We start from the raw sequence: 72,089 nt of genomic DNA, 5'->3' as shown, positions 1-72,089 counted from the left end.
ATACACCAAGAGACTGACTCCAGAAGTGAATTACTATTGATTAGAAGAAACACTCCAATTTCTATAAACTTAGTACCTTATTTCTCTATTTGCTAAGTAAACTTACCAAAGCTGAGGAGTATGACAGATCCTCTAATAAGTCAAAACTGAGCTTTTGGTTCGTAAATGCTCATTCTTAGCATTGCTTTTCCTCTACTAACTAGATCAGGGGTAGGCAACCTATGGCACGCATGCCCATAGGTGGCGGGTTATATACGTTTGCGGTGCCCGGGCTCCAGGAATATTCAGGGCCGGGTGCCCTGCTCTAGCAATATTTGGAGCTGGATCGCTCCCCCGCCCCTGCCTGGATCGGCTCCGGCCCCCGCGGGTCTCCCCACCCCACTGCGTCCCTGCCTGGAGCAGGTCCCAGCCCCTGCCTGCCACCCCCCCCCCCACGTGTCCCCCACCCTCCGCCGCGTCCCTGCCCAATAGAGAGCAGCGCGGGTCTCTCCCCTGCCTGCTTGGACTCCCAGCAGAACTGCTGTCTGCTGCCCCAGGGTCCTAGTGCCTGCCAGCCACTATTGGCAAGGCAGGCTGCCTTTACCCTGTGTTTCCGCCCTCGCCCTGAGCCTTCCCAATGCCTCAAACACCTCAGCCTCAGCCAGAGCCCTCATCCCCCCGCACCCTGATCCTCTGCCCCAGCCCTGAGCCCCCTCTTGCATCATGAACCCCTCATCCTCAGCCCCAACCAGAGCTGTCATCCCGCCGCACCCTAATCCTCTGCTCCAGCCCTGAGCCCCCCCACATCATGAACCCCTCATCCCCAGCCAGAGCCCTCATCCCCCCGCACCCTAATCCTCTGCTTCAGCCCTGAACCTCCCCACATCATGAGTCCCACAGCCCTCACCCCACATCCCAAACCTCTGCCATAGCCATGAGCCCCCTCCTGCATCATGAACCCCTCATCCCCCAGTTCCAGCCAGAGCCCTCATCCCCACGCACCCTAATCCTCTGCCTCCAGCTCTGAGCCCCCCTGCTGCATGAACCCCTCATCCTCAGCCCCAGCCCTCATCCCCCTGCACCTTGATTCTCTGCCCCAGCCCTGAGCCCCCCCGCATCATGAACCCCTCATCCTCAGCCCCACAACCCTCACCCCACATCCCAGCCCTCTGCCCTAGCCCTGAGCCCCCCGCATCATGAACCCCTCATCCTCAGCCCCACAGCCCTCACCCCACACCCCAACCCTCTGCCTTAGCCCTGAGCCGCCTCCTGGAGTGAGTAGAGCTCCACCTAAAACCGGAGTGTGCTGCAGTACCCTGGCAAAACTAGTTTTTTTAGCATGCAGCTGGGCCACAGCTCTGTGTTAATTGGGCCAGAGCCACTGGTCTACAGTGATGTAATAAAGCCGCTCTGTTTTACTAATTATGCAAAATAAGCTATGTACAAGATTTATATGTTTCATTTCAAGCCAAAAAAACATTTCTATAGCCTGAAAAATAACAAAAGGTGTGGTGGGATGGGTAACATATATGTTTAATGGTTAACATAAGGACCCTAGAGTAATTGTGGGAATGCAAACCCTTGTATCTGGAAGTGAATTTAGATGTTAACATTTGTTATATTGTTGCATTTCTGTGATTGTGTGTTGGCTGATAAGATCTATTTATTAAGAATTTAATTGAAGAGTTTGAAACCAGGAGTAGAGTACAAGATTTTATTTTTTTTTTGTATTGCAACTATAGTGACTGATTTCCTAAAATTAGCAATTTCCTAGCAACAGGATTAAGCAAAGTTTACTTAATCCTGTTTCTGGAGGATTTTTCTGCATGAGATTGCAACACAGATTGTATTTGTGATTTATGAAGGAACGTTACATAAAATCTATGGTCATTTGCTGGCACAAGTATCAGTCATCTAAGTTCAAAATGAATTCTATGTTTCTATCAGAATTCAAAATGTGACTTATGGCTCGCTTTTGATCATTAAACATTTCCAAGGGAACTAGTTTATTCAATATTAAGTGGATATTTATTTCTATTTCATTGTTCTAATTCTGTACACAGTCCTTACAATTTCATTTCAAATGTCAGCCCTTAATAATGTTAATTGAATTAAATAGCTACTCGGAAAAGTGACTTCTATAGGATCCTGACGGCTAAGCTCTACAACAAAACAAAAATTAAAAATACTAATAGTACTTTTCAGTGCACTGTAGTGGAAGTGTGTTTGTACTGCCAGGACTGTTGCTTTCCCCACTATTTGAAGGAAAGGAAATTTTGTCAATCAATGGTCTCTAAAAGTTTGTTTTTAAATGGACAATTACATACATTTAATGTAATTGTGAGAGGATTGTGACTTCCTTTTCACTAGAAGACGGTAATTCCATTTTGTGGCAGCTTCCGAGGTTTTTAGATTTGTAGTTTTTCCACACTGGAGTGAAAACAAGACTCTTAGAACATTTTCACAAAAACAGAATTATGTCAAAATGTCTGTTTCTGTTTTTGAATCAGGGAGAGATGGAGGGTTGTGTTTGTGTGTGTGTGTGCACACATGTCAATCTGTCCGTTCTTCCCCCCCAATACTTAAGGTCTTCACCTGGAGTGGAGGAGATCCAGGTTTAAATCCTTGCTCTCAGAGTTTTTCATCCCAGGTTACTCTGAATCAGGCACAATTTTTCATCTGAACTGATATGTTTCCATGAAAAAAATTCAGCTTCATTAAATATATTCCAGCCAGCTCTACGGCTTACCTATTTATAGTCTACAGTTTATTGTTTACATTCCATATAAGTCCTTAAGATGGGAAAGGTCTTAGTACTTTCACAGCATGTATCTTTATACAAGAACAGCTCATGTAATTAGAGCCCAAAGTATCAAACTTTGGTACCTAAAAATAAAATCAAGTACATAAATCCGTGCTTAGCCACCTACAGTAGGTAGATGGCCTGACTTGAGATATACTGAGTACCCACAGCTTGGATGGGTAATCACCACTTCTGAAAGCCACCTCACTTATTTGCCTCAATATGAATCTGGATGCCTTCCTACCTTCAAGCACTGCAGTAACTTCTCTGTGAGTTAGTTTCCTTATCTATAAAATGAGGAAACACATTTCTTTCCTACTTCAGAAAGTTGCAATGCTTTTTAACTAATGAATTACTGTAGTGCTTAGTTATATGATGTCTTAAATTCGAGGCGTCCAATTTAAGACCTCATATACATAAGCATTATTTTATTAAATGTTTATCATAATTGTAAATTGTATCTCTTTAGGAGATGTGACCTGTTTTGTGGATTATTTATGGCTGTCTAATACAATAAGATCCAACTACTTAATTTTAGAAGAAGTGATTCCATATTAAAAGCATAGTATAGTTGCAGCTCATTTATCCAAGATGTGCCTGTTCTCTTCATCCATTATAGTGTCCGTACTCTGAGAAAAGAAATTGGCATTAGCATGAGCCTGGCTCACCCAAAGAAGCACCTGGAATTGGTATGGCCGGAGGGCCAATACATGATCCTTACGGTCATGTCCTTCATCGTATGTAGCCATCTGAGAGATGCCCGGTCAGTAATGAGCGAAAAGCGGTTCCCTACCAGGTAATAGTACAAGGCGTCTATGGTTCATTTCACAGCTATGGCTTTTTTTTTCCTGTTAGGGATTAGGCTCTTGCATGCAGGAACAACTGTCAACTTAAGTACTGTATGAGGTGGTCCGCTCCCTTAAAGGTCTGGGAGAGCCCCGCCCCACCTCCCATGTCTGATGCATCTGTCTGAAGTACAAACTCCTTTGAGAATTCTAGGCTGAAGAGCACCGGGTTATGGCACTTTCAGCATTTTAAAGACCGCATCACACTCATCTGACCACTGAACTTTCCAAGGTTTCTCATCTCTTGTCAAGTTCTTAAGGGGGACTGCAAGGATGATCAAGTTAGGCATGAAGCATCTGTAGTATCCAGCCAACCCCCAAAATTTTCTCACTTTTTTTTGGCCAGGGGTAGTTGGTCAGGGCCTATAGTTTGTCCACAAGTGGGTGTATACGCCCACCTCCCACCGTATATTCACAGGTACATGGTTTCAGTATTTCCAGATCTAAACTTGGCTGGGTTGGCAGTCAGGCTGGCTTCAGCAATTGACTGTAGCATCATGGTGACGTGGCTGCCCCGGCCCCCAGTCTGGGCTATATATGACTATATCATACAAATAAGCGGTGGCATAGTGTGCATGTGGAAGGCGTACCCAGTCCATTGAATGATTGCTGTCCCCCCCATGCAGCCCAGATGGCATTGTTAGAAAATGGTACTGTCTAAAAGGTTTGGCAAATGTAGTCTCTTCCTTGGTTTCTGGACTTGAGGGGATCTGCCAATACCCTTTTGTAAGGTCAATTGTAGACGGGTACTGGCTGCACCAAGCTGTTCCAGTAGCTTGTCCGCCTGTGGTGTGGGGTATGCGTCAAACTTGGAGATCTCATTGACCTTGAGGAAGTCAGTGCAAAACCTCATTGTGCTTTGGGATGAGGCTTTGCTATTCACCGTGGGACTCCACCATCACATCCAGGTCTATCATGGCTTAGTTTGGTCCTGACAGTGTTCAACATCTTGAGTAGGGCCAAGGGCTCTCTTTCACCATCTGCCCAGGGTCGGTCTCAGTGTGGAGTATGTTAGGTATATATGCCCAAGAAGGATGGGAGAATATTTGAGGGAACATTTGTATCAGCTGCTCCATCTGGACCTTTTGTTCAACCCCAAGCATCTCCCTCAACTTGGAAGTGTCATACCTCTGTGCTGTTGAAATCTGAGGTCCTAGTTCAGAGTTGGTGGCAAGGAGAGTGATCAGGAAGGCTTCCCTGTCACACCAGGCCTTAAGCTGTCATGGTAAAATTGGGTGCCCTTTCTCTTCTCGGGATGTCAGACCTTATAATTGATGAGGCCTACCCTTCACCGCACCTTTGAAAGGCCCTTGCCATTGGGTCAATAACTTGGATGCCATGCTTGGTAACAATAGTAGAATTTGATCCCCTAACTCGGTGTTTCTCAAACTGGGGTCTGTGGATTCCTGGGGATCCCCAAGAGTACTCCAGGGGGTCTACGGGCCCCACTGATCAATTCCTCACCCATCCCTCAACTCTTCCCCTTCCCTCCCAGTGCCTCCTTCATGCTGGGGAACAGCTGTTCCCCAGCATGAAGGAGGCACTGGGAGGGAGGGGGAGGAGCGGGGATCCTGGGTCTATGCAGCTCCCAGAAGCTGCCAGCACATCCCTCTGCACCCCCATCCAGACTCCCTCCCAGAGCCTGCACCCCAGCCCCCTGTCCCAGCTCAGTGAAAGTTAGTGAGGATGGGGGGAGAGCAAGCAACGGAGGGAGGGGAGATGGAGAGAATGGGGGTGTGGCCTCAGGGAAGGGGGCGGGGCAAGAGCTGAGCAGGGGAGCTTGGGAGTCCCCAAAAATTTGAAAAACAAAATGGAGTTCCTCGGGTTGCTAAAGTTTGAGAACTGTTGCCCTACCTCGAACACTTGTAACCATGCTCCTCAGTTGTAGGCTGTTGTCTGGCATTTTTGGATGCCTGTAGGGTCTCACAGGTGAAGGCCCCCAACTTTTAAGTCGCTCATGTAACTGGAGGACATATTGAACTAGGTTTTCTGCTTGTGGCACTTGACTTTCCCAAGACTCCCACAACAAATTGAGGATACCTCTAGGCTGTTAGCCTCTTGAAAGGGGAGAAACTTGTGGATGCTTGGGGAACCTTCCAGGTGGCAAAACAGTATTGGGGGCAATAGTTGATCGGAGCATTTGGGATCTGCGGTGATGAATGCCCTTAGTATCCTATTGAGGTTTTTGTTAAAATATTCCAGCAAGTCATTAGTCTGCAGATGGTAGACCAATGTTTTTAACTTGTCTATCTTCAAGAGGCCACATAAGTCGTGCATTAGGTTGGATATAAGGCTGGGCCACTGGTCCATTAAGATTTCCCATGGAAGTCCTCTCTCTGGCAAAGATTTTCATTAACTTGTTTTCTATTGTGCTCGTGTTGGTCAATTGCAGGGGATGGCTTCTGGGTAACGTGTTGCGTAATTTACCATCACTAAAAATATTGATGACCTGCTGAACTCTTTTTCATGGGGCTGACTAGAATAATCTTGTCCTCTCAAAAGGGGGTTCTACTAGGAATAGTGGAATGAGAAGTGCCTATTTAATTCCTGAGACCTGGCAATCTGACCAAGAAACGCAGTAATCTGTGACATCTTGGAATACTCCAGGCCAGTAAAAGTGGGCTGCAAGGAAATCAAAGGTTTTCTCCCTTCCTAGATGCCCTGCACAGGGAACCTCATGGGCCAAGTGGAGTATCTCCTGCATATACATTTTGGGAACTAGCAGCTGGGCCCCAGTTTCCCCAGTCTGTTTTACTCGTTCTATGTGATAAAGTTGTTCTCCCTCTAATTCAAAGTGGGGCTATTGTTTCTCTCTCGGGGGGTTTACAACTTCCCTGTCTACTACAGCTAATTGTTCATATTTGTGGGAGAGTGTGGGCTCTTCCTGTTGTTCCCTCACAAAATTGGTGTCTCGGGCGAGGATATCTGCATGGACATTATAGGGCTCTGCTTTGAGTTGAGAGTTTGGTAGGGTCTATAGGGATGTGGGTTGAGCCTTTTGGCTAGATGGTCCCTCACCAGGATCATCAACTTTGCTCACCCCAACCCATTCCATGGAGGAGGGACTTCGGTCCCAAGGTTGAGATTTAACTTGCCCTGTCAGGACCTCACTGAGTCATTTCCAGTCCCTGCCCAGTATAACCAGGTAGGCCAGCCCAGCTGCTGAATCCACCCACATACTTGCTGAATGCTCCCCCACCCTCAGCCGCACTTGCATCTGTCCCCAGGGGTAAATTTGTGAGTTTTATGTCTCCAGGGACACACTGGAGGAATATTGTTCCCTCTGTGTCCTTACTCAGATCTTTGAGCTGCCGGTGGATCAGGGTCTGATTACATCTCGAGTCCACCAGCCCTATTATTTTCTTTCCCTTCACCCACACTGGGACTATTAGTTTGGCACTGGCTTTTCTTATGGGCCCTAGATTATGCAAAGTCATATTCCATATAGGGATAGTCCCTGCAGAAGTGGCCCGCCTGTCCACAGGAGAAGCATTTCCTGCTGGATGGTACAGATGTCGGGGTGTGGCATGGCAAGCTGTTGCTCTGTTAGTCTGACTTCTCTGAGGCTTCACCATAGGTTCTATCATGTGGGATTGCAGGCCCTTTAAAAGCAGCAGAGAGTTCTGCCAAGCTGCTGTCCTTCCTCACTGCCCTGGAGTAGGGACCTGGCTTCTTCTTTGCCATCAGGGGTCCTTGTGGGACCAAGTCAGGCCTTGTATCCCATGACACTGCTCTTGGCCTGTCTCCCTGTCTCTCAGTAACTGCCCCCCGCCAGGCATCTCGGGGTGTTGCAGGAGGCTAGGTAAGGCTCCATAAGACTCATGACATTCTTCAGGGTCTCAGGATGATGCCTTGACACCAGGCCTGTCCTCCCACTAGTAGAATCTGGGTGACTTGTTCTGTAAGTTTGAGCTCTGCCACCTGTACATCCATCTGGGACTCTGGCTTCAACCACAGCCAGCAGTGATCTTTTAACTTCTGGGCTACCATCCATGGGCATGCACCTGAAGGGCACACCTCCTGGAACTGCCACGGGTGGGGCTCCTCAGTGATATCTAAATAGTTGAGGATTGACTCTTTTACCTACACATAGCCAAGTTTCTAGTAGGCAGTTTGAGGTGGTCCCAACAAATGGAGTGCCACTTGCACAGCCCAGTTTTCCAGGGCTCATCCTGTGGCAGATGCTGCCCACTCAAAAGTAGTGAGGGACACCTCAGGGTCATCGTCTGGGCCCATCTTGGCCAGTTTCACTGGGATGGGCATTGTGCTGGCGGGGTGGGGTTAGTGTTTGCCACCACCCTGGTTGTTCCTTGAAGGTGGAGCACAGCCAGCATCTGCTGTACCAGGTTCTGTTGCTACTCCTGTTGGTGCTTGACTAAGTCCCTTCAGCTGCTGCTGCTGTTGTTGCTACAGGGTAGCTTGCTGATGATGATTTTCAGTGACCTTTTTTAACAGCCATTCTAGATCCATCTCTCTTGAGGTTCCTTATGTTTGTTTTAAATCTGCTGCCTATTAATTTCACTTATCTTAAAAAGTATAACTCAGAGGAAAGTTACTTTCTTCTGCAAAGTATGTGGTGAATACCTGATGGTGGAGAAAGGTTTTATCAGCACTCATTTGGGATGATCTGTATAACTCCCATGTGTGGTTGTCAGTTGTGAATAGTGTGGCTGTACCTCATAGAGTCTGTTTTGTAAATATTTTCCCTAATGCTATTTCCATGTGTAATGCACACAATGTCAAAATAAGTTTTTATTTTTTTTAGAGGTTACCATTGGTGCATCACAGTATTGGTTAAATGAAAATTGTATGTGTTCTAGCATACCAGCAGCAGAGGGTGCAATGTGATAGGTTACTTGGAATAGGCGAGAAGCCAAAAGGCAGCTGAGTGGGTAGCAGCTGTCTTTTGTAGTTTCCCTCCTACTTTTAAGTGTCTACAAGTTATGTGAGCTATTTCAACCAGAAGTAAAGGGGAAAGGGGCGTTCTTTTTTCTTTTTCTGTCATCTGCATGAAATGTTTGGGTTCACCAAGCCTGCCATGAAGAAGGGCTTTAAATTCTCTTTTGAGGAGGAGGGGAGGAAGTTGAGGTCTCCACCTAATCAACATAAAAGTACTGGGTTATACAAGCCAGAAAAGACAGATGAAGAAAACTAAACATATCTTCCCTTTCCAGCTTTATCCTATAGAACACTGAGCTCCATGGGAGGAGAAGAGGCTCTAACCATTAGCTCTCTCAGCCTCTGGTGGTATCTTCAGCTCCTTATCTTAAACAGGGCTAAGCACTGCCTTCTTACTCCTGGATGCCCCCATTGTCCTGCCTCTCCCCTACCCTGGATTGCACCACCACCTGAGATTCCCTCCCATGATCTCTCATCATCTCTTACCGACCTCGTGGCACCAACTCATGCAAACCTTCCCCAATCTGCTCAGGGCCTGAGACTTTCCTTTACCCTCCCTCTTTCCAGCCTACACCTAATCACAACACTTCCTCAACCCGGTATAACCCAGACTCCCTACCAACCCTCTTCAGCCCACCCTCATCTTGATTCTTGCCTCAACCCTGTCCAACCTGCCCACTATAGGACTACTCCCTCACTCATGGCCCCAATGTGGAGTCTAAACTATATAGGGGTCTTCTTCCCTTAGTTTTCTAATTTTTTTGTCTGAGGCAGAATCCCCTGCCAATGTCACATTTCACGTCTGCAAAAGTCTGTGATAGGGAGAAGTGCAAAGGTGCTAAAGGGTTGCATTATGGGTGCATTCAAGGTTTTAGTTTACAAGACTATAGGAACATGGATGTGGGTGAGGAGCTCTCACCCAAACTACAGGCACATAACTGTCTGAGTAGCTAAGAAAAAACTAGATTAGGTTTTAGAAACTCCACTTTAGGGAGTCTGCAAGGAACCCTGGTGGGGTTAGGCACTAATGTGATCCAGCTCCTTAATATCTGGGGAGTAGCAAGAAACTAATCCCGTCCTGAACCAACTCAACAATTATATGCCTAGAATATAATTTCACAGATAATATGAATTGGGTGCCCAACTCTCTTATGCCACTTTCAAAACCCAAAAACCCAAGCCTTAATTGCTGTGTTTTAAGCACATAAATGATTGCTGAACTAGTGTTGGTCTCTTCCCCAAAACACTAATTAGATGAATAGGGTCAGTGCCTAATTCTACCAGCCACCTTTGCAGACATCCTAAGGTCTGCAGATATGCTGAAGGTACTTAGGTGCACCTAGGGACACTCAGACATGGGAAAAATTGTATACCCTATTGAGATCCTTTCACGTCTATCTTTCTAGAAACTAATTGGCCTCTCTCTGATCCAGGTGAGCACCAAAATATTTGCAGTTTTAAACACTGTATTTCATACATCAGTGGGGAAATATTTTTTAAAATAGGAAAATATGATTGTAGAGCTAAAATAAGAAAATGGTTGGTGGGTTGTGGGGCAGGATTAGTACGTGAAACTACTTCTCACCTATTTTTAAAACTGAGTAGAGTTTAAACTGGCAGTGACCCTTTAGTCAGTTTACTCAAATCCTTAGACTCAAAGGGCCATAATTTCAGCAGCCTGAACTTGGGCTCCATTTGTTGACATGTAAAAATGTGGACACATAAAGAACGCATTTTGAAATTGGGCCTTTAGTCTTATTCAGCTGTCCAGAAACAAGGCTGGAAAGGGGTTCCTTTTTTTGGTATCAGACTGTGGGGTTACACCCTTCCCCCTCATCACCCCTTTCTAGTTTGATCTCTCTCTCTTTGGATTCCAGATTGTTTAGAGAGGCGTGTCACCTCTCCAATGGTACTTCCACTCTGGTTACAGAGTGCTTTGTTCTGTAAACTTTCTGCAAATCTACCTTCACACAATATCTGTTAGCAAAGCCCATCTCACCACTTGCTTTATCTCCTCTGATTGTCCTTATGTGTTCTATGCTGCTGTCTGTCTCTGAAATGCCATCCTAATCTCAGACACCCAGAAATCCTAATCCAGTCAGAATTTCAGTCCAGCTATGTAAAGACAAAGACAGTAAATTCCTTGGGGTAGGGATTAGGGTGACCAGATGTCCTGATTTTATAGGGACAGTCCAGCTGTTTGGATCTTTTTCTTATATAGGCTCCTATTACCCCCTACCCTGTCCTGATTTTTCACATTTGCTGTTTGGTCACCCTAGTAGGGACTGTAGTAGCATCTCTTGTGTATTGTATAGTGCTGAAGGTACTGTTAGTGCTTACCAAAACATCCTCCTTACCAAAACATCCTCTAATAATATAGAGAACATTTTTTTAAATAGTTCCCTGGTTTCACTTCTGCATATGTATTCAAGAAAGTCAAAGCTCCTACCAATAGCAGATTCAACAGATTGTCACCAGCCAGGAAACAATGGCCCTTTGGAACCAGGGAAACTGGGTCCTCTGTCTTTTTCCTTCATCAGTGCTAAGCAAGAATCCAATCTTGCTGGTGCTGTCAGATACAGAGAGTGGGCGAGATGCAGATCCCCGTGCTCCCTCTGTACTTTTTGCACCCACTCCACCCCAGGTGGCATGTGGCCATGAATCTCTTGAATATTTTAAGAAAGGCAACAATCCATTATTGCTTATTATCAATAGTGTCACACCAGGATGCCTACTGCTGCCAAATTGTCTGTAGACTTTACAAAACAGAGATGTTGAACTGAAGAGTTGAGTAGACAAACATATCAATAAGCTATTTCCATATGGTCTTGAAATACAGCAAATAAATATCTCATTGCAACAAACAGGCAAAGACAGACAAATGAAACTATGTAAATGTATTGCATGCTTAGTTCAGAAGAACGACTTTCTCACTGCGTAGACTAAATGCCAGAAAGAGCAGAAAAGACTGTGTGTGTGTGTGTGTGTGTGTGTGTGTGTGTGTGTGTGTGTGTGTGTGTGTGTGTGTGTGTGTGTGTGTGTGTGTGTGTGTGTGTGTGTGTGTGTGTGTGTGTGTGTGTGTGCACGCAGAGATAAAATAAGATAATTTAAAATGCCATTTCATTTCACAGTTGGGCGGGGTGTGCATGATCAAACAATTACGTATTTTGCTATCTGGAGTAAAGAAAATATTATTTTTTCCTAGATCTAATGTTGGATCTGATTGCATATTCCCACTCTTGTCTAACTAATTTAATCAAAGAATTAGCAAAGAAGGACAGACCCTGGGTTATATCACATTTATAGTTTATAGAAAAAAGGTGAGCATTAATTGGCGCTTAATACATTACATTGTGTTATTGCTACACTATTAACTGTACTCAAGAAGGCTTTCAATGAATGTTTTAGTGTATTTAGCAAACAAATAATTCAGAACAATCAAATATGGGCCTGGATGTAGCCAGATATTTTAGCAGAAGTGTTGTATCTTGCTTTTTTTTTTAATTTTTATTTTTTTGCTTTAAGAAGCCAGGTAATTAACAATGCAGATACTGGGTACAAATATCTATTGATGCACTTAAGCAAGGAACTTTACTCATTCAATGTTTTCTTTTGGAACACTGGACATGCTTTATTTCAATTTTTTCACAATTTATTTAAACATCTCACATATACAAAATAGGTACAATTTTTTTTTGAGAAATGATGCTTTCTTTTTACCCATCGTAGAGGATGAATATGAGATTTAAAAGCATGAGCACCTGAATTTGGAGGAGAGGATGAAGATGGGGCGAGGGGAGAGAAATGATCCACATGCTTAATCTGGGGGAAAGATGGGACATTCTGACTAAAATTTTGAGACAAATTTCAAAGAAACAATACAACTTAATACAGAAAAGTGTTATTTCAAATGCTGCTAGCACCATCAAAGTTCAAGTATTGGAAAGATCCTCTGTCATACTGAAATTAGCACCTTTGTATTACGAATGGGACTAAAAGCACCTCAGATCATATGGAGAAGTACCTACTGTGAATGTGGATCACACTTGGCTTTAAGTGTATGAGGTAGTTTAAACCTTTGGAAGTTGTGGTTTTAAACTTCCTCTGTGGAAGATATTCAAAGGCCACAAGTGGTGCAAACTTTCATTATTTTTTATTTTGTTTTTTTACAAAGGCTGACATTTCCCAAAACAAGGTGTTAAAATCTTGAAAGACTTCTGAGTCCTTTTGGGGCTGTATTAAATTGCATTGCACAATGCTCCAATCAATCCTTCTCCTTCTCTTTTGCCCAGAGTTTAAGCAAGTAGATGAACAGAAGAAATGGAAGGAGTCAGCTTTCAGTATAAAAAAAGAAATGGCAAAGAGAGATTTTTTTTTTTTTGGTTTTAAGTTAGTTTGAGTTCATTCATTTGAAACAGACTGGGCCAATGTCCAAACCGAATTCTTGGTCAGCGCCACCAATGTCCAAAGGTGCAATGTCAAGGATGGGCAAGCGAGATGGCTTATTCGTTCTGTATTCAATGATTGTTTTGCCCCATTCATTGGTCTTTCTCTGTAAGATAATAATAGTGATAGTTAGAAGAATTATTGTGCTGTTTATGATACCAACATTTCTTCCAGTGAATTTAATATCTTCTGAAATCTGTTACAACCAATTTTGCTAGCACAGGTCATCAGTTAGATGCCGAACTACAGATCTTTCATAAAAAGAAACAAACATTTATTTTAATCTTTTAACTTAATGTATCAGCTATCTGATCACGCAGAGTAGCAGATTCTGTGTTCTGTCTTTAATATTGTAATATATGCACTAGAGATCAAATCCTCAGAGAGAGGACACTGCCACAGTCATTGGTCATTAAGCTCCACGAACTGAAAGAAGGGTTGAAGAACAGGATTCTCAGCTTCTTCCTGAAGCAGATAGTATGGAGATGCTTTCCAGTGGCTAGGCAGGATAAGGAGGAGTAGCAAGTGTAGGATTTTGGACTACTGGATATGCTGCATGTGTGGACTTTTGCCACTTCTCCCATTTGCACATCATTCCCTCTGTGCTCTGGGTTAGACAGCTGCATGCAGCTTTCTCTTTGGTATGTAGAGGGGTGAAATGCCTATAATGTGCTCTCCATCTTCCGGTTCCCCTGTACAGTGAAAGTGGGATATATTGGTGTTTTGGCCTGTGCACACCTATTGAGAGGGTGGTAGGATTCAGCAGTAGAGACTAACTATCTTTGACACAATATGAACTTTAATGACTAATGTCCTGTAGAGGAGATTGGTAATCTAGCTCTTTATCAATATCCAACTCTACCACTACAGTAAACAGGAAACCACGCTTCCAGTAGTACTTACAGAGCAGCCATCCGTAAGAACATTGAAAGTGAACCTGCTGTTGCCTTCAGCTCGTAGTTCAACATCATTGGATCCCTGCAGTATAACAGCCTTCTTAAGGTTGCCGGTTTCCTCATCCATGTATGCAATGCTGTTCTTGCAGTGGTAGGTGATGTTCTGGGAGGCATGGTTGGCCAGCAGACGCATGAAGGCAAGTTGGGTGGCCATGTCCTTGGAGGTCACACCTTCCTCGTTGTATTCAAACTAAAAACAGGAGGGAAGAACTCTAAATGAAATATTTGTTGAACTGTAATGGGATATAATATGCTCACAGGATGTGTGCACGTGTGTCTGAAGTGAACAGCGATGCTACAGGAATGTGAAAACCATGGAATTCAGGGGGTTGTGATCTTGAGCACTTTGAGATTTCACCACAAGGCTAAAAAACTACTCAGTTAAAAAATAACCTAATTAGATCTATGTAACTGAACAAATGGAATTATTTACAGTTGGGGGTTGTGTGTCTGTTTTTTTCATTATATTACTGGAAATTACAAATGAAAACATCCACACGCTGGTGGCATCTCTCTTTAATTATGGCAGTGCGAAGAGTTACGATGTCATAACTTTAGGAAGAATCCACTGACGTGTTTATATTGTAAACGTCTTCCCAAGCATGTCCAATATAAGTCAGAGCAACATGTTAAAGATAAATTGAATGCAAATTATAAAGTTTGCAAAAATGTAAGAAAAGTCCTACATGGATTTTTGATACATATTCCTATTCTGCGCCTGTATCCCCATACTGACTTGGAACATGCCTGATATACCAATTCCAGGCTTCCATTGAGCAGTAACTAGTAAAAATGTTAAGTTGTGATAAACTGTGTTGTGAGTATATAATGTTCTCAAAGGGAAACTAGGATGATTCCAACAAACCCATTTTGCAATTGTGACCAAAACCAAACTTTGAATTCTGCTCTCCAAAGATGAAAGTCTAGTGCATTCCCTCCTGTCCCTCCACTAGGAAAGTGTTTTCATTAGTCTGTGCTTTTGCAAAGGGTTACTGTGCAGGCAACTCTTTAGACAGCACTGTAGGAAACAAATTCACTCGAGTTTGCACTGTTTGGCCACTCACCTGTGTACCACCATTGATAGTTTCGCCAAACCACACATGCTTCTTGTCCCTGGGGTTCTTGTTGACATACCAGTTCTTAGTAGGGATGGTTTCTGGATTAGCATTGATGCAAGTCTCACCAGTGGAGAAGTCACAGTACACTCTGATGGCATCCATGATGCACCCCTGGTTGGGATCAATCCAGTAGAAACCTGTCATAAAAAAAAACCCAAGCAACCCGGTCACTAATAATGCATTCAGCCTCATGCAGGCACTCAGCTACTATGGTAATGGACATGGCATAAATACCCAGAGGGATAACATAGATACTACAGTTGTGTACAATATTACAGTGGCAACCTGCAAATCGCAAGAAATCTGTATTTGAATATTGCTAATGTGTGACACTGCATTACTTTCGAATGCTGAGCATAGATTATCATCATATTGATTTTGTGGTGGGGATTGCACCACAGTGAAAATGAAGGGAAACTCTTCAGGGTGAGCTTGTGTAATTGTGCTGTCAGTACAGGTAGGAGTTATTGTTTCATTGATGATTTATTAGTTTAATAATATCCACTGCCTGTCCAGAGTATTAAGAGTTAAATTTACCCTCTGGTCAATGGCCAGCCCAAGTACTATACACCACTTCAATACCACTAATTGGGCTTAAGAAGACTTAAAGTGTATATGCCTTGTGCTGGTTCTCAGCACAGGGGTACATTTCACCCATAAAGAATAAAACTGCTGACATCAGGCCATAGTCAATCAGGAAACCACACTGAAAGAATGTTACTAAGCTGAACACAACCAGCGAACCAGAAGAGGCATCCATCTAACATTAACGTACCACTGGTCCATTCTGGGTGACTGAGTCTTAAGTCACGACAGGTGCGGGCTGGGTTCTTCCTGGAGCCTTCTGGGGTCAGGAGGGTCTCAATTTGGTTGTTCAATGATTTCAGAGTGGCATCAACTTCATAGTCCTTAGGTCTGAGAGATGGCTGATCAGCTCGGTAGTATTCAGCATCATAGCCGATTTCATATCCACCACCATTGGGGCCAGGTGGGCCAGGGTGACCAGGTGGACCAGGTGGACCCTAAAGAGGTTCAATGTCAGAAGACAAAGAGTATCTCATTATATAAGTCTGGGCACTGCACTGATATGCACGCTACATCCAATACTGACTTGCGTGAATAGCCCAACTCTAAGGCACAGGATCCTCAGCTCTAGTCTCAAATAGCTGGTAGGGAACTGCTTTGTGATGGGTATTGCTGGGTAAAAGGGTAACAGATGCAAGATTTAGGGCCACTGCATCATCTTTGTGTATGTACTCACTGGCTACAAGCAGTAAGCAGTCATCAACTTGGATAAGGACTCTGCAATTAAGTCTAAGGTTGGTATTCTCATATAAAGAGTGAGAACTTAAATGAACAGCTGGTTCAGTCTTCTCATTTTAGGCCCATATTTAATTTACGTGACTATTTACTTTAAATGTTTGAGTGGAACACCAGAAATGTGAGGTCCAGAATCAGACACAGTCAGACTATGGAATAGGAATAATAATAATCATCGTGATATCACTTTTCATGTATACAGTGCTCTTAATCTGAGGGTTTCAAAGGGCTTTCCAAATTAAGACCAATATAGTTATCCCTATTTTACAGCTGGGGAAACCAAGGCACAAAAAGATTAAGTGACTTGCCCAAGGTCACAAAACATGTCAATGGCAGAACCAAGACTAGGACTCAGCTCTTCAGAATCCTAGTTCTGTGCTTTCATCTGTAGGCCCCCATAAGTAGTTGTACTATAGCTGTCTTTAATGCTATCCTGTAACAAATCTTAATTTTGTAGGGAAACATGTTAGAATGTGAAATAAAAAGTCTGCTCCTGTTTGAGAAAAAAGTAACATAGAAATCTCTTCCATTTTCTCGTCTTAACTCCTACTCCCCTGCCCCCGCCAACCACTGAGGCTATTAAGTGATGGTTTCAGCTTGTGCCCTTAATTTATCACAAAAAAAAAAAAAGAAATCAAACTTACACTAGGACCTTGGCTACCCTGAGAACCACGCACTCCAGCAGGTCCAATAGGACCAGGATGTCCATTGCGACCATCTTTACCATGAGGACCAGTAGGACCAGCAGGACCCTACAACAGAACAACAACTTCTTAATGAACGTAAACAATACAAGAGAAATAGGAATATATTTTTAAAACATCAGAGGCATTGGAGAGGGTTACTTGCCCTTTCCATATTTCAAATGAATAGAGAGTATTCACTTAAATTCCCATACCCTTGGACCAGCAGGGCCAGTGGAACCAGGAGCACCTTGATCTCCATGGTGGCCCTATTGGAAAAAAGAAAAATCACACCAGGATTAAAAACACTGATACACAGTTATATTAATATGATACTGGTCAGCCATGCCCCAAGGCTTGGAGCTCTGAGAATGGGAAGCTGGTATTGATCCTGCCTCCTTAGTGAAGTACAGTAAGAGTTAAAAGTAGCTGTTCTTGGGGGCATGGGGAGGGAAAGGCACCATACAATCAACTGGAATCTAAGGAAGATATTTTAAGACAGTAACATTCCTCTATATAAATAAAAGAGAGTTTTTTATTTAAAAGGTCAAAATTCTTAAAAGGAATGTCACATTTTTAAAGAGAATACAATCTATACGAGGATCTTGCATTTTTCTGTGCTAAAGTATTACAACATTGTAACAGAAACGGGTTAAATATTGTATTATAATAAATAATATGGTTTTAAATATAATGTTGGTCACATTTCAAAACCAATCTCTAAAATTGTGTCTCTGTGTTTTAAGAGTGCCGTACGACATTCATAGGAATAGTTTTAGAGGCCTTTTAAAAATTGATATTTTATGTGGACAGCAACAAACACTAAACTACCTAGGCATATTTCACAGCCTTTGAAAGATTTGCGGGGTGGTGTCAGCCTACTGAGTTGCACATATGAATCTTTATACATTGTGGTAATTTTATTTATTTCCATTGTGCTCCCCATTCTAAATTATTACAAATGTTTACTCACAGCAAGTCCGGGCAGACCCTGCAATCCATTGTGTCCCTTAAGACCAGGCATGCCCCTAGGTCCTTTATCACCTGGTACACCTTTCTCACCACGTGGGCCTTGTGGGCCCTGGAGAAGAAACACACAACAAAAGAAAAAAAGAAACATAAAATGGAATGTTTTGAAACATTTTCTAGACATAGTTAGCTGACATGAAAATGAATTATAAGTAGTCTACAGTATGTCATATTCTTGTCGTGAAACTTGCATATAGATTCTATTAACACATGTGGAATCTGCTCAAGGGAGTGTGGATCAGTCCCAGGGGAGGGAGATACAGACCTAGATTTGAACAATTCTAGGTATATAAATATTTTCAAATCCATAATGCTCCTCTCAGGACTCTATCGCCAAAGATTGGGTCCTTAATGAGCAATGAAGCATACATTTTCATTTCCTACTTAAATTTTTTTGCTGAGAGATTAAAAAAAAATTACATACAGCAAGACCTCTTGCACCAGCAGGACCAACAGGACCAGTAACACCAACAGGACCCTGAAACACGCACAAAAAATACATGTAAGCTATAACATCATATAAATGGAAAAGCTCAGTGCCCCGTGTATCTACGTGTTGCCAGGACAAGTGAGCAGTAAGCATTCCATGGTTGAGATCTGTTTTATGGACTAGCAAGTGTTTTAAGTAATATGAGAAATTAAAGTCTTATCTTACAGGTTCACCACGATTTCCAGGCTTTCCAGAAGGACCAGCTGAACCATGAGGACCTGGAGCACCAGCGGCACCAGCGGGACCATTGCTGCCAGGATAACCACGCTCACCCTAAAGACAAGGGAAGGTGAGAGGAAGCAGACAGTGTATCAATACTGGCTTTTTATAAGGATCGACACATATCTCCCACAAGTATGAAACAAAGCAGAAAGCTTACCTTGAAACCAGGAGCACCATCACGGCCTGGAGGACCATCATTACCGGGATTACCCTGTTAAAATAGCATTAAGAAACCAGTCACCCTACTATCAACAGAGAGCTGTGCATCCTATTGCAGTTCCTTGTGAATATGAAACTTATCAGACATAAAAAAAAAAAGACAGCACAAATCTTGACAAACAAAAACAACCAATCAACCAACCAAAGCCAAACTTCACGTATTATATTTGCTACCTACTTTCTGGATGGATACTGACAGGTTGTACAATTTTATGTGCCGTATAAAAGCCATCCTCAGACATTTCAAAACTGTTCAAGTCGTATAAAAGACCGGATGGAATTCAAATATTTTAGAAGGCAGGGGCCAGATTCAGTAGAAGAAGAAAATTGTTTTTCATCTCCAGCCTTTCAAATGATCTTCATATCAATACAGCAGTAGCCTTCACTTAACAGGCACCCTAGCAAAGGGCACTCTGCTTACTTGAAAAACGTGCCAGTGGTAAGGGCTGACAAGGGAGTGGTGAAATCAATGTAGTGCATTACACAGACTTCAAACAGTAGATTCATGGCCCAATTACTCTATTTGTGGTATTTCATTAGGGCCAACTTGTGTTAGCAAGCATACATTTCTTCCTCTGTGACCTTTTGGCTGATTTCAGCTGCTTCCCTGATGTTATGGATGTTTAACTAGTGTTCTTTTGATGTGAACATCACAGAGTTATTTATGTTTTAAGAAATTCATGAGATAAAGTGAATGTTCTCTGATCACACTGTGATCCTGTGAGCATCTAATAACCTGAGGCATCACTTAAACTTATCAATTAAGTTTAACCAATGTGTACCAATCGAGGGGATTATTCTACAATTATAGGAGGCAGAATAACTTATTTATACTTTTTTTTTTACGCCCCAGAGGATTAGATTATGCATGGCTGCTGTATGGCTGGGCAAGATGCCTTCCTCACAGCATGGTTGGGCAAAGGGTTTCCTCTCTCAAGGATTTGTCGTCCCCCCCCCCAGGGAAGGGGAAGAGGGCAGAGAGGAGGTGGAACAATAGCCCTCCCATCCAGCTTGCAGAGCAAGGCCAGTACATCAGTGGGAGCAGATGGCTCCCCCCACACTCTCTCTAGTGCACAAGAAGCAGCTTCAGCACTGATTGTGCCTCTCTCTGGTGCTCCTCCTGGACAGATGGCTTCATGTTGTCCACTGCATAGAAGTGTGGCTTAAAAGCCATAGTCTGCTCCTTAACGTTTTTAGACGGCATATGTGATTTTGAAACCCTTATCTTTTCTGGGCTCTTTCCCGTCAATTCAAGCACACAGGGAGATATTATGCAGTTAACTCCCACTGTTTCTCTGATAGTGCTTAAAACATGCTAGGTGTTGTGCAATCATTAACAGCTTACATTCTGAAGGCTTGAGGTATAAGCTTAATTTCTGTCCCTTAACATTGGCTTTGAATTCAAAGGTAAGACTTTGTTTTTTGGCATTATGTGTATTGCATTCCTCATTCAATGTTATTTTTACATTTCACTAACTCACTGCAAGAGATACAAATGCTGCAGGGGTGAATTATGTCTAAATGATGTTTGGTTTTGAGTACTTTAAAAATTATGGGATAACCAGCCTCCCAGATAAATTTTTCCTTCTAGCCCTGTTCTCTATCCCCAGGATAGATTATCTTTCTCAGCTCCTCTGATGGACTATTATCTTCCTCCGACTCCTGAGTCCTTGATTTGGCTCATATTGCCATAGTGCCCAGGAGCCGCAGTCATGTTCGAGGCCTTATTCTGACATGATCCCTGCCCGGAAGAGCTTGCAGCATAGGAGGTGAGGGAAGCTGACTGCCTTCCCACTATGATTTGGACTCACTGCTCCATCTAGGACCCCGCTGATGTGGGGCCTGGATTTCCAAGGATCCTGCTTTAATCTGCACCTAAAACTGTGTAGGATGTAATTTTGCTAGCAGAACTTTTTCCAGCAATGTCCTGTTTTTGCACATATGTTCCCCATCATTCTGAACTACCCCCCCTTCCCTAAAACGATATATAATGTAGCTTACATCACGGCCAGCTTCACCAGCAGGACCGTTCAGACCAGGAGAACCCGAGGGGCCAGAGGGGCCACGTGAACCGGGAGGACCGGAGATACCAGCAGGTCCTGGCTCACCCTAGGAAGGGAAAAAGTAGGACACTGTATTGCATTTCACATACTGGCTTTATCGAGCAACACTTTTCTGAATATTTATTTCTGCCCATGAACTACACCCATAGAAGAAATATCTCTTTGAGGAGTTCCAGAAGTAAAGCAGAATTTGGAGAAACAAACATATGCATCTGATTACAAAAAAGCAATCTTCTTTACTGCGTGCTTTGTACCTTCTCCCTCCCCCAGCCAATGCAGGAAAGAAAAGCTTTATAGTGAAAGATTAATATTATACATCCTGGAACAGGTTTTCAAAAGGGGAAGTGCCGAGGGTTAGCTATAAATGCATGCCTAATCAATGTCCTCATTTCCAGACACAAATAAGGTGGTTACAGTTGAAAATGACTGTTGAAATGCACAATATCCATGTGTATGTGTGTGTGAGTGATTGTGGTAATTTGACATGCGAGTTAGACACAAAGTTGCAACTGGATTTTTGCATGCGGTCCTAGACTCCTGCCATTTGGAAAATCTTGGCATGTGCTTGAAAACCTCTCTCTCCCTCAAACAGAAGCTGGTCTAATAAACGATATTACCTCATCCACCTTGTCTCTCTAAGATCTTGATGAAGGTGGATTTGTGACATGAGCATCTGTGTGTCATCTAAAGAACATTTTAATTCATAAGTGTATAACTGACTTGATTTAGCCCATGGGATAGAAAGTAAAAGAGAACCTCATTAATTGACATTAATGATGGAGAGATCCATTACCAATTACTGTGCACTGCAATTAGTGGGAAAGTAAACACACAAAATTAAAAAGAACAGGGGATAAGGCATACCAAAATGTAAGAAGGGATTTTTTGGGAGTGCAAATTAAGGGATGGAATGTATGGATTAGTATATTAGTCAGAATTAGTGAGGTTCTACTATACTTTAAATCCCAAATCTCAAAATCAGTCTTACTGTGTCTTTGAAGCAAGCATTAAATATAGTGAGCCACTCTTTGATCTCACACCAATTTTACATTGTTCTGGCTCCATTGATCAGAATCTGGTTCTATATGTCCTAGATTAAATGTTAAAGAAAATGTAAATTTTATCTCTGGAGCGGTTTGATAAAAGCAATATAATGGATGTCCTGGACTCACGTTTCCTCCAGAAATGCCAGGAAGACCACGTTCTCCCCGAGAGCCAGGCAGACCAAGGATACCAGGAGCACCAAGAATACCCTGAGGTCCTGAGGTACCAGGAGGACCCTGAGGAAGGAAGAAGAGAACATCAAATGTTATGGTCCTTGTCTATAAAAAAGGGAGCTTTCCAGTGGCATTGCAAATCTGAATGGATTTTTTACCAACACTAAATTTTTGCAATTTGATTTGATCCCATAATTGAACCAAGTGCTTTCAGAGGAATCTCACTAGGTGGTTCTCAGCAATAATTCCCATACAAGAGACGTTAGACATTCTGTATTTTCCATTACATTTCAAAGTTAAAGTCTCTAATATATATAGTTGCTCAAAACTCTTCCAACAAAAATATTTTCCGATGAAAAGTTTTGTTGGTGAAAAATTTATTTTTCTCCATGTTCTGCTGAGCCCTTGTAATATCCCATGCCTTTGGCATGCCATAGAGGGATGGCTGTGCATAAAGATTGTGGTATTTTTCAGAACAGTGATAGCATAAATCTATTTAATGAGATGCAATATTACAAAAACTGATCCTCTAGTCTTTGGAAGGATTTAAAGATACCAGTGTGAAAGTACACTCTGCTGTTGAGGGTCCTTTGCTGTACTCGTCTATTTTGCTGAAATTGTGAAGGGGTGAGCTAGGTTTTTCCAAGAATAGCCAGCTAGGGTCCATATTAATTTATGCCTATGCAATGTGAGTGTAAAATGTTATTAAGTCAGGTGCAAATGACTATGCTAGGTATAAAGTAGTGGGGAATCAGGCCTATAGCTCCATTATCCAATATTTCCAATACAGAATTAGATTTTCTTGTTCAGAAATTTTCTACAAAGATTTACACTGGATATAAGGGAATTTTTTTAAGTGTGATGCATAAAGATTTAACTACACAGCTTTCATTAGCATTATTATCAGTTGCATGCACAAATCATATGTGTGGCACAACTGTTTGCTGTAAATAAAATAGATCATGGAAAGAATAACTGATAGAGAAGTAGACAGTGATAATCCAAGGTAGCCTATACTCTAGGACCTCAAAATATCATTTTGACCTTAGCAGGGCTAGTAATTCTGTGAGTGCAAGTTGAAGAGCGCTGATCAATTTTGTTGTTGTTGTACAATTTTAAACCTACAGTTTAGATCACTTAGACCTCCATCCACTTATTAGGGATTCTGATGCATAAGTGACCTGAAGTTGTCTAAAACATACAATTACAAATGCCTTCCTTAGCATCATATTTGGTCTTTTATTGTGTGGAAAAGCAGCATGCTTGCCTCATAGTTTAATGGCAGAAGCCAAATTCTGTCACCCTTACTCAGACCGAATAGTATGTTCCTCTGCAAATAGCCCCCCTGGTCTCAGAAAGGTGTTCTCAGACTAATATACTCCTTAGCAGGAGTAAAGGCAGCAGAAGCTGACTCAGAGAACTTACAACACACTTTGCCTTTCACAGCCCCGATTCAACTGAGTACTTAAGCATGTACTTCACTTCAAGCATGTGCTTAAGTCTCATTGACTTCAGCGGGATTTAGGGACATACTCAGAGGGAAGCATGAGTTTACACACTTTGCCAGATAGGGGCTAAAAGAGAAAACTGCCAAAGCACAAGACCTGTACTGGGATTTGTAATATTTACATTAAAAGCAACATTTAGGAATGAGAAGAGATGTTGTGTGACTTACAACTGCACCAGGCTCTCCAGATGGACCTTTCTCACCAGCGAAACCAGCTGGACCAACGACACCTTGTTCACCAGGACGACCAACTGGACCAGTATCACCACGTGGGCCTCTAGGACCGTCTTTGCCAGATTGGCCAGGAGGACCAGGAGGACCAGTGATACCCTAAGATTAAATATAAGCATTAGTTCACTATCCTGAAGAGACAGAGATTATTCATCATCTCTCAATGAAACAAAAAAGGCACTCAGCAATAGTTTATTAGGGATTTAGGCCCAGATCCTCAAAGGTATTTAGGGGGGTCTAACTTTCATTAGAAAGTTAGAAGTTCCAACCTCTCCCTCCTTTACTCACCATGTATGTCTGAAATCAATGGAAGTACCCAGTATGAATAAGAGTGGTACAATTTGCCTCAGAATAAACTATAGTCTTGGTTCAGTGCCTACTGGCTGTGATTGTTCACATTATTGTAATCAATTTTATAACGGTATTTTCTTCTTCCGGTCTGGCTGGACCCTTTATAGCAGCTTTTAGCTCTGTCAGACATGTGGTGATATCCAACATAATTAAATACCGGAATGTCAGACAAGGGAAAAAAAGAGGTCTTTTTCAAATGAATGGATGCACCTTCATGATGCATGTGCCAGCCTTTGCATGTGTTATTAGATTACATACTGGATCTTAAAGAAAAATTTTTCCCACCCAAAGCTTAAGGGTCCAAATTTTCAAAAGGAACTAGTGATTTTGGGTCCCTTCATTTTTGGGTGCTCAACTTAGGGCAATTTAATGAGGGCAGAATTTCAGTTTTGAAAATGTAGGCAAAAAGTGATTTTCTGCCACTCTTTCCCAAGCTGAGCACTGCCTTACCCTAGGAACACTCCCATTGAAGTTAATGGAACTGCTCCCAGAGTAAGTTGCTACTCAGTGTGAATACAGGTGGCAGAAACTAGCAGAAAAGACACAATTTACAAAGGTATTTAGGCACCTAGAAATGCAGACACATGCCTAATGGGATTTTCAAAAGTGCCTAGGCACCTACTCACAACTGGGGGGGGGGAAGGGAGGTTTGAAATTCCCTCTAAGTACCCATCTGCAACTCTGTGAACCTAAGTACGTTTAAACACCTGGTGCTAAGTAATTAAGGGCCTGTTTCTGATCTCAGTTACACCTGTGTAATTCAGGATTAACTCCTCTCACATCAATGATTTATATAGATGGAACTGAGATTGGGATTTGTCCATAATGGGGTTCAGCCTGTCTGTCGTCTGATAAACTACTTTCACCAATTACTTACAGCAGGGCCGGGAGGACCAGTTCTGCCAGCTGCTCCAGGGAAACCAGTGATACCCTACAAATAAAAATCAAGGGGAAGGTGAGGGCTGAATCATTGGAAGGTGAATCGTTGAACGATGATTCAAAGTCAAGAGAAAATGGAGGTGTAAGAAGCTTAAAGACTTACAGGAGGACCAGCATCACCGCGACCACCAGCGGGACCTGCAGCACCAACGGGACCCTACATGCGCGGAGGAGAAAGGGAAAACGATGAACCAAACAAAAAACCTCCAAAGTTCCAGATATAGAAAAAGGTCCCAATCCTACTCTTGACTAAAGTTAATGGGAGTTTTGCCATCAACTTTAATGGAAGCAGGATTGCTCTACCCCTTCCAATATCAGAGTACATATTTGAATACTGGGAACAAATCTGAGTTCCTTTGCTTAGCTTTCACTCAAACCTTATGCAGGTGAACTCATGGAAGTCAGCATACCAAGGACTTGGTACAAACTGAACAAGGGCTTCAGGCTTTAAGTGAAAATTTTTTCAATTTAAACTGGCTTCCAAATAGTACATGCACACCCACAAACTCCGAAACAAAACAAAATAGCGATGGCTTAGTTGGCAAAGGGCATGAAGAAATCACTTACATATGTGTTGTATGGATATTACAACAACTCTATATAGGTTGAATAAGGCCAAGGCAGGATACTGCTCTAGCTGGAAGCATATGGAGAAGGGTAAAGCCCTAAACAATCCCGTAAAGAAATTTACTCTTGTAAAGTCTCAAAATGGGAATAATTAAAGATCTAGGTCCTGACTTTCAGCATCTTTTCAACATAGTTCCCATGTCTTACATTACATCATTTGGATGTGACAACGGTTCCATCAAAACCACATGTGCAGGTGCACATGTACAAGAGGAGTATGGGTCTGAAAGTCCAGCCCCTAAGGAACATATTTATCTTTGATAGGATGCCATTAGTGAGGGATCCTCAACTTTGGAATTTACCTACAGACATCTCTTTGTTTGGCCCAACACAGCCTCAATGTATTGACCTTCATAGCATGTTGCAAAACTTATTTATTTTCCTAACCTCTGTCTGAAGGAGTCAGTTGAGTGGACATGAACAAAGTGAAGGAGGTTTTGTGTTAGGAGGAATTTAATATTGAGCCTGGCTGAACCTGAATTTTGTTCTATGTACTTCTAAAAAATTAAATTGTACACTTGAGCCCAGAGTCTTGGCTAGGTGCATTTTTATAAACAGGAAATAAACAGACTGTGTAAATTATAACAGCTTTTGTTAAGAGAAATGAATAAAAATCTTTATCACAACTATTAAAATTTGTTAACAAGAAACTTGACTGCAGGTGTATTGATGATCTCAGGTCTTCTTAGTAACCTGGACACATTTATGGTTTTGCTTTTAACTCAAAGTTTCAGTGTTTTGAATCAAGATCAGAGTCATTGGAGGCAAGGGCATTCATTTGAGTTTCCCAAATAAACTGAAGATAAAGTTCTCACAAACCAGAATCACCACCTTTCTTGCAGCTTAAAACTTTAGTTTTGAAAGTGTGAAACTTGGAGAGAAACAAACAAAACAAAACTGTTGAAAGTTCAAAGCCCACTTGCCAGCTGTCCTGGTTGCATAGTTTCATCAAGGGTCAGTGTATTTTAATAGTAACTTCAGTTTACTTACTGCTGGTCCACTATTGCCAGCGGGTCCAATAGCACCCTGTGGACCAAGTTCACCCTTAGGTCCTTTCTGACCCCGCTCGCCTTTAGCACCAGTTTGGCCAGCGGCACCCTAAAAACAAAGAGAGGAATAAAAAAAAATGTTCAAAATATATTTTGAAGGAACACAACAACAGAATGTTGCAGCGTTTGACAGTGAATCGTACACTTGGTACTTACAGGAGGTCCAGCAAATCCGTTAGGGCCAGCAGGACCACCCTCACCACGTTCACCCTAGAGTGAGATAAGAAATACCCAGGAATAAAGCTGTCAGCACTCAAGAGTAGTTGTTTTCTGAATGTAGCATTTTTGCATCTGGAAATGTTCTCTAAGTTGCTACTTACGGGAGCACCACGAGCACCAGCAGGGCCAGCAGGGCCAGCAGGACCAGATTCACCCTAAAATATACCAAAGAACATTTTCACTATGATGTGCCATTGGCAATCACATTGACTGTAAGCAGAATGGGGATGTACTCTAGATAATATGGCCTTATCTTTGATTAATGAGGGAATTATGTACTCATTTCCCCTATGCCTGCAAGTGAGAAGAGATCACCACTACATATTACTCTTCATCAGAAATACGCCAGTTTTCACCTATTTAATGCTACTGAGTTGCATTTTTCACATGGTTTTTGGACATTTCCTGAAATTGTCACCAAGAATTAAATGCTGGTGTATTTCAAAACAATGATGAGCTGATATGTGTTCCTCCCTCACCCCTGCCTGCTCCCCTCCCCACCAGAATGCTAAAGTGTGCAATCAGAAAGGCAGAGCCCAATCCAGAACCTTCTCTATGTTTGGGCCCACTATACGCCTACAATTCTTCCCACCCTGACCCGTTTGCCTAGGACAGAGCAGTGCTGTGGCAATCCTTCTTCACTTGCCAAGGAGGTTTTATAGCCTCTGGTAGCCCTCCCAATATGGGCAGTATATGAAAGATTTAGAACGTCTATTTACAATGCTAGCTAGAATGGAATTTCTTTTTATTCTAAACAGAGACTGGTTATATTTTCCCCTGCAGCCTTTAAATGTTCATGCAAAAGTTACATTGGTAACAAAAAAGCAAACGGAGACATACCCGATCACCAGGGCCACCAGCAGGGCCAGGGGATCCAATGGCACCAGGAATACCCTAAAGAGGAAGAACAGAAACATGGCATGATTTCTGGTTACATACATTCCCACAAGCAAGAGTGGCCATTCTTTCTGCTCCACTGCCTTTTCTTTCTGTTCTTCCTTCTGGAGACAGCAGTGTGACAATTGTTTTATTAGCTATGAACTTATATGATGCAAAACTTGGGAGGAAAAAATGTTTCACTACTCTCTTCCTCCCAGAGTACAAGTTCCCAGGTGGACTGTGAGTATCCCAAGGCCTCTGTGAGCCTTCGCATTAAAATGAGCGCCTCCTTGAAAAAACTAATGTGCCTTTGCGGTACAAGAGGTCTTCAGTTAGAACAAATTAAAAATGAGCTTATTGTTACTTCACTGTTTCTGCCATTGATCTACACTCATAACTCTCATTGACTTTTGTTGGAGTCCACACACTGAACAATTGCAGGGTTGGGCCCTTAATTTGTATGTGTCTATTGTTTACCCCTTTTCCACTTAATCTAATGTATAAAGGATATATAGGGTCTGATCCTGGAACCTTACTTGAGTAGACCCATTAACTTCAATGAATGACTTACTTGGCTCATATGAGTTTTACTCCTGTGATTCATGGGTTTGCAGTTTCGGGCCCATATAGTGTGAATATTTGTAACTAAAGGGTAATGTGACATTGCATAACTGTCTGAGTAAAGCAAGGCCCTATACTCAGCTTAATGGCATTTGTCTGTATGCAACAAGATAACTCAAAAATGCAGCATCCAATCAAGGAGTGTTCTAGCCATCAGTGGGCAGAACGCTATTGATTTTTGTGAAAATCAGAAAAGCGGATGGGGGGCACACAAAGGCCCTGGTATTTGGTTAACAGAACCATTCGCTTCAGTCATGTCTGTAATTGTCTATAGATCAAAAAAAACAACAACAAAAAACCAGTTGATGGCAGCCATCAACACCTTCCCACACTGTCTCAGCCCTGTCCATCTTCCAATACAGGTTAAACACCCTGAATGACTTATCACCAGGCAGAAAGAAAAGAAATACTAATGGTGCTGGTAATGGGGGAAGGGAGGAATGGGGGGCATACAGAGCCCAGGCATGGGGGGAGAATGGGGAACCCTGGTATGGGGGGGGAGAGAAGAATGGGAGGGCGCACAGAGCCCAGGCATGGGGGGAAAGGTGTGGTAGAATTGCAGGGAGTCTTGAAATAGAGGGGGATGGGAGGGTGGCATACAGGGAGCTTGTGAGAGGTTGGAATGGAGGGATGCAAGGGGTCCCTGGGTTGTTCAAGGAGCTCAGCTAATGGAAGCAACGAAGTGTGAGATCCTTAAGTTCATTAATGCAAAACATTTAGTGTCTTGAGACATCTTTGGTTCCCTTCCACTAGAGAAAACTGGGACTTCGGATTAATCCTTCTCAGTATTACTCAATAAAGTTATTATTTTACTTTGCTGGTGTATTTCAAAGCTTTTCTTTAAAATATGGAGAGCTGAAGTCTAAACACCATTTTGTTGCTGACCAGGACTGGCTGCAGGTTTTCTGCCACCCAAAGCGTCATGAAAAAAAAAAAAACCCAATTGGCGGCACTTTGGCGGCAGCTCGATCGTGCTGTTCCATTCTTCAGTGGCAGTTTGGTGGCAGGTCCTTCACTCCCTTTCTTCCTCTTCGGCAGCAGCTCAAAGAGAAAGAGAGGGACTGAGGCACCCGCCGCCGAATTCCCGCCGAAGACCCGGATGGGCCGCCCCAACAGCCGACAGAATACTGCCCCTTTGTATTGGCCGCCCCAAGCACCTGTTTCCTTAGTTGGTGCCTGGAGCCAGCCCTGTTGTTGACTTTTTAAAAGACCTGAACAGATCTTAGACTCTGGGAAAGGCTTGAACATGCTCCTGTAAATCTTGTTCATTCCCCTTCAACAGAAGCATTTCTGAAGTGTCCGGAGCTAAATTCAGTGATAATAGAATGACTTGATATACTTACCCGAGAGCCATCTCTTCCTGTTGCCCCAGTTTCGCCTCTGAGGCCTGGTAAACCCTGGAAACAGGAAAAAACAAACAAACCCATCATGTTATATTGTTAATGAAGGCCAGAGACAAAAAGAGATCTAAACTCTCTATTCTAAGTGCATCATCTTGGTGCCCACTCAATTCTTATTCATACATGGAGACATAATTCCTTCCTTCCTTCATGTGCAGTTATTGTATGTGTATCTTAAGTGCAGAAGGAAATCTTCATTTTGGGGCACATTCTCTTTTTAACATGCAGACTGAAATCTGACTCTCCTGAATGAGAGTTTAATAGCAAATGCATTGCTGAGTGCGCCATTGCTTGTGCTAAGCAGTGAGTTGTGGAGTGAAGTTGCAGAGGAAGAGGAATGACAAAGCACAAAAGAAAGGTTAAAAGAGTTGCAAGCTCAGCTCTCCTTCTCCCAGCATGGAAATCCTGCTCCATAGCCATAAACCTTCCTCCCAGGTGACAGCGTGTTTGAATGAGATTAAAGATTCAATTACAAATTACAGCTGTGAAAAAGTTGAGGGACTTGCTACTGATCTCAATCTGGCTTGCACCAATGTGAGATATGAATCAGGCTGCTCCCTCCCCCTTTTCCTTTGGCCCATAAAAGCTGTATGTACAAATTCTTCTGGGAATCCGCATTATACTTTATGCTTAGAGCAGGAAAAATAATTGTTGAACACAATGGGAGCATATAAATGGTTACATAGTGAACGAGGGTCACAAGAAGGATAGTCATTGGCCATCACTGTAGCCTCAAGGAATCAGAATATGATTCAGCCCTAATTGTTCTTCTCAAATATGTACTATGCTTTGCATTGATCGACATGGCAGCTACCTGGATACTGTATCTTATAAAGAGTGTCAGGCAATTCCAGGCCTCATCCCTTTTTGACTGCATCTTTAGCTGAATGCCGTTTGATTCCTTTAGTCAAAACCAATGAAGCAATATTGCCAACGTCAGGCTTAGAGGTCATCCACTAGATTTCATACTCTCACAGCCCGAGAAAGGCTTTGATTGCTGAGATATTTCTCTGATTCCCCTTGGATACCTAGATTACTCATACACTTAGGCACTTCACATTTGGAGTATCTGACAAAATGATACTAGATTTTGCAGTTCATCATTGAGTTTTATACACAGTAGTAATATGACTGGGATGAGTTGCTTAGGCAAACTGAAGGGAATTCCTAATTCCAAAATTAAAATAAGAGTTTCTTAATTCATTTCCCAAGAATAAAATTGTGAATAAATCAGCCAGATGAAAGAAAATACCGTGCAGTAAGTATGAAACTGCTTACGTGTATTCATTCTACATTTGCTAAACTGCATATCATAAATATTACAGATCCTGTAACTAGTGCTCAGTCCTCAATGAGTTGTAACAAAGTAGGCGGAGCCCTTTTTACATTGCTTCATTCTGACTGTAATCAGTACTCACTGAAGACAAGTTTAATATATTTCTCAGTAAACTCATGGGGCCCTGTCCTGAAAAGTGATAAGTGACCACTACTCCTACTGAGTCCCAAGGGTAGATCAAGGGTGCCGGCCTCAGAGAGGAGGCTTTCAGCACCTCACAAGATCATGACTGTTGAGAAAATAGCCCATTTACTCCTGTGCTAGTGATGGGTTTCTGTGAAATACGTTTCACATAACTTTTCAGCTTTGGTGAAAGTTATATTCAGGTGACCTCTATGTTCAATTGTTTATATATAAACACAAACAGTCCCCCCCTCTCTCCCGCAAACTGTGCACATGTGTTTCAGTTGCAATGAAATTGGTTGAAACTGGTGACTTACCTTTTCACCTTTGCCTCCTGGGACACCAGCAATACCTCTCTCGCCTGGGATTCCACCAGGGCCAGCTGGGCCTGGACCACCAGCGGCACCAGCATTGCCAGGTTCACCCTAGCAGTAACAAGGGAACATGTAAGAAAGGAATGCTTTGTTCTGTAAGGGTCTCAGCAAAATTATCTTAGCATTGAATTCCTCATCTTTCTTCTAATTTTTGAAAGGACTGACTCAAGAAATCATTCTTATCTTCAAATAGTTCACCTCAAATTTTAGAAGATTTTTTAAAACTTATCCCTGTGGTAGATGGGTGCAACTTCATTGCTTTCAACAGAGTTCCCTGAAGGCAGTGGAGTAGCGCTTGTTCGCTCCATGGCTGAATTTTGCTTCAGGTGAACAGCCTGATCTTCCAGAACAACAGTAATCTTCCATTTTGCCGAGGAACCTGCCCCCTCTCCCATGTCACCCCAGTTTTCTACTAGAGAAAAGGCCCAAATCAAAACCATTTCCCTGACTCTTTAGAATCTGGAAGTCTTGACAGAATGGAGCCTGGATTCCAAACTCAACTTTACTGATGAGATTTTGCAAAGATAAGACAATGCCTGGCTTTCCTTGTTTCTCTGTGACTTTAGCTGTGATCCTCAGTCACTAAATGATGCTCTTGCTTCCAGCTTTTGCAATTTGATCTGTGGGTCAAGTGAAACTTAAGCATTAGATTCACTCGGGCTTCAACCAGGCTTTGTTTTTGTGGGGCAGTTTGTGTCAGCAAATCATTGGGCTCACACGTTTCCACAGATATCAGTAATTAAGATATAGAAATGTAAGTGCTAATGTTTGCATTGATGAAAGTTTGGCACAAAGAGTCAGGCACATTATAAATCCAGTTCAAAAGAGGCAAATGGAACACTTAGCTAACATAAATTGTATCAGTGATTCTTAGCTGGAATCCCATTCCCATCCTTTGTGAAGGGAAAATGTTCAGCGCCTAACAAACTAGTACACAGTAGGTCTCAATAAAGCTTTGCCATTTGACACCACCTGAGGATCTGGCCCACTGTCTCAAGGATATATGTAGGTAATTGTCATCAGCATCAAGTGGAGTTATGCACTCGGTCATAGCAGTAGCAGTTTGCAAAGTCATACCTTGTTACCATCAGGGCCTGGTGGGCCAGTTGCACCACGGCTTCCTATGGAACCTACAGGACCAGCAGCACCGCTTTCACCTGGAGCACCACGTTCACCCTGAAAGAGACAAGTTGGTTTCAGTTGTCCTTTATAAACCAGAGCCATTAAGTGATTGTTTATTTGATGTGAGTTGTGCAAACTAAAAAATTACATTGGCATTCATATTGTGTAAAATATATTCCATGTACCCTTTTGAAGGGCCTGGTTTGCCAAGACCTTGCACCTTGTGCAGTCACTTATACCTGTGCAAACTGGGTGCAAAATGCAAACAAATCAGAATGGCAGTTTTATACCCACTTCACTAGGCATTAGAGGATCTGGTCCATAGTTTTTGACACATACCTATCAATATAAAACCCCCAAAGCTTTTAAATTGAGAGAGATTGCCAGTTAAAATACAAATATTTTCTAAGCACCAAATTCTGCCTCTGGACAGGGTGCACACAACTTCTCTTAACAATATCCATGTGCACAATTGTGAACTGATGCCCCACAGGCCAATTTGGGGGCAGGATTAGGATTAGGATTCTAATGTGGATCCACCCAAATGGAGCAGCTCACAGGATTAGGGCCATCGTAACTATCAAACAAGCATCTTTATTGTCTGTTTTAACTCAGTAATGCTCATTATCACCCCTAAGAACATTAAGTGTTTATGTATACAGTTTTTTAAAGGAAAAAAGGCATCTCCCAGCTTCTAAATGTTTTGAAGCCAACCGGATAGTTTTCTGATAAGCAGTTTAGGGACAACATAAATAAAATGTAAATTATGTCTCCTAATCAGAGCGTTTCCTGCAGGAGAACAATACTGCCATGAATTCTCTGCTTCAGCTAGTAGCCATATGGTCATATTTTGAAAAGCAACTAGTTAAACATGGGTTTTAAAGAAACAACGTCCAGCCTTCTATGCCCACCACAGCAGAAGTATAGCGTTTTGTCTACTTCTGAGCACAAGCAGGGGGATTCTACATTACTTTGTGCAATGCAGAGAAGCTTCTGCAGCATCTCTTTACACTATCATGCTAGGGCTGGAGGTAAGATAGGTTTGGAAGTGACTAGGTGTGTTGGGGTCATGGCTAGTAGTTTAGTGCACAACATACCTGATCCATAGCACAAAGAAACTGATTGTTTTCACTGTGCTTTGGGCCAGGCCTTCTATGCATATGCAGAGGTCAAACATGACATGGGAGGGAGCAGCAGGCCATTCCCATTATTTTCCTACTACATGGGAGGATTAGGAGGCCCGGCACATGCACTGGGGCTGAGAATTCTCATTCCTCCTGAGTTTAATCAAGTCTTATTAGAAATGTACATAAATACAGCTTTTTCAAGGCAGTTTGAAAATGTACTATGAAGAGTAACTTACTCTTGGGCCAGCAGGACCAGGGAGGCCAAATTCACCTGGAATACCCTAGACAAAAGAGAAACATGGCTAAGTTAATTTCTAAAGCAAGCTTGTCATGATTGTTGTGGTTTTACATTTGTTTTTTAAATACTAGTTAGAAATACTTTTGAGTGCAATAACGTATGACAAATATGGCACATCACAACCTGGTCTTCGGTGCACAAAGGTGGGGGAGGATAAAAGGGCACAGAGACCCTTTCTGCCCCAAACATGCAGCCAGACAGTATCCCATCACACTGGCAGGTCTAGCTTTCAATCTTATGCACACTCTGGAGGCCTGCTTCACCACTGAGTTACCCCAATTTTATGCCCATGTAATTCAGTAGATTTTAATGGAATTACACTGGCATAAACTAAAATAATGCTGCAGGAAAAGCAGACACTCAAGTTTTTGAATGGAAGTTTTATGTCAAATAATTTCCATTTATTGTCAGTCTATTTTTAAAGATTCAACCTGGAATACTAGTGTAAGTCAGATCAGGCTTGAAAAGTCATATCAGGGTTTGTCTTTGTTCATACTAGAACTCTGAAATAAGAAATACTCTCAATTGCTAAGTGAACATCTTGATTTTTTGCTGCCTTTAATAATGAATTAGATAGAAACTTTGCATACAATATGGAACACTTTTCATTTTGGTAAATGGAAGATCTAAACTAGACTTAGTTTTTCTTCACCTTATGTATGAGTTTACTCACAGCACATCAACTGGGGGAGGGAGAGCTCAGTGGTTTGAGCATTGGCCTGCTAAATCCAGGATTGTGAGTTCAATCCTTGAGGGGGCCATTTAAGGATTTGGGTCAAAAATCTGTCTGGGGATTGGTCCCGCTTTGAGCAGGGGGTTGGACTAGATGACCTTCTGAGGTCCTTTCCAATCTGATATTCTAACTGTCACTACTTACAAACCACTGCTTGCATTACTCACTCTGTCACCTGGTTTACCAGCTTCACCAGCAGGACCTGAGGGGCCTGGGAGACCCTAAAAGAAATACACATATGAATAAAGTTATTACCTGACATACTGAATGCATTTCAGACTGTTACAGAAGAGCCGACACATATTACAGCAAAGCAGCAGTAAGAGGCCAAGTTTAGAACATGAAAGAACAAGGGACATGTTTTGCTTTCAGGGCGTGACTGAAAAACTCCAGATATTTCAATAGGCCTTTGATCTGGTCCTAAGTTATAAGAATAATTGTGTAGTCCCACTGCATGGCAGTAAAAAAGGACATCTAGGCCCAAATATTTTTGACACTCATTCATACATTGAGTGCTTTGACACAATTACACTGAAGAAGTCTAAACATCTGAGATTTCAGCTGGCCAGAGAGATCTACCCAGGAAGTTCTGAATGGGCAAAGGTGAGCTTACAGAAAACAGGAGAGTTAAATATCAACTATAGTGTTTGCTACTATGAATGATAAAATTTATGGGATAATATCTGGCAAGTGAATATTTACTTACTTGGAAGCCAGGGGGGCCAGCTGGACCTTGTTCACCTTTTGCACCAGGATTGCCCTAGAGGGAATTAAAAAGAAAAATGCTTAACTAGGACCTGGAAAAACAAGAGAAGGTTTTTCATATTGGAAGTCCTGTAGTTTAACATTAAACCAAGAACATTATGCAACTAGGTTTATGATGTAGAAGCTGTTACTTACAGCAATGCCAGGGGGACCTTGAGCACCATTGTTGCCATCAGGACCAGGAGCACCCTAAACACAGTATTGGAGAAAGATTTGATGACTCATTTATATATCCAAGCTTTCCTGTCTTTCTGAATTACTTGTTCTGAAAGTATAGGGCCACAACAGCTTATTTTGTACCTGCAACTGGTCTAGTTAATAAGAGTCTTTATCCTGCTCAGATTTCTATCTATTTGTGTTTAATAGCTGCATTGTAAGAAGATAACAGAAGTGCTCACAATTGTATTGTGGGATGGCTATGGTTCTAGAATTAACTAGAAGTCATGGGGTCAAATTCATCCCTGGTTGAAACTTCCTTCAGTGAAGTTATATGAATGAATTTGATCCATCAGCCATAGAAAAAGAAGAGTTCTTGATGGCAGGATGTGGATGATAAGCAATCCCTTCCCCTGGAGATTTAGTAAATCTCATAAATAATATGAAGAAAACAGAATTTGAGGGATAAATTGGAAATGAATAAGCTTTCCTTTTCAGAATTGATTTACAGAGGAAGGGATCTAATGTATGGGGTGAACCAAGCAGAGTAATTCACGTTTAACATTAGTCCAGTGTACTGATAGATGGTTAGACACATGTTTACAGAATGTTCTCCTATTTCATCAGTTATTCTTTGGTTCACTTGCACAAACTAATGCTATCTTCTCTTTGTGGGGGCCATGAATATATGTTATTGCTCTCCTACCTCCTATCTATATATTACTAGATAAAATATACACATACCCGTGGGCCAGCAACACCAACATTGCCTCTGTCACCAGGTTTGCCAGGTTCACCCTACAGTAAATGAAGGGTGGGGGGGACAAGGAAGGGAGAAACACAAACAAATTAAACAAGTAATCATTTTGGAAACAGTTAAAGTGCCAATCAAAGATTGTTATTTTCCATGCCACAATATCTATTATAATCATGCTCCTTTATCCTTATATTTTCAGACCTTTTCACTGGATAGTTGAAGAGGTAGGAGAAAACATCTATACAATAGAAATAATTACCTTGTCCTTTTTTTCAAAACCCCATTCATCTATATTGGCAGGGCTCAGTTCTGCTCTCTGAGATGCTGTACATGGTGGCTTTCACTAGGCAACACCATAAATCCAAGGACTTGAGTGTAAAAATTACCTATCACACCTACAAGACTGATCCAAAACCTCACTAAAGTCAATGGGAGTATTTCCACTGGCTTCAATGGGCTTTAGATCAGACTGTATATGATCAGGCATATCCAGAAAGCTTTTGAACAGCCAGACCTGCAGTTCCTCTATAGCTGAAATGCGTGCAGGGGACCAACGTTTGTAGAACAATTAAATATAGAAAGCAGCACTAAAATGAACATATATTTTAATATGCACTTATTCTGATAACAGCCTTAAACATTTTCTACTGGTTTGTTGAAAAAATATTGTTTCTATTTTGGGTTACTGCACAAATTACTAGAGACACAAAACTGTCCTGATAGCATTAAGTACACTATACTCAATAAATAACAATGCAAATGGCATGCAAGCAGATTCAAGTGCTTAACTATAATTATTATGAAGATAACTCTCTACCAAGAAGTAGGCTTACTCTGTTCTATTGTACTTACATTGGGACCTTTTGGTCCAGGGAATCCAATGTTGCCAGGCTCGCCTCTTGCACCAGCTGGACCAGTTGGGCCAACTCTACCATCAGCACCAGGGAAACCCTAAAAAACCAATCATACTTTTGAATACCTATTTTTTAATCATGGGCCCATGGTTCAGTTTCTTTCACTGATGTAAGGAAACGAGTTACCCTTTTGGGGAAACAGCAAACATCGAGTGTATATGGTTTACTTTTAAAAATTGGAGAGCATATCTGAATATACAGTCACTCTCAGTACACGTTTTCTCCTTTCAGTGACAATAGTTTTAATATATATTTGGAAAATGTAATGTAAAGAAAAGAATACTTACAACGGGACCTTCCTTGCCAGCAGGGCCTGGGTTACCAGGTTGACCTGGAAGACCCTAAAACAGAAAGGTTTTATTGTCATGAAATTCATTCAGATCATTAAAAACAAACAAATAACTCCTCCCCCCCAGCTTTTTCTATATACTATCTAAATAAATTGCAGTAAATACGCTAAGTCTTTACTGTTTGCACCAAAAACACATTAAAGTAGAACTCAGTAATATATTCCCACACAGATTGAAAACAGTCATTTTAATTCCGTATACTATATTTTATAATACGTGTGCCACTTGGTTAAACTCATTTAGGCCCTAATCCTGCAAACATTCACAAATTTAAAGGTAAGTATGTGCATAAGTGTTTGCAGAATTGGGGGCTAATGGTTTATACATTCATTAGAAATCTGATGGAAACAAATTTTACAGAGGGTGAATTAGAGAGAATAAAACCAATGCCATGAAGGCAGTGACAGACTAGGGACAGATCCTGCACCACTGAACTCAATGGGAGTTTTGCTACTGACTTAAATGGGAGCAGTATAGATAACCTAGATAATCTATCAACTCATGTGAATTTATGGACAAGATTTATTGTTCTTTCAGTTAACATGACTAACAACAAGGGCCAATGTGGCTTAGAGAAAACTGTAACAGACACACACATTTGAACTATGATCATAATTACCACATTGTATAAGTAATAACTAAGGCTAAGATTTTATCATGGTTATTTTTACTATAAGTCACATATAGTACAAGTCATTGGCAATAAACAAAAATTCACAGAAGCCGTGACCTGTCTGTGACTTTTGCTGCTGCAGCTCCATAGTGTCTCCTGCCACCATGGTGGCTGAGAACTGCAGGGTTCCCTCTCTTCCCTCCCTCCCACGTGTATGAGGCTGTCGTCTGTCACTGGAACCCTGAGGAAGGCCCCCAGAGGAGGTTGTTGGGGACTCTGAGGAGGCTGTCACCGATTGCTGGAACCCTGCCGGGGCCACGCTGGCTGCCAGCTCCAGTCTCATGGCCCCAGGGGCTGAAGCAGAAAATGTCACTGAGATCTCTGGAAGTCACAGTTTCTCGATTCCATGACATAAAAGTAGCCTTAGTAATAGTCAGTGGAATCACCTTTGGGACAGGGAGCATCTCTTTGTTCTGTGTTTGTACAGTGCCTAGCACAATGGGGTCCTGGTCCATGATTGGGGCCCTTAGTTGCTACCAAGATAGCATTATATAATAATTAATTAATTTCATTAAATGTTTTGACGTCGTTTAATCATTTTATTGAAGAAAGCACTCATAATACCAAGAGATCTGTATAATGACAGGCTGATGGAAATTTGCCAGTTATCCTCTGTGATAATGGACAAAAATCTTCTCTAATTTTTGAATAGTTTTATCCCACAAAATGAAAGTCATTTCCCTTTTTGCAATTCTCCAGCAAAGCTACTGAGTTCAGACTTACTCTTGGACCGAGGAGGCCAGGCTCACCAGGGCGACCAGAATCACCGCTAGGACCCCTAGCACCAGCAGGACCAGGAGCACCGCGGCTTCCAGCAGGTCCCTACCAAAAAAAAAAAAGAAGAAAAATTAAAAAAAAAGTTAAAGGCAGAGATAATTAGCCACAAGTATCATCCAAATATATAACTAAAGAAATCCTGCATTACACTACTTGACTAGAAGTAAATTGTACAAAAACTCACCATAACACCAGCTCTGCCATCAGACCCAGGGAGACCACGAGACCCAGGAACGCCCTACGAATAACAAACACAAAACAGATTAAGAAAGGAAAAGAGATTGAGTCACTTGCTAAAGCAGAGTTTGCTAAAGCTCAGAATACACACCAAAACTGCTGATATCTCAGATGAGTCTGGATCTGAGCACCCTCAACTGTGGGGAAATCTGGATCCCGAGAGAGATCCAAACTTTGTGTTTTCCCAGAGCTCTAATGGGTTGAACCAGGACTTTTGGTGTGAGCACCCTCAGTGTTTGGTAAAATTCAACTCTGGATATGGGGCCAGACTTTGGCCATGATCTTCTAATCTAATATGTACTATGCGAAAATGGCTCAGATCACTGGATACAATATCTGTTCAATGAGCACATTCCAAGGGGGCTAGACTTAGCCAGAATAGTATGGATAGCAGCATTAATGACTCTTCATTTCTTTATTTGTGTTTGTCATTCTAGCTTTGCTGTGTCATTTCCCTTCTTTTTTGCTTATGGCTGAAATGTGCAAGGAGAACCTACTCTTAGACCTGCTGGACCAGGGGGGCCGGTAGCACCAGCTTCACCAGTAGAGCCTCTCTTGCCTTCCTCACCATTTGGACCAGCGGGACCCGGTGGACCAGCAGCACCCTGTTTTAATGTGAACAAAGAAAAAGATCAGAATCTTATGCGACAGGCTACAGTAAAATTCATTCACTGAAACATGTTTCAAGTGCTACTATACTCACAGGTTCACCCTTGTTACCAGTTTCTCCCTTGGATCCAGCAAGGCCAGGCTCACCCTAGAGTCACGCAAAGAGATCACAGAATTAAACACCCTAAAAAAATACTTTCTTCCACCTGTGCAAGCTTTCTATGCAGCAAAGAACTATTCAATAATCCAGTGGGGGTATCCTGCATCATTCTATTTTGATAGACAATCGGGGCCATTCCTGGTATGTGTCTGATGGATTTTTTTTGTTTAACACAGATGGAACAATTCATAGAAAACAATATATTAAAAGATCATTTAAAATAACATCAATTGACCTAAGGCATTCAGGGTCTGCTGCTCAGTTGGCATTATACCAGCCGAGGGCCTGGCACTAAGACTGTTTTTTGCATCTTACTGCCTTACACAACTTTGGATAGCATTAGTGTGCAAGAACTACTGAGCTTCATGGTCAGCACACTGTAAGAATGTGCAACATATGAATTCTTAAGTCACAACAAGCCAAGAGGTGGCAAAACATGGAAGTGAGCTGCTATGTGTAACCTGAAAGAAAAACTAAAATGTTTGTCATTAAAGATAAAATATATCCAGCAGGTTTTACAAGTGTGGAGACTTTGGCCATTGTAAAATAGAGATATACTATAGACTATGCCACTTACAGCAAGTCCTCTAGGGCCAGCTGCACCAGCTGGGCCAGCAGGTCCAGGAATACCACGAGGACCAGGCAAACCAGGAGCACCAGCAACACCAGGAAGACCCTGTTAAGCAAAAAAGAAAGAACATAATCTCATTATCTTCTTTGTCACTTTAATTGAAACATGCTTTCTGAGGCAACTCAGCTTGAATTTAGAGATACTTACAGCTGCACCTTTAGCACCAGCAAGGCCATTAGCACCAGGGTTGCCCTAATAAGAAAGACAAAAGGTATTGGTTAATATAATCTTCTGCTTACTCCCCCGAGCTCCAAGAATTCACATTTGCGGATAGCAAGATTGAAGCTAACTTACTACAGGGCCAACGGGGCCAGAAGCACCAGGAAGTCCGGGCTCCCCTCTTGGACCAGCAGGACCACTGGGACCGACAGCACCAGCAGCTCCAATATCACCCTATTTGAGAAAATGGTATCAGACCTTTCATTTACAAGAACAGTGCAGCAGATATACCACAGCATGGTGTCTTTCAGCATACACTAGTAATACCACTGCAACCTGAGATTAATAATAAATGTCAGCATTTGTTATTGCTGTGTGAGATAGCCTCCGTTTCTTCATATGTCTACACTATGAGCCGCAGTGTGATTCCCTAAGTCGTGTACATGTACTCGATGAAAGCTAGCATGAGTATAACTAGCACTGTAGCCATGGTAGCATGAGTAGTGGCAGTAGAAGCATGGCTGAGCCGTGCCAAATACATACACACTGGTGTTAGGTGGGTGGGTGTGCACTCGGCACTGCTCAGTTGTGCCTCCATTGCCTCTACCCATGCTACTGCAGCTGCACTGCTATTTATACTTGTGCTGGCTCAACAAGAACTAACGTGAGTATACGTACACGATCTAGGGAATCACACCCCTAGGTCACGGTGTAGACATAGCCTTTTTACCTGTTTTCAGAGGCACTGAGCCTTGGAAGCCTATGTAGTTCCCATGGAAATCAGTGGCTTTCATGGGAGCTGTGGGTCCCCAGCACCCCTGAAAAATCAGACCATACGTTATTATCCAAGATCACACAGCAAGTCAATTATGGAACTGGTCTGCACTGTTGCAAATAATGATAGAAGGTGCGGGGCAACCATGAATCGGTCTCAAAGTGCTTCCAGGCGAGGGATGTCCAATTTAATTTTTTGCATCTGAACTTATAATAAGCTACTGGCAGGGTATCAATTACACCTTTTTATGGGATCTTACCTTTTTCTCTTTTTTCAATGGTACATCAGAATTAGAGGCTAACTCAGCCCTCAGACCCATAATTGTTCTGATTACTTATGTATTCATAAACTGACTGCACAGACTCTCTGCTATTACTGGATACACTCTGGGTAAGGTTTTATTTGGTTTCTAAAGCTATTGCCTTCTATCAAGAATGCATGCGTCCTCATCTTCAATACAGAGTTTCAGTTTGTAAAGACTAAGGATCCCAGCAAACAATTCTCCATCATTCTGATCTAAATATGAATCAAGATAGATTTGTCTGTTGAGACATGTAATCTTCGTGGGAAGCATATCTGTATTAAGGAGGAGGATAGCACCAGCAAACTACTCTAGCTTATTCAAAATCAGTGTAGCCCTTGATCTCTTGGCAAATTGTCAATACAGTTCCCAAATGGGACATAACTTGACTCACTGGCCTAAATCCTGCCATTCTTTCTCCATCAAAAAATTCCATTTTATTTAATGGGAGTTTTAACTCAAGAAGAACTCCAAGATCTGACCTACAGCAAATGGATTATTTAATCTATAATCTGCAATGGGGACAAGTTATTTACTTGAGGGTTAAAGTGAAGCTATAATTATTTTTAATTGTAGATTCTTCATAGTAATTTCTGGAACTCAGGAAATAAGGAGCCTGATTCTCCACCAGCCTGCACCTTGTGTAGTTTTTGAAACCTGTGACTAGTTAGTGTAAAATACTACCATGCTGATTTGGCATGTTTCACCTCCACTTGTCACAGGTATACATAACTGCACAAGGTGTGAAGTAGTGATGAACCAGGCTCTATATCTCCATAACTGCCTTTATCTGTTCATTTCTTAGATTCAAATTTCATCTAATCTATCATTAACTATAGAGGAAATCCTGCTCTCAGGTCCAGAGTATGAGTCTCTTACTGGCATTTCTTCTATTGATTATTCTGCATTCATTCTGCTCCGAGAAGTTCAGTTTACATCAATGCCAATGCAGCAATCAGTTTGAGTGCTGAATATGGAACAGATTTGTACTAAAGAGCCCACAGCTGGACTTTACAACCCAGTATGCAATCAACATGTTTTATGTAATCTTTTTGGGCACTTCCCTATGATCATTTGGGGCAAACATTCCCTGTGATTATTTAGGAAAAAATAAATTAAAATAGTCTAGCTGTGTGGAAAAGCTGCCATATTTCAAAATAGTGTTACTTATGTGTATATGTGATAATATTTCCAAAAGACTGTAAGGGTTTTTCCTCATTCTGATCTGTAACAATAATGTTTGGTTTGAAAGCACTGCAGTGTCAGATGTGAGTGCACATTTTGCTGTGCATAAGAATTAGATGGCACATTTCACCTTCTTCTAAAAGATGATATTCATACCTTGGCACCAGGAGCACCTGGAAAACCTGGAGGACCAGCAGCACCAATGGGGCCCTACAAAATGAAAGAGACAAAGTGTTTAGAGAGATTACTGAAAACACAGGCACCTTAGTTGCTGAAATAAATATATGGCAAAATACAAATGTATCTGATCAATTACTTATCCATGCATCTTCTGAATCTCAGAAGTGACAATTTCAGCTTTCTATAAACAATTAGAACTAGGATTGATGCTGAGTAATATTTGCATTGTGGGTTAAGACTTTGTAAATGAGGGAAGACTCCTGTCCTAGAACCAAAACACACGACTAGGGCAGGCAAGTACAGGATGGGCAGAGGCAGCCATCTGCTAGTGCCAGGCAAGATGCCTCACAGCAAACTACCACAAGAAACAAAGAGAAAACATGTTATTCTGGCCAGAAGCAGTGCACCAGCTACTCCTTGCAGCTGATGCTTATCAACCGTACACTCCACTGCATTAGGCATGTGTGTTGTGTAGGGCAACTGGCCAGCTGCTTGCATGGGAGAGGGAAAGGTTCCCTCAACTCTTGCATTACCTTGCACTCTAGTGCTTGAAGCAACTCCCACTGAAGTCAATGTGAGTCCTTCCATTGACTTCAATAGGTGATGGATCTGGCCATAGGGAAGCAGAGGGCAGGATTTGACCCTAAGATGTGAATGCAGTGTACAATAGTTACCATGATTACCTCCAAAAGGAAACCAGGATTTGTGAGTGGATGAGAGAAAGGGCAACTTCACTTCCATTGTGATGAATAGGGGCTGGTCTACACTACGGGGGGAAATCGATCTTAGATACGCAACTTCAGCTACGTGAATAACATAGCTGAAGTCGAATATCTAAGATCGGATTACTCACCCGTCCTCACCGCGCGGGATCGATGTCCGCGGCTCCCCCTGTCGATTCCGCAACTCCGTTGGGGTTGGTGGAGTTCCGGAATCGATATAAGCATGCTCGGGGATTGATATATCACATCTAGATGAGACGCAATATATCGATCCCCAAGCAATCGATTTTAACCCGCCGATACGGCGAGTAGTCTAGACGTAGCCTAGGAGACAACTTATGCTCTGTAACTGTGTCAGTCTCGATAAGCACTAGTCACTGTGGGTTGCCATACTTAAACAGTTATGCAGCACTTTAGCCATTCAACAGTTTCAATCATTACTCCACTAAGTACAATACAGAACTGGGGTGTGGCCTACAGGTGGCAAATTGTATTATATTTGTGACATAGACTCTCATAATGATATTAACATAAACATCTTTATTCAACTCAAGTGGCTCTGTTTTTAAAAATGGAAAAAGCACAAATATTTCAGCATTAACCTGATGTTCCACTGGCCCTGTCATATCTAGGTGCTGCTGTGAGACTTGATGCTTGGAATTATTATGGGACAAATATTCTGGCATACAGAACCTAGACACAACAAGATGAGTTAGGGATAGCACTAAATCTCTTTGTTTTGGTGGATTTATAGCCTTCATTTTATTTTGCTCTTCTTAATGACACAAAAAAGTGTTATTTTTTCTTAAATTATTAAGGGAAAGCATAACTATGAGTCACTGATTATTAGTACTGTCATCATCTCATTCTGTTTCTATAGGGCTAAGACCTTCTCTAAAGTACACTGGGGTAATTCATCAACAGTAACTACCTCCATAGATCCACATGAAGTCAATGGGGTTTCTCAGTGTAACTGAGAGGAGAATTTGGTAGATTATTTCTATCCAGTGTACTATATAACTGAAGGAACCACTGTGATCCTGCTTTTCTATGATTTTTTAACCCAGAGGTAATAACCACAATGGTTGTATCTGTTAACATTAAAAAAAACCCTGTATGATACATATGCAACAAATGTATGCTAAAAATCCATATCAGAAGTAATATGCATGAAAAGTAGCCATTTGCTGAACTTCCATCATCTTGACGTTTGGAATGTTTTTAATTCTGAGTGGCATGGAGACTGGAAGTGGAAAAGCACTTGAGTTTTTTTTAAAGTAAGTCTCAAGGAGGATCAGACATTAAATCACCTACACATTTAAATTTGGTATGCCAAAGTTAGTAATTCTGCACACACAGAGATCTGATTTGGATTGCACATCAGTGAAAATCCAGAGTGATTTCACTTAAGTCAGCCGCTACTTAGGATTTTACATCAGTAGTAACTCATCTGAATTTGTTTCAGTGTGAGAAAATTGCCTTGGAAACAATTAAAATGGTCTGATTTTGCCCTTGAAAAGTAAAATAAAATCCCAGCTGCCTAGCCCATTTGGTATATAAATGAGTAAATGAGAGTACAATTTGATCCTTTCAGATGTCAGGTATGTTCTGCCAATGTTAATGTCTGAGAATCTCAGCAAGTGGTGACTGAAAATGACATTATACTTCATATTTTACTGACTCCCTGCTGGTTAACAGACAATCATAAACAGAAAAAGCCACACAGATAATCTCATTGGACATCGGAAAATTCTGCATAATTCAGATGGTTACAAGACCTAAAATAACACCACCCTCTGCCCCAAATGACCAAAGTTGTAACTTACAGCAGGACCGGTGGGGCCAGCGCTGCCATCACTTCCACGAGCACCCTACAGGAGAAAAATATGAGAATTAACTTCTGACACAGGATTAAAGAATACCTACTGAAAAGGCACAGTAAATATGACTTATGGTAAGTAAAATATACAGATATGAAGTCACTTACAGTGGGTCCAGGAGGACCTACTCTTCCTCTTTCACCGGGGAGGCCACGAGCACCCTGGAAGAATACATTTAATTAGTTATTTTGTACATGTGTGGCAAAACATTCACTGAGCAAGATATGACTTCAGTTTTGCCTCCATCACTGTATTAACATCCTTCAGAGGAATAGGTTTCAGATTTTAATTCTGATCAGGCAAAGAATGTTATTCCAGTTAAACATGCACTGTTATATTAGGATGACTGACTTTAACAAAATTGACCACAGTGATTGGCCAGCATTAGAAGAGTTAGCTGAGAAATATCTTACAGATTTAGTAATTTTCTACATTATGAACAATAGCAAATACTCACAGCTTGTCCTGGGCTACCATTTTCACCATGGGCACCAGGTTCACCCTGTTAACAATAAAAATTGTTCATCAGTTAGGCCTAAATTACATTTCTAATGGACTGTTCAATGGCCCTAAAGAGACTGTAAGGGCCTGATCTTACTCGTACTGATCTCAGTGGGAATCACCCCCCTCCTCCCTTTTTTTGCCTTAGGTCAAGATTACAAACGCTGAGTCAGCCCACTCCATCTAATGGACAGAAGTAAGCCATTCCCCTGCAGCCTTGTACCTTGAGGCAAGTGATCAGAGATATGTATGGGAGTCATCCAACTAAACACACCTTTTTCTGTCCTTTGACCACTAGATGTTGCCCTGGATGCTGTCCCATAGGTGAATAAATCACTGTGCTAGAGCACTAATATTTTGTTCTGTAGAAGTATTATGAAGCTACAATATAGTTTTGCAAGAACTGTTGCAATGTAATTTGAGAACAAATAAATTTTGCTGGTTGACAGTGTAACATATATTTGTATGCAATGCTACCATATGATGTATTTGGTTTGTGAAAATAAAAAGGTATAAATAGGTATAATGTGTAGCAGAGCTAAAATTCCCTAAATAGTGGCTCATTTAGCCTTATGAATCAGTGGTATAATTTGCACTCTATATGTCATGGATTCATGTAAATTAGTTCCTGAGAATATATCTGTTCTCCCTGAATTATGGGTCCTGCAAAGTGAAAAAGCCAGATTTAACCCTAGTGTAACTTCCCTGTAATCAGCACAGATATACCATTAGTGAATTTGGCTTAATCTGTTTCCAGACATTATGTGTTAATAATTGTTCTCTCATTCATTTCACTTTGTCTGATTTTCCCCTACAAGTATTTAACAGAAATTTTGATTGCTGACTTCTTTAATGGCAAGCTATTAGGCTATCAGATAGCATGCTGCACAGAGAGATGAGAATTCTGTACTATAATCAACAGCATTTATTACCAAGCCCCCAGAAATAAAGTGACAAAAAGGAATTGTGTGAAATTTGTGGGTTGCTGATTTAATAACTGTCAAAATCCAAACTCTAGTGTGAAATAAGCAGAAGCATCCTATCTCCCAATTGGTTGTTTCTATCAACATTGCTATGAAGGACTGAAATGAAAAGGAAGGAAAAGTATGAAGGAAAAAAAGAATAACTAGATGGGGAACCTAATAAGTTGTTAAAAATGTCTATGTGATTCTGCATTTCTCTGCCATGTTTAAATTCAGTTTCGCAAGGCTGCTCTTCAAATCTGTTGCTAAAGTGTGGCACTGTGAAGAAAAAAGCTCAGAAAGACCAACTCAATCTAAATTAAAGCAACATCACTAACCGTCAATGTTTTAACAGAGGGCAGCACCACAATACCTGGCTAAGCAACAACGTTTTTCAGGAAGGGGAGAGGTTTTCATTGTAATGGACTTACAGCAACCAATTGCCAAGTTCTTGTGTGGGACTTAGGGTGCAGGGGCAGGAGAATCATGATTTTTTTTAATCATGCTGGAAAGCTAATAATTAGGGGTCCAGTCCTGCAGCTCTTACTGAGTAGAACTACACTCATGAGTAACAGCTCAAGGCCCCAGGCATGATCTCTCTTGTTAAGAAATGGCATGTGTTTCTGTTACATGGGTCAACTGATGTTGGAATTATTTCACCCTGAAAAATGTTTAGGTGACAATATAGGAGAGAAATTGGAGATAATAGCATGTGTATTTTGCTGGAAGAAGTTGTAAGTGCCCTATGTTTTAAAAGCCATTATTCTGATTTAGTTTTTACCTTGACACCTGGAGCACCAGCTTGTCCCCTTTGACCATCCAGACCGTTGTGTCCCTATATTGGATAAAAATCATTGTTAAAATGTATCTTATCGCAAATCTTTATTCATGCCTACAAACTGTCATTCACATGTGGAAGGTCCATCTTTCCACTGTCCCTCAATGCTAATCATATGGTTGTTTTTTCTTCCATTTTGTTATATCATGGACACACTCAAGGGTTTAATAAGACTTATTTTGCTAGTCCATATATTTACAATGTCTCTCACATAGATTAATCTGTGAAAGATTTATGGGGACTTGAATATCCTGAGATATTTTCAGATTTGACCACATAGGTAAGAAACATGCTCACCCTAATTCCCTTAAAGCCGGGCAGACCAGGAGTTCCAGGGAAACCACGAGCACCCTTAAAGGAAACAGAGGGAGAGTGAAGGACTGTCTCTCACATTAGCAATTATAGCTAAAGAGAAAAATGATAACTTTCCCAAAATATACTAATGTATTGACCAGAGTACTAAATTAGGAAAAAGATTTTAGCTATAGGATGGGAGCCTGAACCTGTGAAATACTCAGCATTGTCAATTTCCATCCTTCGCAGGGTCAGGCTCTTAACTACTAAGCAAAATTAACAATAAGCAGCCAATTGCCACGTTCTTCTGTGGGATGCATAGGGTGTAGCTCATAGCTGTTGTTAGGACATCAAATATGTTCTATACTAGTGTAGTCTAGTAAAGGATCAATCCTCCTCTTTCCGTGCTATTCCCCCCCCCACCAAAAAAAAAATTAATATGAGCCCCTAAACGTTTCTGATACACAGACTCTCTAGCGCCATACATAAGAATATACATACAGAAGAATCCATTAGGGTATGGAATGGCAGCAGAATAGCAGAGTAGTCCATTCAGGCCAGTATTACTAGTCTGCTAATATATTCCTTTTCCTACATATCCCCAGGTTTTATCAGCTATGAGACAATTATTCTGTTTAATATATGATAGGCGATGTTTCACCTGAGTACCAGGAACACCCCTCTCACCAGGTCTTCCAGGTTTTCCAGGGTTACCCTAAAAAGTGACAGAAAAGAAAACTAGTTGTGTAACTAAGGAAATGGAACCACTTTTTAAAAATCATTGGAGGTTATCTTAAATACATGGATGCTACATTTGCTTTAATTTCACTTTTCCTGTATTTTTGAGGCTTGAAGTCACATATGGAAAGATTTAACATTTGTCTTTTTTACACTATGTTTGCAAAATGCAACGCGATTTCTATAAAATCAATGGTTTGGGGAGTTGTGGTTTATTTTTTGGTGTGTGTTTTACATTTTCAAGTAATTGTCACCAGAACACCTAGGGGTGCCATTTAAATAAGATTAGTTTAATTTACAGATTTTAATCAAGAACCTCTGACTCTAATGAAGATGAATGGTGTTTAGTAATTACTTACATCTTCACCAGCCTTTCCAGGAAGACCAGCTGGACCACGGGCACCAACGGGACCCTATAAAAAAAGCACATGGATTATGTGAAGTTGGACAATTGAAGTGAGACTGTTCAGTTGCTTTGATGTTCAATTTGAATTAGAGAGGGCTGACATGGGACCCTGGTTCTGAGTCCTTCCATCCAAGTTTTGTGGAAGCCAGTTGACTTTAGACTTGTGGAAGTCTGAGCCCCACTGCTCAGGCCTATCTCTGTGACAGGAGCAAACAGAAACAACAAATTCAAATACCCCTGGACATGCACATAAACAAAAAATTCAGAGTTCAGATCCACTTCAAATTAACAGTAAGGGGGAGAAAAATCTACTTACTGTTTGACCAGGTTCACCAGGCTCACCAGCAGGTCCTTGGAAACCTTGAGCACCCTAGAAAAAATAAGTTTTCTTAATATCGTCTTATAGAATAAACTATTCATATTCTAGATGCACATACTCCTCCCCGTTCCAATGACTGCAATCTGAATACACTTACAGGGGGTCCACTTGTTCCAGGTGGGCCTCTGGGTCCCATTATACCCTAGGAAAAAAAACATATAAAAAACCCATTAGCATAATAATAATAATACTTGGCCATTATCTAGCATCTTTCATTTGAGGAGAACAAAATATGTTACAAACATTAATTCATTAAGTCTGACAACATTCCTGAGGAGTAGGAAGGGATTATAGCTGCCATTGTGCAATAGTTGAAGCACTGGAGGTTAAAGTGATCTGTCTCAAGCATACAGCCAGTCAAAGGCAGAGCTGGGAACAGAACCTAGGAGTTCCCTGACTCTGCTTTGCCTATTAGCTTACCACCAACTCATCCCAGTATATATGGGATATAATGAAACTATTAAAGCCACACTGCCAATGCTGACAAGTCATTAGACTTCCTACTTTCTTTTTGGCTTGTAGGTGAGGATATGATACAAGTGCCCTTGTACACAGTCATTCGTCCTCTTGGCTTGCCTGCACTATTCTTCTGAGCCAACAGGCAGTGTGAAAGGATGATGTCACAACTTGCACATTCCCACAGGCATAAACAAACAACAAAAAATCCATTGTTAGAGACATTTTAGGGTCTCTTGACCTTGTCAGTGGCTCTTCAAAGGAAAGGAAGAGATACTGAAAAATGAAAACTGGTATCGTGGCAGGGCAATAAGAGAAAAAAAAAATCTAGATAATGAATGATTACATATGCTACTATTACTATATGCTGCAAAATCCCTGTCAGTGTACTACTTTGGAAAGTGACTCTGTGTATACATTTCATGTGTAATATTTTGCCAGATATAGAGAAATTATTTTCATTTAAATTCTCCACCTTGCATTTTTTTGAACTTCATAAGGCAATCCATAAAGCGTTACTAGTTTATTCTGCTAAACGGATATTATGAACCCAAATTATGTCCTTAAAGAGGATTGTTAATAGACTAGCACACAATCTGTTAACAATTGTTTTATATAGTACAGAGCAAACACAGAAACAAACAAATAAGCCACCCCAAACTCATCTATCTAAACTTCCATCATACAAATTCATGTTTTATGGGATTGAGAGTGCTTTATGTCATAACTGAAATAATTTAGTATTAACAGATTATAATAATCTAAAATACATATTTGGGAACATTTTTACATATTCTGAGAGCAGGGTGAAAGAATATATAACAGTTTTTCAATACAGTAGATTATGTAACATTAGGGTCTCTTAACAATGTGAACAGTACTCATTAAAACGAATGAAGGGAACATATGCCTATTGAAAGAAGGGCATTTCCCTATAGGATCGAGAGAAAACTTAGTAGGTGGTGAGACTGCACAAACTGTATTTTACAATACATGATATGGTTACCAAAATATGTAATAATTTGGAGTAAAATTCCTGCTATGTGGACTCCCTGAACAAGGCCTGCGGACTACTTGTCTCACTTAGACCCTATTTGAGGGTTTAAGTAGGACTGGAGGGATACATAGGCCTTGCACTGGATCTCTGCATGAAGGTGAATTCCACCTCCATTTTTTCCCTATGATTTTTTCTGTGGCATTTAGAAATAAAGAATTAAATATTTCCTACAAGCAGATTTTGCTAAAATTCAAGATCTAAGAGATTTCTCACTATGAAATCACACAAGTTTTGGAAACGATTAAGGAGTCCATTCTTCTTGCCATATGGGTTCATTATTCCCATTCATGCTAACAGAATTTACTCATGCAGTACCTGTAGAATAGCAGTTTCCATTAAAAATGAATCATTTACCCATCGCAATAATATCCTAATCTTATCTTTTTCATGGAGACCACAGTTATTTACTCTCACATGACTGGTTATACACATTATTGGTATGTGGGGGAAGTAGGAGTACAGTAAACATGGGCATGGCTCAGATTCATTTTGAACATGTATAAATTCCACTCTGCCCAATCTTTCAGTGCTTCTGCACTCAAAACTCCCACTGAAGATAAGAAAAGCTTTGAATGCAGATTGATTTTCACTGCACTACATTTTTATTTAGGGCTGGAACAGAAGAAAAAAGTATTAAACAACAATCAGGCGCAGGCTCATCTTTCTGCATGTAGCACCATTGGTGTTGCTGGTAGGGGGGTGATTTACTCTATTTGTTCACTCTTGGTGGAAAATTCTTTAGTTAGCACTTTGCAGCAGTGACAGTCACAGGTGACTGAATCTTCATCTACATTTTCTCACTTCCTCCCAGGGACAAAGACAGCCTCCATCTAGCTGCTCAGTTGTAAATTGTTTTATCCCTCCCCAGAGTTATCACTGAAGCATTACAAGACTCCCTGCTATTTGTTTCTCTATACACTGCCGAAGTACAGATACATTTTTATGATCTATTAATAGAGTACATATATATATGAACAAGTGATACATATTGGTTATGGAGGGAATGAGTGTGACTAATGCTATGACAGGCAGGTGTGCCAACATCTTTTTATGAAAGTTTCATATCTAAGCTGTTTTCAGGAATGGAAACACTAATTGATCAGCCCAGTACTAAACAGTTTAGCTGAACATGCTGGGGACAAATTCTACACTGAATTACAGCCATACATCCACTAGTAACTTGAATGGGGGGTTGCATAGCTGTAAAATAGGGCAGAATTTAACTCACTGATTACATTTTAGGTACATTGGCAACACTGATATTGTGTGTAGTCACTGTTCCTGGAGACAAGCGACAAATTCTACCTTAATTTACACCTCGACTACAATAGGGTTGCACAGATGTAACTGAAGGCAGAATTTAGCCCATATTCTGCTATCCTCATATACACACACAAAATGATCCAAATGGAGAAGCAAATATACTTCTAAAATGTCCCTTTCTACAGATTTAGCAGCAGTAGGTAGAAAAGGCTCTCCCTCAGAATGGGCTTTGCCTATATGTTTATCAAAAACAATTTGATCTTTACTCAAATCACTCTGTACTGGGAGACATATTTTATATGTCTGTTTTGCCTAATTAGTCTTAGATGTGATAAGCATTGGGAGTAAATGACTCACAGAATCCATGGACCAAATTATGCCCTTATTAAACCAATGCAACCCCAATGAAGTCAACAGAGTCATACAGTCATGGGGCAGAACTTGCTTCCACAAGTTCATCATATCAATGGTGCTGAGATGAACTAGCTGAGATAGCTCTTACCAGGTCCATCTTGGCATGACTGAGATTCATTTCACTGTCAACTTTCTTCATTCCCAAAACACAATTTTCTTATGTCTCATTATGAGGAAAGGGATAGTAAATAAAACAAAATTACCTAAGATCAGAACATGAGCTTCCCTGACAAAATAAGGGTCGGATCCTCAGCTGGTCTATATCAGCATAGCTCCACTGATGTCAAAGGAACTACAGTGAGATACACCAGCAGAGGGTCTAGACCTAAGAATGTACTGCAAACATTTTCCATTGCCCTGCATCAAAAGAGCAGCAAAAGCTTTACATTGACTCAGACTCTGATATGATCATCACATATATTTTGAACTATGTTGTCAGTTATGATACATGTAAGAAATGTAGTAAGAATCCAAATGAAATATTTAATAAACGTATCTATGTAAGTTGTCAAATGAAGGAGAATGTTCGCCTACCATGGGTCCTTGGCCGTAATCAGCTGCTTTCGATGGATCATACTGAGCAGCGAAGTTCTGTAGGAGAGAGAATGTTTGAAATTGATATTACACAGAAGAACTTCATTAATACTATCAGGCTTTTAGATCTATTTGATATGCTCAGATTATCTGATTTTTGTTATATTTGCTGGATAATGTTTTAATTTCCTTAAAATCTATCAACATTTATTGAGTGCATTTGTGTTTATTCAAGAAACTAAATTTTCCTTAGTAATAATTATGCCATTTCACACAACTCTCTCAGCAACATTTGTTCAACAGTAGCTGAGAGAGACTGATAACGTGAGTTGAAAATTCAGAACATGAAACTTACGCCCATTTGGAAGAGGTAAATATTCTTAAATCACCTAAATCATTTTGGATAAGTCTCAATTTGAGATACTATGTACATTTATCATTGCATCAACCAGCTGCACTTAATGTTCCACCCCTTTGAGCCTTCAAGTGAGCTAGGGCTCTGCAGCTTTCCAGAATATCTGAAGTGCCTACATTCTCAAGAAAACTATAGTGGACTTTATTCACTTCCATCAACATGAGCCTTGCAGATTTTTACAGAAGGAGAGGTTTTCCTTACTGAAATCTTTAGAGAGAAAATGTTCTGTCCAACTATTAAACCAAGATGAAACAGAAAATATTCCTTTCATGCTTTGGGTTCCTTTCAAATTCCTATTATTTTAACTTAATCTTTTTATTTCAATTTAATGTCTGCTAAAAGGGAAAAAACAACAAACAACAAACCCCATTTCTTTTCCCAGTGAAAAGGAAAGTGAGTTAATCTCCCTGGTGCCCCAGGGATTTACAGTGCCTGCCCATTAACATGTCATCTCTAAGACCTTATGCCTCTCATGACGCTAATGTAGGGCACTCAAAGGGTTAAACAGGCATATCAAGGCCTTTTGAGAACAAGCGAAGCACACATTGTTTCTGCAAGAAGGCTAGAGGTGACATGATCCATTTAAAGTCTGAGACACTAATATTGTTCATATTGAAAAATTCAGAGGGAAGAAGGATGTAGTTTATTTATTAGTAAGTAAGAAAGAGGCTAGGACATACTCTCCAACATTCCCATATACGCAACTTCAGCACCGACTGTTAACTTCTAAAAAGTTAGCACAGTCTGAACTTCCATAGCCATGTTGTTTCACCATAACAGTACTTTTACTAGATTTTTATTTTATTTATATTTTATATATTTTATATTATTTCTACACTTGGTTTCAATACTAACATCCCCTCACCTGAAGCTAACAGCAAAAAGTGCTGTCTTGTTTGCCCATGTGCTTAATCAGTATGGATTTCATTTAGTTAATTCCTGAATAACAAAAATATGTTATGGGTGCACAGATCTGAGATGTTCAGACAAGAAAAAAATAACATTAGGGAATCAAGGAGTTAATTCTCCCCTTCATGCATGTGCTAAGCACCCTACTGACATTTATATGGGTCCCAAATTCATCATGGGAAATATAGCCCTTGAAGAATATTTCAGTGAAATGGAATGAAGAATCCCATCCCATTCCAAGCCCAACAGAATGTTTTATCCTATTCTAAAGTGAAATGCCTTTATTTTCTGATATATGATCTTTAATCATCAGATGCTACAATGCATGGATGATCAGTTTCAGCAATGAAAATTTGGATGTCTTACTCCGCCAAGACCTGGAGGACCAGGGGGGCCTGGTGGCCCTGGTGGACCATCTTCACCATCTATGCCTGGTACACCTGGTAGACCCTAGAGTCAAAAAGATGAAAATGAAGTGAATGTTAGGAGTAGTTGAAGAAGACTCTGAACTTGTGAAATCATAAGTAAGAAAGAGGCTAGGACATACTCTCCAACATTCCCATATATGCAACTTCAGCACTGACTGTTAACTTCTAAAAAGTCTAAACTTCCATTGCCATGTTGTTTTACCCTAACAGTACGTTTCCTATGTTTTAGAGCATTGAGGCTCTTTGGAGATTTTATTAGATCCATGCTCTCAAAAGTGGCTGCTAAATTGGGGTGTTCAATTTTGAAGTACTGTCAAATTTTGTACCCACAATTTGCACACACAAGGCCAGATTCTGTCATCCTTATTCACACTAAGTAGCACCAAGAGGATATTCGAAGTGAGTATGGGCAACACACACTGGTATAATCACTTGTGCCCAAATGTCACAAATTAAGTCTTCTGCAGATACAAATAACTGGCATGCAACAACTGTGGACACAAATGGCTGGGTGTACAAAATTGCCCCTGAAAACTGGGGGGAAGTCAGCGGAGGCTCGCTGGGCAGAACCTCAACTGGTGTAAAACAGCATAGCTTCATTACACTCAATGCAACGAGGCTGATTTACATTGAACTGTGGATCTGGCCCAATATAGTTACAAATCTGATAACAGAGCAAAACAGAGTGCGATAAAGATTTTTGGTTCTGTCCCTCTACCGCAATTGATGATACTCTTCATTTGCTATAATTGCTTGAAACTGCATATACACAACCAAACTGTGAGCCAAATCTAGCCTTAGTTACACCCATGCAACCTCACCGCACTGTGCCTTCAGTCACAGGTGTGATTGAGGACAGCATTTAGATTACTCTGTATTTTGGGCGCAAACTGTTCTCCAAATGAAATCAGTGGTAAAACTCCCATTGACTTCAGCTGGAGCAAGACTGGGACCACTGTACACGCACGCACACACACACACGCGCACTCTATATATTGTTACAATAGGGAAAATAATTCTTAAATGGATTTAGGTAGAAATAAATAGTGTAAAGCAAATATACATCCCCAACTATACGTATTCTTCTTGATGGTTTACAGTGTGGGCTTCAAAGCTTGTAAGTGATCGTTACACAAAATATGCACCATATCATGGCATTTCCATGATATAAAATGATGCAAAATCAATGCCATCACTACTGCACCTTGTGAAGATAAAAAATATGCCTCCCAAAAAAACTTGTGTGACACAAAAGCAAACCAGAAAAACAAAATGAATGTAAATAATAGGAGTATGTGAAAGTTGTAATTAGATATGTAACTATCTTCATTTACAGTTACATAAACAAAATCTACTAACACCTCCTTCTCAGTAGACCAGTAGAATATATATTTGCCTACAAAAGTTTTTTCAAGCCATGTATATTTGATTTACAATAAGTGAAAGCTTCTTAGGGCAGGCTTTGTCTATTCTGCTTAGTGTTTTACATAGTTTTAATCTTTATCCAATGCTTTGAACCAGCTCTGAGTCTGCACCTTTCCATGTCAGCTTTTCTTCTCCACTTTCATGTTACCTGCCTCCACTGTGTACAGTTGGAAATTATTCTTCAGACTATTGACCAAAGGTACTAGGCCAAGTTCTGAACTCACACCCGGGCAGAACTTAGCCAAGCTCCACAAGTGTCACCCAGGGCAGAATTTGTTCTGTCATGTAGTATACCTTTTTATAAAAGTGTGTACACAAAACTCTCAGAAGTGAATTTATTTCATTACTTGTGCTTTAATGTGGTTGGTTCTTTTCTACTGTTCCTCCAAAGACAATTGTTATAACAAAAATAGCTGAACAACAACTGTGGTTCCTTACCCTTTCTCCTGGTGGCCCTTTGTCTCCTCTGGGACCCTGCAGGAAGAGAAAGAAAACAATGTAATTTGCTGTGCAGTCCTCCAGCAAGACATATGAATGCATATAAACCAATCGTATTGCTTAGAATAATCAATTTGTGAAAGTGTGACAAAACTACTATATTATATATTTCACTTGTAGGGAAGAGATCAGTTATATCTATCAAAGTAACTATAACTTATTGAGAAGGGAGGAGTAGACTATAACAATAGTCTGTGGAAACACATCCATGTAAAGCTGATTTTTGTTTTACTGCACACTGAATAATTAGTACTAAAGTGTTATTTATTTCTAAAAACAACATGTATTTTTTCTGTCCTTATAGGCATCACTGTTGTGTAAAGTGTGTATTTGTCATCAATTACTTTTTGAAATGTTCTCAAGAATGCTTTTCTAAATATAACTTAGTTCTCTGTGTGCACAATTCTGCTGTCAGGTAAAACAGTGTAAATCCAGAATCTATGTTTACACTGGTGTAAATATAGCCCAACAGCTGTTTTCTTCTTTTTACTGTCTAATAATTTAAGTGCTAAATTGGTCAAGTGTCTGAAAAACAGCTTAAATATGTTTCCTTTCAACTTATATCCAACAAAATGTTAGTTTGCCTGTGAATATTTCATGTTATCAAAATACTTAAACAATCATTAATAAATAACAACAACGCTTACCCTCCGCCCTGCAGTTGCCTAAAAGGAATGAATTATAACAAAACTGAAATTAATAACAGTTCCATCCCAAATCCTATTAAATTACTATAATGTACAAACACAAAGATTCAGCCTCTTAAATCAAGTTTTATATTTTGTAAAAAAATATCTATATATCTATATAAATGACTATATTTGTGAAATTGCTCTAAAATCTAGGAGGAATTATGTATATAGTACACATTCTGTTAGATTATTACTATATACAGCTATCTGTTAAAAACCTACGTATAAAATTGGCTAGTTTATATTTACCACAGCATGCAAACAAGGTATAAATAAAAACACACCTGAATTCATTCATAATCCTTTTGATGAAATGACGTTTATAGAGATACTTAAGCTTTAAAGTATAATAATCTCCAACCCAAGGGCCATGTATAATATCCAAATGTCACCGCTATGTTATTTCCTCTTTATATTATTTTCACCTATGAAGGCAGTCTCTTAAAAAAGCCCTGCCCATTTGGAAATTGGGGTGGGCACATTTCTAGATAGTCCCTATAGCACTTAATAATTGCTAGCTTTACCATGATCATCTTGGGAATTAAGGTAAGTGAATGCCAATTCTGAAGAAAAATGGTGCCTAGCTAGTTAGTTAAGGGTGATATTGTATATTGAATGAAATTATACTGACCTCATTTGCTGGAAAAGGGAGGAAAAAGAAGAAAAAATAGATTGTAGGTTACAATAACGTTAAAAAGCTTACATTTCAATGCTTTTAAAATACCCAACATTTAATTATTATTATTAAAATGTTAGTTTACAGTAGCAATTATTGAGATTTTATGTGGAGAAACAGATTGAATAAGGAAATTAAATACAGAGCTACATTTTATATTGTAAGACTTGGATGTACTATGTGGACCTGATCCTGCAGCCCTTTCTCAGGAAAATCTCCATCAAAATAATGATTGGGCCTAGGGCTGGGGGGGTGGGGGGAAAGAGGAGGAGAAGGAGAGGAGAGCAAGTCTGTGTGTGTAAGAGAGAGACATAGAGACAGATTGAGGGACAAATCCAGCAACACTGATGCATGCAAAGATCTTGATTGAAAGGAATAATTTTCCATTTTCTTGTAAATGGCTCCAAGCTCATTTTTATGAAGTTTGTGGGAGGGGCCTACTTCAACTCACCAGTATTTCTGATATGAGAATTCTAAGCACAATGACTACAGATACATTGTATAAGAAAGTAATTAGATTAGCCATTAAATGATAAATAACGTTCGTTATGCACATTTTTTATATTTAGTACTACAGAACAAATCGTTCAAAGGGTTCTCACTGCCTTTTAGTGCTTTAAATTCTCAAAATGAAAAATCTATAAAATTATGTTTTTCTCATTTTATTTAGTTTTTACAAACTGCAAGCAATTTAGTCAAAAAGTGTCTATTCTGGCTCAAAATTGAGCACGTTAATCTGTACTTTACACTATATTTTGACCACACTGAATTGATATGTTTAAAAATTGGGTTTGCATCACTTAGATATTCAGTTTGGCAATTTATTAGGATCAAGACCAATGCCAGTGGCTGGTACAGTTTAACAGAAAGATGACTGGTATAATCCAATATACAGAAAATTGATATGTAAAACTTATTACTAAAACATCAACTTGGTGTGCTCCCAAATACCAAACTGAACTCTAAAAATGTAAAAGTCTGGGTGTTAAATAATTATTTCAGGATAAATTATTATGCTTTTGGAAAAGGTCATATGCTCTTAAGTTTAGGGTTGACTGACATAATGGGATTCTCCCACGAATCCCCTTTGTTTTTGGAAGGTCTCTTTCTCTCTTAAAACGTTACTGGATTTGGAAAATGTGTTACTATGTCTTCTTACCACCAGAGGGAGAAAAATGTCTATGTTTAGCCTCAACCAGGGAGTTGCGAGGGTCAAATTGATAATAAGTAGATAAAATTTAAAAAAAATAGTGGAAGAGAGGAAACCAATATGGTCGTAAAGATACTACAATGATAACTTTTTACATCTTTAGATCCCTTTCTGTGCTCTGGACAATGTTATTTGACACTGGTCATCATCGCAAAGTCATTGCTGACTTAATACTCTTGACAGATCAACCATCTGTCAGAAAGGATGTCATTGAGTAAAAGCATCATCTGTAAAACAAACAGAGTTTGCTTGTGTGTAACATATTGGGTATTTTAGGGAAAATTAATGGGAATATTGTGTTCAAAAGCTTACTTATGGCACCCATGTGGCATTTGAAGGAATACAGCTGGCACAGATGTATTTAACCAGTTAGATCACTTGTCTAGAGATGCTTCCACATAGGCTCTATGTGCAGCTCATTTGTATAGAAAGTTATTTAAAGAAACAAGTGTTAGGTGTGCAAATGAACTTCAAACATTGCATTAAAGCAAAGGGACTCTTGAATTTCTCATTCAGTTAAGAGACAAGACTTGTTACAACCGCTAACGTCTGGTTTGAAAGTTTACCAGAAGGGGTCACTATTCCTGAGCTAAGTGAGCGTGCAAGAGAAGAGCTCAGCGTCTCCATAAGGCAATACTAGGAATATTAGTTCACTTTTACACAAGAGCTCAAAACACCTTTTTTCACATTATCAGATTTTTTTCCTAACAAGTGTTTTCTTTGTCTCTCCAAATGTAGGATTTTAACTTTTCAAGGAAACAACCAGCCAACCCGCAAGAGATCTGAACTTTAATAACTCCTCCTTTTGGGGCTGGAGCTAACCAACCGAAACATTCTCCATTGTTTTCCAGAGTAAATCCATTCCCACTCCACCGACTTTGAGACGGGGTGCCCTGCACTACTCGTTTCCTCCCTCCAGAGGGCGCCACTTGGGCAGAAGCCAGCAGCAGCAGCCCAGACAAAATGTACAACGCCCTAACGTTACTGTTCTTGCAAGGAGAGGGTAAGCTGTTCCTTTTCAATCCCTCCCCCCATGGACCTTTTAAAAAGTTAGTCTGAAGTGCTACACAAGTATAATTATAGTGCAGCTAGGAGGATTGCTCTGCAATATCCCCCTGATAGGAGTTGAAGCATCTGCTCACAAATGAAGACTTTCCATTCTCCTTTGGAAAACAGCCCATCTTCTTTAAGGAGAAAGAGGGAGCTCCTTGGCCTCCTGCCACCCTCAGACAGAAAAAGGAGCGGGGTTTTTTGGGTGTGTGTGTGGCTTTTAAAAAAGTGAAAATCCGAACTGGGAGGACAATCTGCAGTGGCTCAGTGGCAATGACAGATGCTGGCTGTATAGCTCCACATTGACAGACCCCCGACCTCCTCCTCACCCTCAAAGGACAAGAAGTCTAGGGAGAGTGGGGAGTCTAGGTCACCCCCCCCAAAAAAAGAGACCTCCCCACACCGCAAACAAGCTGAAAGCACTTACATTGACATGTTGCTAGGTATGAAGTTACTGCGAGCAGCAACAAAATCCGTGTATCCACAAAGCTGAGCATGTCTAGTTGCTAGACATGCAGACTCCTTGTGTTGCAGAGCCCCTGGTCGGTGGTTAGATATTACCTATGGGACGCAGGCATACAGCCGTGGCGAGTAACTCCAAACTCAGCAGAAACCTGCTGCCCGGGATGCTAAAATAATAAAGCCCCGCTCGGCCGTATTTATACGGCAGGAGGTTCCCTGGGCTGGCCGGTCCCCGAACGCCTCGCAGCCAATGGCGGAGCAGCAGCCCTGGGGGCCCCGCGAGGCTCCCAGGCCGTCACGTGCTCCTTATCGCCGACCTGCCCCGGCAGCTTTGGCAGCAGCTGGGGGGCTGGAGCGAGGGCGGGGCAGAGGGCGGGGGGGGGGGGGCAAATTGGTTCCATTCTTCGTGAGGACGTGGCCACTTTGAGGCTTTAAAAAGGAAAATCTGACTCGCTGTCTGGTTTGGCTTCCACGTTGGGGTGGGGGTGTGGAGGGGGGTGGGAGCGGCCAACCTGCTCGGGAGCTTTCGAGCTGCCGCCGGGAAGCTGCTTTCAAAGCAGGAGCTGTCCAGGTCCTGCGATACCTCGCGCCCTGCCCGGCTCGCGGGGAAGGGGGAAGCAGCGAGGGCGACAGGGAAGAGGTGGATCGGCCTGGAGCCTGGTGTGGCTTTGCTCCCCGGGATCCCACACTGGAGCAGCACAAGCGGGACGCTCCTACCGACCCCATCAGATCCGGATCCCCATGCGTCCCCGCACTACTGCACCTCAGACCCCTGATCCGCCACCTGCAGCCTGCCTAGCCCCCCATTAATAAACCACTGGGGTAGATGCCCTGCTTCCCGCCGCCTGGCACAGGCTGGCAACCAGCCACAGCAGCACCTTGCTTGCATCTGTTCAAAGCAGAATTCGTTTCCAGATGAGCCAGCTTCTGTCCCAGGCGGTAACGCCAGCCAGGACTCGGGCTTCCAGTGTGTCCTTCCCTCTCGGTTTGTGCAATGGGTTTTGCAGCGGGACAGGCAGGGGCAGTAACGGGTCCTGCCAAATTCCCACTCCATTGACCCTCTCTGTGCCACTCTCAGCCCCACGGAGAGCACGGAGAGGAGTGGGAGTTTGCGTGGGTGCACAGTCTGCGCGGTTACCAAAGAAAGAACACACTCTGAGCAATGGTCCCAGCTGTTCGTTAGCAGCGCCTTGCCAGCAAAATGCAGCTCTTTTAACGTCTTCTGCAGTGAGCTATATAGACACTAACGCTATTAACAGATTGTATACATACATATACATAGTGCTCCATCATCCCCTTTCCTCCCCACCCCATATGCCCCCTTTCATCTGGAACAGAAATCCAGCTGATCAAAGATGCCACATATTTACGACACGTTACAATTAAACGCCCCGAGTCTGGGTCCCGGACATCCCTGCTCCCTCACCTCCTATTCCTCACCACCACCCCCGTTCCTTTCCACCTCTGCCAGCTTTAGGGCTCTGGCTGGCTCCCAGTGCAACACAGAAACAGGGCGCGGGACGCTAGGAGATGAGCTTTCCCCAGTGTCTTACAGTGCCAGATTGTCTATGCCATGGCCTCAGCCAGAGGCACGTGGGGTTAAATCTGTCTCCAGCATCAGCATCTCTCGGCTCGCTTGCCTCTTCCCCTGTAGCAGGCGGCCTCGCTCGCTGCGATCTGCGCTAGCTGAAAGGGAAACTGACGTGGTCATTCCCAAGCGCCAAGATTGGGTTTCCAGCAGCTCAGGTCTGCCTGCCCCCGCTGCCCTGGCCCGAGACAGCTGTAGGTAGCTCAGGTGCAGCCCGATCCGCCTCTCGCGGAGCAGTTCCCAAGCCCCCTCCAGTAAGTTACTTCCCTTCCTCATTAAAAGGAGCCAAGAGCCGAACAGACGCGGTTAATTGAAAGGCATCTAGCCTCGGGGGGCTGGGATCCAAGCCTGCCCCAGCTCCCAGCAGAGGAAGGGGCGACAAAGGGGCCTGCGGGCTGCAGTTGCTCACAACTCCCCCCCACCCCTTGTTGTTGTTATTCCAAGGCAGAGACATTCCTGCTCAGACACACGAACTAGCAGCAACAGGTCCCTGCTTTTCCAAAAGGCTGCTGTGTACATGGGGCAGGGCGGCTCAGAAGGAGCCCCTGGCAGAGGAAAGCAGCTGTTCTTCGGAGATGCTAACTCTGCGCACTGGATGCACCTCTGCCGTTTGAGCTCTTGTTTTCCTTCCCTTGCTGAAACGTTTCCCGTCAGAGTTTAGGTGTATACTGAAGCGCCACTGTGTTCGGCCAGGTGCTGCTGGGTAGTGGGAAAATGGGAGCTGCTGCAGCCACTGGACATTGCAGAAAGCCCCTCACTTTGTACTAGATACAGCAGCAGCGGAAGTTTAACAGGCACGCCACATTGACTCAGCAGCTAATGCCACGTTGTTTTATTTCACATGCTCTGTGTCAGTAGCGTTACCAGAACCAGTCAAAGGAGAAATTAGTGACCCCTCGCTCATCGCTATGGAAGTGTGTTTATATCCAGACCAATACTCAGTCATGGTATGGGACTTGCTCTAAAAACAAGAACACTGACGCTAAAAACATGCATCACAAACAAACCTTCATACTCTTACCTAAAACATCTAATTATACCTATTCTGGCTACAAGATAGCTTTAAATCATGTATTCATTTGACAAAATACACCCTACCACACAACAGCAGAGGTGCTGGAAAAATTAGTACAGAAGAGATGCGGAGTACTATTTAACCTATGTGTAAACCCTAGATGATGGAATAGACTTCAGGCCCCCAACACTCCTAGTTCCAGCACTTACATCAGACAAACAGACTATAATACAGTAATAAAACAATGATACTTAGCATAAAACCTTAAATACTATCTACAGTCTGTGTATTTCAGGTGTGATAGTGACTGACATACAATATGACAAAAAAGAGAACCCAGCTAACATATTTATTTCCATTATATTTAAACTTCTTAAGCTGTATCAAACTCATTCAGTGAGGCTCATGTCAAGAAAGAAAATAATAAGGATGTTCCTGACACTATTATTCACAATAAATAGTACTTTATGCTTGGGATAGTCCCACTGAAACCAATCATCTGACTCTGTGCCCTGGTAATGTCTCTTTGCTGCATTAAAAAATATAATTTTGACTCTAAATGACTTCAGTGGGAACATAAATCACTATACACCGAACAGGTGGGTTGAATCTGTTCAAATAAAATAATTTCTAATCCATCTGAATTATTTCAGATAAAGGCGGCCTGTCTAGTTTAGTGTATTAAAGGCCTAGGAGGACACATTCAGCATGGGTTTCTGTGCTGGTGCAGAAGTCCAGGCACATGGAACAGCTTGCAGGATTGGGATTAAAATGCCAAATTCCATATCAGCCAGCATCTTGTGGGGTAAAAAAAAAAGCAGAATCTATAGTTATATAAATTATTGTCTGATTTGCAGGGCTCCTCCATGAGAGAGAAGGTTCGCCTGGCCATTTTCACCACCATTCAAAAAACATCTACATCAGCCTGCCCTTGCTTTGGTGATAGGGATTTTTCACCTCCCACCCTTTCAGATCTGGATGGGGTGCAGGGGGCAGGAGGGGGAATGACACCATTGCCAGTGCTTCATCACCACACGTGAGCTGTAAAGCCAGCTGGCTCTGAGACAGGAGTGCTCCAGTCCTTTGCATACAGAGGAGAGGGAGATGGAGAAACCTCTTACATGAACTGAAGAAGGAAGTGGTCCTTCAGCAATCAGCATAGCTTTTCCCTATTGACTGGTTGGTTTCTCCATTAGACCCATAGCAGGTTTGGAAAAACTACAGTCAAGGAGGAAGATCTTTATTGCACCAGTGTAATCTGAAGTAGTTCCGTGGGAGCTCAGTATAGGGTAAAAAAATCTGCCTTGTACATGTGTAGGAGAAAAACATTTTTCTCCTCTCTCTGCAGCCATGCTGGGGCCACTCACAGGACCTTTGTGCCTGACCTGTTCTGCTGGCCAGTTTGTGGGTCCCGGCCAAAGAACTCACCTCTTCTCTACCCTCATTAGGGTGACTTGGAGCCCTGCTGGGTGATTAAGTGAAAGTAGGTCTTGTGCTTCTTTCTGGGCAAAGATTGACTGTACCTGGCAGCTGCACAGAGAGAGTAGGGAACAGAGGTAAGACTTCAGATATCTGTCCCTCCTTGTGCATCCACACATCAGCCAGACACAATCTGGGATAAAGCGAGCACATTCTGAATGGTATTCTCAGACTCAGAGCTGGCCTTTGGTGTCTATGAAGCCCTGGGCCATCTTGATTTGAGGGAGGTAGACATGTAAGGGGGAAGCTCAGCTTTCTGTTCTTTACTAAAGTGAATCTCCAGCTCTTTGCTTTCTTGGGCTGGTGAAAGGGGAGAAGGGTTAGAGAGATCTCTTCTTCTCTTCCACCACACACACATTCTAAGTTAAGCTAAATTCATTCATTTTGGGGTGTGTCCAAAAGAATCATCATTCTTATTCTCCTTAAAAGAGAATCTGATCCTCCTCCCCCAAAATCTTCAGGCTGGTCTCATTCATAGTGGTGTGATCATGGCATACAGCAGTTAGGTATGCTCAGGAGAAGGTGTCAAATATTGCTTAGCAAGTCTGCTAAAGAATGCTAAGACCATCTCTGATGCTTGGAAAGATTAAAGTGTTTCCGAAGAACACTGGGTCTTCAGTGTATTCTCCCTCCTTTTGGAACCACACTGTGAACTGGAAAGTTATATGCATTTCTGGCAGAAAATAATAGCTATAGCAAAGTTCTTATTTTGTAAACACTTTTGCTAGCACAGGCACATTGAAATTCATTGGAAAGAGTAACATGACATCCCTTGCAGCCTTTAGTATAACAGAAATGTCTTGACCAACCAGCCCTAACCAAAATTAAAATTTAAAAAATGGAGAAAAATATAGTATCAGCCACCGTACTCTTAGGATACATTTTTGCATTACATCTTATTCAGCATTTGAAGAAATTATCTTGTCTAAACACACTATAGCCAGCAATGCCCTAGGCAAAATTCAAACTGAAATTGCTAATACAAAATATCTCCTGACAACTCTGCTACAAAAGCAAACTTAGAAAGATAGGAGCTTCCAGAGAAAGTCAAATGAGATTTATTTCTTATAATTTTCTATCCTGTAGCATATCTATTAAAAAAGCTCATGTAAATGGTCAGAAAGATAGAGTTCTTTGCAATAAGTTCCAGTGGGAGGATTCACTCATGGAAAGAGTAATTTTTCCCTACTTATTTCTTCAAAGAACTATAAACTAATCCTCAATCTGAAATAGTTGTCCAGTCCAGTAGTTTAATCCAGTATGGCAAATCCTTTGTTCCTAGAAAATATACCATAACAGAGCTATAGTATACTGAGAAGAAAGAGTCTACATCCCTGAAACCACCACCTCTATATACAGAGATGGACTTTACGACTGGTTGGAATGCTCTTGGAGTCCAGTTCACCTGTCACTGAAGTCAATAGGAGGTCCCTTGCTGTCTGTCACCAGGATTGAGCTATTTGGGGATAACAAGATCTTCTTGGAGGCGGGCAATTCAACTCTAGTACTCATTCGCAATGGAAAAGTCAAAATTGGTTCTTTAGGATTCAATACAAGAACATATTTATTTCCTGAGCTAGCTGGGGACTGATTGCTATTGGTTGCTAGCTTAATTAATCAGCAGTGGATTTAATATCAGAGTGTTGGAAGTAGTAGGGACGTGATATACAGCACTTGAGTTGGGGGGAAGAAAAAGTTGGCAGGCCCACTACTGCACCCTTTCGGTGGGATGCAACTGACTTCCTGTGCTTCACTGGTCTCATTCTGTAAATAATCGTGCTGAAAGAGCCAAGGCCTTGTCTTTTCTCAATCCCTCCCTCCCTGCCCCGGGTAGAGTAGTGAGGACTGCAATTGCCTAGATCTTGTATGAGGCATACAAAACGAAGGGTCTTTTCTCCTGACTGTGCATCCATGCAAGGCCATCCATGAACAACTTTATCCTTTATAAACATTGCATATTTCTCAAGGGAGATCAGGTCAAATTCATTCTTGGTATAACTTCAATGAAGTTACATCAGAGATCAACATGGCCCACTACATGATGAGATTGTCACTGACAAGTCATCTAGGTGCTATATTTCAGCTTCCTTACATCATTTTATGTATTTTACTTTGTAATTTAATTTCCTCAATTCTTTCTATCCCTCCTGCTTTGAAACAGTGAAGATATTAATAACAGAGACATCTCCCTCCATTAGTTTCACGGTGAAGAGAGGAGCAAGAAAAGGCCTTATTCATTCAATAGTCATGGAATTTTTATTAAAGCAGCCCCAGAAGGAAAGAACTCTCTCATTGGGTAAAATTTTCAAAAGTGTCAAAGTAAGTCTCACTGGTAAGATTTGAGTGCCTATGTCTCTTTTAAACATGAGACTTAAGCACTTTTGAAAATTTTACCCCTTGCCTGCAGGAATTCAGTCACTTCAGAAGCACAAGTCACTTTAATTTGCTTTCTATTAAAAAAAACTTCTGTCTTGTTTTAGATGACATGTGCAGTATGCAACATGTCTTTACCCATACAGCTGGCTATGTTAGACAGTAGATGTGCATACCAAACAGGATCCAAATATGAAGGATTCATATCCAAGGGAAGGGGCTCCCTAGATGACATAGAGAAGATTTTTTTCTAAATAGCCAGTTATGTTCTCATTATTATGACTAGAAATTGTTTTGTGTTTGCACAGAGGATTTGTACAGAGATATGGAAAACTGCAATTGTTAATATTTTAATAATTTAGGATTTGGATGGCAGTATCCATTTTACTTTAGAAATTACTGGTTGGTTTTTTATCAGTAATGAGCAGTTATTTTTCACTGTGCAGCCAAATTTTTCGATAGTTAATTCTAAGGCAAAGTACAGTTTGGTAAACCCTGAGAATTTAGCCAGTATAAATGTGGATTGGTATATTTATTGTATCCTGCCACAATAGGGATGGCAATGCCTAAATTATACTATGTTTTATGCTTTTCTCAACTAAAGCACATATGCTAGTAAAACTAGTGCAGGAAGGTGAGAATTTTTTTTTTTAATTGAAAGAATTCAGTGCTCTCTATTTCCTTTTCCCACCTCAACCTGTGCACTGTTTCTTGCACCTTTTATTGCTGGATCCTATTTCACTTTCTGGAAGATAATCTGTGGAGAACTGTAACAAAACTGGTAGTGATAAAAGAGGACACAAGGCCAATCAGTCTGATGTTCACTCTTGATAAGAAACAACAATGGATATTTCTGTTCCTTTATTAGGAAGTTGTTGCTTTGAGCTTAGTCTCTCTCCTCCCAAATTTCTTTGGAGAAGTTGCCCAATGAGGTCCTTCTTAACAGTATGAGAACAAGCCCACCAGGTTCTCCACTAATACAAAGAACAGAGCTACAGTCACTGCTGTGTTAAGGCTTCCATCCCTCCAGTATCATGGGCTGTTGGCACTTAAATAAATAAATAAATAAATAATTGTGCTGAATTCATTTGTTCTCAGGAGGAGCAACTATCACCACTGGTTCCAGTGAGAACAGATGACTAAGTGGGGAGGTTGGTGACAGCTGCAACCTGATAGCCTGGGGAGAAGGACTATTGTATGGACAAGATGATCAGATGAAAAGGATAACTTTCCATTACTATACTGAAGTGAGGACAAAATCTTAGTTTCAATGGACTAGTTCAGGACTGCCCCACTAAAACTGGCTATCCTACTCAAATGTGACACAAATTCTAGCAATGTCAGTCAATCAACAGGTTTCTGGATGGTAGTAGCTGCTAGTTAATGTATGTACAGTATTTCCCTATCTTCTCTTAATCCTTCAAATGCTATATATTGTGTAGGGGCCAAGGGGCTTCCTGGAATGCCAGTATAATCAAGGTTTGGTTCAAATCCTGACTGAAGGCTCTGATTGGTTCTTATTTTAACCAAACCATTTTGTCATTCTTTTGCTAGATGCATCAGTCCCAGCATGTGCTATCTACTTTTAAGATCCCTGTCAACCAATGTTTCTAGTTTAGGTCAAAGGTCGTACTTTAATATAGAGACAGACAATTTTTATGTGGCAATTTTTGAAGGTTCACTTTTCTAACAGAAAATTAGGAAGCAAGCTGTGTTTTGGAACCCTATGCACCTCACCTGTAGACTATTTTCCAGTTATAAACCATCAACTGGAATTTAAAAAGAGCTCTCACCATTGGTCTGACTCTGTTCCCAATGAAGTAATTGAATGGGAAATCCCATTTACTTCAATGGCAGTGGAGACAGGCTGACGTAAAGTTCTTTTGAAAAAGCCACATGACAGAATTTTAGAGTTACTTCTCTGTCTACTTTAAGCACCACATTAAGTTAGTTTTGTTCGCCCTTTCTATTTACCAGGCTGATAAATTTAGTTGTGACAGGATTATGATCTACAGTAGAAGCAAAAAGGACATAAAAACAAAGAAAGTACTTTTAAAAGGATCCTCAACCTCAAAAAGCAAAACAGCCGCAATGAAAACAATTGGTCAAAAAACCAGGTTAAATGATAGCAAGTCAGACACCAATAGAGTTACACCAGGGAATAATATGCTTCTTCGGATTTCATTTAGTAGGCTGGCAATGGCTCTTTTAAAATGCTTGACACCTTTCCTACTGAAGTTTTACATAGGTGCTTTTATGAAGGAAAGAAGGTAGCGTGCTACATCTCACAAACAATCCTGATGAGCACACTCGCTTTTATACTTATGAAGATAGTGAGAAGACACACAGTAATGATGAGTGCTGAATGCTAAATGCACAGGCAAGTCTCTAATATTACAGTCTGTTTTGGTGCTGTCTGCTTGGTGAACACTTTCAATAAGCAGATTACTGAAACGGAGATCACCCCCATTTAAGGCACAGATGTGCCTTTTGTGATGTAGTTGGTGCAGAGCTACCCTAGCCCCCCAGGAGCACCAGGAATTAATCCAGCTCAACAGCAGGGTGTAGACTCCAGCATTCACTGGGAGTGTCCCTTTGCAGCATACAGCAGACTCTCCCTATGCACTGGTCCTGCTCTGTGCACTGGTGTAGGCCATGAACACATCTCCTCTCCACCCTTTTAGGCCCCTGGGGGCCTGTAGGAGTGCGGTAAGACCAGTGCTTATGTGCCCTTGGACACAGGAACTGTAATTGTTCCTGCTAGCCTGGCCCTTTAACTCCCAAAGTGAAGGCTCTATCCACCCTCCCCTGCACTGAATATCCATATAAGATTCTGGCCCAAACTGTCCTTTAGAAGGCAGGCAAGTGTGTGAAATAATAAGCAGTTTCTACTAGAACTTTTCCAGTTGTGCTCCCCCTGATCATTCACAGGATTTGCTGTGCCCCTCTCTCCCTTACTTGTAATGTGAAACTGGGGTTTTGTGCTTTATTTGTAATCTGAAACTGTTTTTCAGGCTGGAAGGTGGAGGGGAAACACTGAGCTGAGACCATTCATACAGTTTAGTGTTAAAGCATCTGACTCACTCAAGAGGTCCCAGGCTCTCAACTAGTATTATATATGTTGCCAGTTTATATCTTAATATCACCTATTAATCATTAAATGAGTTTTAAAATTAATGAGAATCAAAATCAATTTTAAAGGCACAGTAAGCCTTCTGTAATGATGAAACTTATCAGATTGTTGAAAATAAGCCAGCCTGTACTTTTCTTTCTATGTTTGTTTTTTAAAAGGGTGAAAGGCTGGAGTTTCTTAGCCCCTCCATCCCAGAGAACCTCTTGTACCCCGCCTCCCCCAGTTTGTGCACCTCGGTATTAAAACTTAGTGTTCTCATAACAGGTTTTTCATTGGCAATGTAATTATTCAAGTTTTGTGCAGGGCAAGCTACTGGCTATTCAACGCCAAGAAACGTTGTGGCCATTGATGCACTGTGACAGTGCTGAGAGGTTTTTTCAATAACAGGTTTAGAGATATTTAAGTAGCTGACCCTCTCTGCCTAAAGGCTATGAAAAA

At 41.3% G+C, this 72,089-nt stretch overlaps 1 protein-coding gene across 1 annotated transcript; it reads right to left on the bottom strand.

Moving 5' to 3' along the window:
- Positions 1 to 12,129: 12,129 nt before the first annotated feature.
- Positions 12,130 to 62,246, bottom strand: COL1A2 (collagen type I alpha 2 chain). Its single transcript, XM_030550582.1, has 52 exons — positions 62,029 to 62,246; positions 59,297 to 59,304; positions 58,621 to 58,638; positions 57,914 to 57,949; positions 55,989 to 56,072; positions 54,299 to 54,355; positions 50,672 to 50,716; positions 50,512 to 50,565; positions 50,149 to 50,202; positions 49,713 to 49,766; positions 49,055 to 49,108; positions 48,701 to 48,754; positions 46,914 to 46,958; positions 46,564 to 46,617; positions 46,403 to 46,447; positions 43,831 to 43,884; positions 41,549 to 41,647; positions 41,402 to 41,446; positions 41,201 to 41,299; positions 40,558 to 40,611; positions 40,352 to 40,459; positions 39,802 to 39,855; positions 39,564 to 39,662; positions 38,105 to 38,158; positions 37,756 to 37,854; positions 36,891 to 36,944; positions 36,126 to 36,179; positions 35,932 to 35,985; positions 35,393 to 35,446; positions 34,431 to 34,475; positions 33,023 to 33,121; positions 31,889 to 31,996; positions 30,056 to 30,109; positions 28,053 to 28,106; positions 27,314 to 27,367; positions 27,150 to 27,203; positions 26,935 to 27,042; positions 25,421 to 25,474; positions 25,256 to 25,309; positions 23,965 to 24,126; positions 22,245 to 22,352; positions 21,011 to 21,118; positions 18,948 to 19,001; positions 18,734 to 18,841; positions 18,503 to 18,556; positions 18,023 to 18,130; positions 17,265 to 17,318; positions 17,011 to 17,118; positions 15,822 to 16,068; positions 14,993 to 15,183; positions 13,876 to 14,118; positions 12,130 to 13,078 (listed from the first exon to the last, which is right to left on the bottom strand). Exons 1-52 carry the CDS (start codon positions 62,096 to 62,098, stop codon positions 12,932 to 12,934), a joined length of 4,089 nt encoding a protein of 1,362 aa, XP_030406442.1. The 5' UTR covers positions 62,099 to 62,246; the 3' UTR covers positions 12,130 to 12,931.
- Positions 62,247 to 72,089: the final 9,843 nt, after the last annotated feature.

Source organism: Gopherus evgoodei, chromosome 2 (genome assembly GCF_007399415.2).
Source record: "Gopherus evgoodei ecotype Sinaloan lineage chromosome 2, rGopEvg1_v1.p, whole genome shotgun sequence".
NCBI lineage: Eukaryota > Metazoa > Chordata > Testudines > Testudinidae > Gopherus > Gopherus evgoodei.
The sequence above is the reverse complement of the archived record's forward strand: the minus strand, read 5'-3'. Positions and strand labels throughout refer to the sequence as shown.

Coding starts and splice junctions, on each gene's coding strand:
- COL1A2 (XM_030550582.1), bottom strand. CDS start 62,098: ATGCTCAGCTTTGTGGATACACGGATTTTGTTGCTGCTCGCAGTAACT. Junction 46,618..46,913: donor ATGGTAGCCCAGGACAAGCT/GTGAGTATTTGC, acceptor GTATTCTTCCAG/GGTGCTCGTGGCCTCCCCGG. Junction 18,842..18,947: donor ATGGTGCTCCTGGTTTCAAG/GTAAGCTTTCTG, acceptor CCTTGTCTTTAG/GGTGAGCGTGGTTATCCTGG.